The sequence below is a fragment of the Lactuca virosa genome, chromosome 4 (genome assembly GCF_052849685.1).
Source record: "Lactuca virosa cultivar CGN04683 chromosome 4, Lactuca_virosa_CGN04683_v6, whole genome shotgun sequence".
NCBI classification, from domain to species: domain Eukaryota; kingdom Viridiplantae; phylum Streptophyta; class Magnoliopsida; order Asterales; family Asteraceae; genus Lactuca; species Lactuca virosa.
In genome coordinates, this window is record NC_136429.1 from 59,281,816 (window position 1) to 59,353,904 (window position 72,089).

A 72,089-nucleotide genomic window follows, 5' to 3' on the forward strand; every position below is an offset into this window, starting at 1 on the left:
TTTACACTTTTATAAATAGATCAAATTTTTTTATTTATCAAATTTATGAAAAATAAAACGAAACAACGAAAAAAATAAAAATATGAAAAAACTGAAAATTAATACAATAATACGAAAAAATTAAAAGAAAAAAACCAAAAAAAGATGAAATTTGTAAAATATATTAATATATTAGAGTATATTACAATATTGGTGTTTGAGTTTTTGTTTTTTTGTTTTTCTATTTTTCATTACTTGAATCAAAATAAATAAAAACAATAGAAGAATAATAAATAACTAAAATTATAAAAAAATTAGAAAATAAAAAGGTGAAATAATGATAATGACAAATAGAAACATAAAGTTGCTAACGATAATAAGTATGAAGCATCCAAGTAAAAACAAACATGAACTGTAACAGCACAAAATTTAAAAAAAAACATTAACGTTTTAATTCACAAATAAGAAAAATAAAAAAAAACGATTTCGATATGATTTTTCGAATTTAAGTTTATTTACTTGAATTAAATTAAATAAAAACATTAGAAAAACCATAAATAACTAAAATTAATAAAAATAGAAAACAAAATGTCGATAAAAAAAATATCAAATTGTTGAAATCATCTCTCTCTCTCTCTCTCTCTCTATATATATATATATATATATATATATATATATATATATATATATATATATAATTTAAATATATACAAAATTTATATTTATAATTTATATATATATAATTTCAAATTTACGAAATTACACAAACGGTCATTGAGGTTTGTAGTATATTTTAAATTTGGTACAAGAGCAAAATAATCTTTTTCATTAAAATCTAACAACTGAAAAGTTAGATTTAACTGCAGGAGGATCTTTCTTGTAATTTTGTAAACCACAAGGACCAGTGGCATGACGTTTTCCTTGAAAGTCGTCAAAATGAAATATTTTAGAAACCACGTAGACCAATTATGAAATTTTGTCTATAAAAAAATATATATACAAACACGTTTTTATAAAAAAATGAATACAAACACGTTTTTATAAATTAATTTTTACAAACACCTTTTTCATAGTGAATGTATTTGTATATATTTATGTTTTATATGCACACAAATAGGTTATATATATATATATATATATATATATATATATATATATATATATATATATATATATATATATATATATATATATAACATCCCAAAAATACAGTCTGAAAATTTCGTTTTAAATTAGTAATAAAACCATATTCATCAAACGTCATATAAGAATCATAAACAATGAATCTCAAAATATCTTAACAACTGTCAAATATATCAGAGTATAAACATCCCAGGCTGAACAAATGTTGTGTGCACTGCAATCCTCCCGAGCTCCTCTTTTAAAAACTGAGTACCTGAAACCAAAACTGAAAACCATAAGCACGAAGCTTAGTGAGCTTCCCCAAACTACCACATACCATACAATAACATATAAAGCATCTACTGGGCCTTGCCCACTGCATCGGACCGAAGTCCGGAAACTGCATCGGACCGAAGTCCGGAACTAACCAGGGCCTTGCCCTCTGCATCGGACCGAAGTCCGGAAACTGCATCGGACCAAAGTCCGGAACTAACCAGGGCCTTGCCCTCTGCATCGGACCGAAGTCCGGAAACTGCATCGGACCGAAGTCCGGAACTAACCAGGGCCTTGCCCTCTGCATCGGACCGAAGTCCGGAAACTGCATCGGACCGAAGTCCGGAACTAACCAGGGCCTTGCCCTCTGCATCGGACCGAAGTCCGGAAACTACATCGGACCAAAGTCCGGAACTAACAAGGGCCTTGCCCTCTGCATCGGACCGAAGTCCGGAAACTGCATCGGATCGAAGTCCGGAACTAACTGAACATAGCATAGCATAATCACAACTACTGGCATAAATACATATACTGCATACTGCATCGGACCGAAGTCCGGAACACATAACACAAAATCATGCTTGAATCACAAAGACATCAAGCACACTGAACTACTACATCAGACCGAAGTCTGGAACTACTGCTAACTAAACGGGTCGGCATTGTGGCCGTAGACCCGTTCCTACTGGAAGGAAACTCACCTCACACTGCTGAAGTCCCGTAGACACAATCTCATACTGCTGAAGTCCCGCAGACTCAACCCTGGTTGCTGGATGACAGATTCCCGAACTGTCAACACTAAAATAACACCCAATTAATAATTGGGTTCTAACACATAACTATAAATACATACTTTGGATAATTACTACATTACCCCTAGCTTGGCTTACCTAAGCCCAAGGCCCAATCCATAGGCCCAAAGTCAACTAGGGATCAAAGCCCAATCATATGGCCCAACTTTCCAAATTGGGCCCAAACCTCTACATGGACTTCCCTTAAGGCCCAATTGTTCTGTCCAGTCCAACATGTCTCATTCTAAGGGCCCAATATCATACAACCATCTAGGCCCAAACTATGGCCCATCTATTGCCCAATTTTCCAAATTGGGCCTAATCCTTCATATGGGCCTTACCCTAAAGCCCAACTAATTATTCTAGTCCATTTGATTATTCTTGGATGGCCTAACACAAAGCCCAAGTGAAACTAGGGTTTCACATAAAATGACGATTAGGGTTAAGTGTTTCTTACTTAACCCATTAAGGACTTAATCCATTAAGTCCTTTACTCTACTAGATAAGTGATATGGAGAAATTGGGCCTAATACACAATCCAATCTTAATGGCCCAAAAGTGGGTCCAAATAAGTCCAAGGCCCAAATACTCACACAATTAGGGTTTTCCACCCAAACATGGCCCAATAGGTCCAAAACCAATCTCTAAGCCCATTAGGGTTTTGCTTGTGGGGCACCATCCACTACCACCTCGGGTAGTGGTGGTCAACGGCGGTTCACGGCGGCGGCCACCACCTTACGGTGGTGGTTAAGGTTCTTTTCGTTATTCTTTGATAATTACAATTATAATGCTTAAACCAAAACTAAACACACACACTACTAACACAAACACACACACACAACCACCCTAGTGGTGGCCGGCGGTGGTTGTTCTTGATCTTCCGGCTAGACAAAACACACACCATAAAATACGTCTCTTGCTCGGGAATTCACACGACCACCCACTTCACGGTGGCGTACGGAGGTCCGATAGCAACAGCAGCGGCACAACGGCGGCAGCCACCATTTCCAATGGTGGTGGTGGTTCCTGTTCATAAATCACACATACCACATCACAATTAATAAACACACACATACACAGCCACCTCCTACGGTGGCTGGTGGCGGCAAAGGGGCAGAAAATGGTGGCAGGGGGCGGCAGCCACCATGGTTGGCTGCCATGGTGGTTGCTTGCGATTTCCGGCGGCCTAAACACACCCCCACTCGACTGGACATGCGATCCTTCGTCACTCTAAGCTGAGCATGCGCCGAACACACCTGACACACATACTACGCCTCCATCCTTACGGCGGCAGATGGCAGCCGAAGGATTCAACGGAAGGGAAACTATCCGGAGCAACAATGGAGACGGGGCTCGAGAAAATGACGAGGGAGAAGAGGATAATGCATTACCGGCGGAAGAGATGCAGCAGCGACACGAGCTCGCCGGTCTTCTTAGCCCCCGATGGCGGCAGCGAGCGAGGTTTGGCTCCGAGTTCTGGCTTCTCCCTACGCCTCCGGCAGCAAAGCATGCGATGGCGGTGCTCAACAGGGTGGCAGCCGACGACCCTATCTGATCGGAATAGTGAACAATGGAGAGGTGGTGGCGGCTGGAGTATAGCGATTAGAGTTTCACGTCTCCAAACTCACGGGAGGAAATGAAGTGACGGGTTTATCCCGTATCCATTTCAAACTTATGTGCCATAATCCCATTCTGGTCCCTCCCCCATCAATTCTTTTTCAAAATAAATCCCATACTTACTCATTAAACCCCAGCCTTAAAAACCCATTACAACTTAGGTACAAAAAGTTACCAAACAGTCCCCAATATCTTAGTTATGACATATTCTGCCCTTCAACCTCATTTCCTTTTAAATTAAATCCAAATAATTACCACGGAGCCCCTGACTTCATAAATATTTATAAAATAAGTCTCGAATTTATACTTTAACCCGCGAATAATCCCAATAATAACTTTTGGCTCCCAAGACCAACACCTAGCTATACAATTATTGAATTTAGGGCTACGATTCATTCGTTAATTAATTTATTTATTTATTTAATAAACGGGGTGTTATAATATATATATATATATATATATATATATATATATATATTAAAAAAATTGTATTTTGACATTCTGAATTAGAAAGAAATGAAATGTAACAATATAATTACATAAATATTTTAGTTATCATCATACAACGAATGAGAAGGCAAACGGGCAACAAGTTGCGCCGCTAAGCCCTTTTGTATGGTAAAACCAATTCTTTTGAAGACTACATCCATAGATCTAGGGGATATAATGTGACATCCCAGAATTTCTCGGCCAGAAAAGACCGATTTAGTTTATGTTTTTAAAATAAAATCAGAGTAATCTTTTTAAAAGATGTTGCGGAATTTGTCCCCAAAACAAATCATGATAAAATTTTATCAAAACATTTCTTAAAGAAATATATATATTTTCATTATATATCAAAACCTCGGGATGTCATGTTTCGATACAGACCAAAAGCATAAACAATATATTATAAGCCTTACAACAGTTATTTACAACTACTGGCCTATAATCCAAAAATCCCTCTTCGTCGTCCAAACTATGCTCTGGGTCCACTACCTGTAATATAAAAAACTGAGTGGGTCAGGCTTGGGAGCCTGGTGAGCATATAGGGTTTTCAACCCACAAATAATAATAAATTTATTAAATTCATCGACCAAAAATAAATTTATTAATTTCATCAAACAACAATAACCCTGATTACCCATTCCCGTTATCCTCACTTTACGTCCCTAAATATCTATCATAAGGGACTTAGCCTAAGGATTTTCATCGGGGTGACAACACTGCTTTAGGGATTCCTCGGCAATTTATGTCAAATAAAGCAACCATGAGGGGGATGGAGTATACCATTGAACACTAAGTTCACAAACACCTACAGGTTGCGAGCCTGCTAGCGTTCCACTGGACTATCTAGAAAAGTCCGTGGTCGTCATCCATACTCCGCTAGATGACTGAAACAACAACAATATCGAGGCCTCTCATCATTTTATCACACATCAACTATTTCATCTACCCATGTTTTACCCAACATATTTGTAGATAAAAATACATATACAGTTTAAAACTTGTATAAAATATCTATTCAATACTCATCTCAAATCAACAAACAATATAATTACACATAACACGTATTTTTATACAAAATACTTCATATTTATGTGTAAGATGAAAGTGACTATACACTCACTTGATTTAACGATAATCGGGCAGCACTTCGTTTCTTAAAACGATCGTTTCCGATGAAACCGAGCGCTTTAATGAAAAAACTGGGCCTTGCGAAGGTTGAGCTTCAAACCGAAAAGATAAATTTCTCGGGGTCTTCGGGCACTCCGGAACGTTTTTCGGGTGTTGGGTATGATCTTGGGGCTTCGGGGGATGTTAAGTAGCTTAAAAGAGGGTTTAGGAGTGAAAAAGTGAGGATTTTCCAAAATTACCCGGGAGGTCTCGCACCTCCTATATATAGGCGCGAGCCTCGGGTCTGAAGGAAGGAGAAGCAAGCACGTGGCTCGCATCCGAGGGAGACAGGTGGCGAGCTTCGGACAGGGCAGGTGGCGAGACACGCGTCGGTCTCGGATTGGACCGAGCCTTCGGTGCGAGGAGGGTGCGACACGAATCGACAGCTGGCCTCGGATGACTCATCAATTTCGGACACGCGGCATGATGCGAGCGAGGGTGACGTGGCCGAAGTCTGACCATGCGAAATTCCTCGGTTTTAGTGATTTTCTCGAATTTTTTGTCCCGAACTTCTAAAATCCATAACTTTGGCATACGAGCTCCGTTTTTGACGTTCTTTATATGCACGCATAGGTAGAATTATGCTCTACAACTTTCGTTTAGACTCCATCGGCTAATTTTGACTTTATTTTTAATATTATTATTTTTAACAGACCGGGACAGGAAAATCCGTTAAAAATTCATAACTTCTTCATCTGACGTCCGTTTTCGTCTGTCTTTTTACCGTTGTACTACTATTGACGAGACATTTGATTCTCGTTTAGGTTGTGTCGGGTAAAAATCACTCGATCTAAAATTCGAGTTTTTAGCTGTCTACTGCTAAGCTGAAACTTAGAAAAATCATAACTTCCTCATACGAAGTCAGATTTTGACGTTCTTTTTATGAAAATTCTTGGTTTAACGAATACTACGACTTTTATTTAGATCGCTAAGGCTAAAATCTTTCTATCATAAATTCACTATTTACGTCACGCAGTGGCGTACCGGTTCTGTCGCGAAACTTCGACAGGTCATAACTTCTTCGTTATAACTCAGATTTCGACATTCTTTATATCTCCGGAATCCTTGTTTCGGCCACTACAACGTTCTTAATAGATATCGGCTTTATCTAATATTTATTTTTGACGCTTATTTTTATCCTTAATTAATTAAATCATAATAATTAAGTATAAGCACATAAAATTCAAATAATACATCTTTATTATTTCAAAACAAATTACAAATGTTGGCATAGACTATTACATCATCATTAATGTCTAGCCTAGCAACACGGGCGTTACATATAACATTGCTATGCATGATCCGTTGTAGTCTACTAAGAAGCTCCACCGCATCCGAAGTAAGGAAACCAAACGTATCAAATGCAAATGGTATGAACGCGTGTTGATTTTCCATGCACGGTTTCTCATGTTTGGTGATCTTGCATGTAGCGGATTTTAATGCAGCCTACCCCGCCGTGAAACCCCCGGCCCTCAAGCTTACGAGAGGGGATACCCCTGTAAGGTCCACACATGCGTGTTTCCCTCCAACCCATCCAAAAATCAAAACGTCAGCCGGTCTAAGGGTTGACCTTTCTTCTGTCGGGTCAGTCAGGAATTTCACATGAGCCTCTTTCTTGGCGGAAACCCCGGCACGCTTACATATGTCGACCAAAACATCCATAACCATATCGTGCCTGTATTTGAACCCCGGGAGTTCTTTGCAATGAACTGCATGCTCGCCGAAAGAGTCCAAACATGCCTTGCGGCACACCGGACATATCCCATCGGCCGGGAATATTGGAATCATGAGTCGATATTTGAGGATGGTACGATACTCCACCGGAGACATATGTTGGACAAGCCCATCTATAGGGATAGCTAGAAGAAAATCTTGAGCATGTGGTGCACGTAAACACTGGAAAACTGCTTTCTGCCGAGCCGTCATATTGAAATTCACTTCCATATCTTGGATAGTTTTACTAAAGAGGGCACTCGCCAGTGTATTCTGGGATTTAGGGGGGGGGGGTGGTGTCCTTAGTAGTAAAACTGCTAAGGTCAATGTCTAGAAGCTTGTTACGAAGAGAATCTAAGGCACAAGCATAATCAGAATCCATATCATAAATGCCGCTATCCCGTAAGATGTGGTCTTGCAATACCCGAGATTGGGCCCTTGAGGCAACAAAAGCATATGAGGTAGCCTCTACTGCCGAGTATAGACCCAAACCACCAAACCGAATGGGTAGGGAAGCAAGTCGCCACTGTAAGTCGCCAAATAAGGGGCCACCACAAACCACAATGTCCTCAATCGCCCCGCATAACCCATTATCGAATAACAATGCCGACTCCTCCATGTGAACGGGTTGGCACTGTTGGGTTTGAGCATTCTAACACTCCTAAGTGTACATGCAACCCTAAATACCTTGGATCTATGTTTTCTCTATTATACATGCAAATATGAACTTTCCAAGGTATTCATCCTAACTAGCATAATAACATTGATTCATATGAATATATCAAGTTAGAATTACATACCTCTTTGATGTAGAATGACTTCATGAAGCTTGAGTGCCTAGTGCCCCAAGTGTGACACCTCAAATGGTTCACAAAACACCAAATACACTTGGAATAACTTGAGAGAATTGGAACGCTTCATCAAATCGGCTAGCCCTTATGTTCATTCTCTAGTGGCCGATTTTGTCAACAATAAGATGCTTATATAGTTAGTGACAATTAGGGTAAACCCTAATTGTCATGGCTTTCCATTTCCTTGGATCCATGGGTTCAAATACTCCATGGAGCATCCATGGAGTATCTTATGGGTTTTAGCCCAACTTGACAATCCATGGAGCATTAGCCCACTATACAAGTATGGGTGATTTACACAATCAACCCATATATTTAATTAGTCTTCTTTTGATCACTTAATTAATTCTAGATTAATTCTTGATCAATACTAATTAAATAATCTTATTAAAATATTAAAACTTATAATATATTAACAACCTTAAGTGTTATTTCTCTCATTATAGTCTATCCAAATGCATGATGCCATGCAACCAAAATGGACCATGTCGGGTCGGGACAAGTCTTACCAATTATAGTTATGGACTTAGACATTAATCCAACAAGCACGTCCTCAACCCAAAGAAAAGTTTAGCAATACCCATACAAGACTGAAGTAGAAGGAGCTCACTTTGCGGGTCAGACAATTATGGAAGAAGGCGCATCAAATTCACAGCGCCTTCAACTCTCTTTATGGCTAAGCTGCTAATGAAATTAGCATCTCTGCTAACAGCTCCCCCGAGAAGTTTCACCCCCAATGGCGATCTCCCGATGCCAACCGGGAATAGCCCCTCACGCAGCTTCCTTCCATCATACGAGGGCCAAAAGAGCTCGGTTTTATTGATATTCAACTGAAGGCCCAATTTTGGGCCAATAGCCTTAATGATGTCTAAGGCTTTGGCCACCTCCTCAGAATCTCCAATAAGTGTGCCATCATCCAGGTACCATGCGTGGAGAAGAAGCTTGCAATTGTTTCTAATATTATGCAAGAGCGGGTGTAACACAAGGACAAAGAGAAGTGGTCCCAAGTGGTCTCCTTGTTGAACTCCAGTAGAAGACCAAATATGTGTGTCCCCTAGATACAACCTTGCTGCTTGACCATATTTGTCTATATTTTTTATAAACACCTATTTTATAATTAAAATATTTGTACACAAACACGTTTTTTTTATAAAAAAAAAATGTATAACAACACGTGTTTGTATAAAAATATATACAAACACGTTTTTATAAAAAATATATAAAACACCTATTTATGTATATAAATATATAAATATATAGAGATACGTTTACTATGAAATATGTGTTTGTGTGTGTGTGTGTGTATATATATATATATATATATATATATATATATATATATATATATATATAAGCGTGTTTGTATTCCTTCTTATAAAAATACGTGTTTGTATACATTTTTTTTATAAAAATGTGTTTGTATATATTTTATAAAACACGCATTTCTATACATTTTTGTATTAATATTTTGCTTGTATACCAATATATTTATTATGAAATAGGTGTTTATAAAAAAACTAGGTTATAACCCGTGTACTACACGGGATAACTTAAAACAAATTTGAAATTTAATAAACCTTAAAAATAATATTACATTTGCAAACATTTGTTTTTTTAGAAACTTAGATGTTTAATTTGTCCGTAATTGTATGGTTGTTAATTTAAATTAGTTTTGTAATGTGTTTTTAAGATAACAACGTTCTTTATATCTAAATTTATCTAAATTAATGATAAACGATTATGTTGTATAATAAGATATGTAATTATAAAAATTGTATAAAAAATTGCTTGAAGTAGGAATAAATGCAAGAAATGTTAAGTACCGACATAGAATTCTTAACATACAACGAAATTGTCCTAGATTGTCAAAAAATAAATGGCGAGTAATAAAAGAAAAAAATTATCTGTAAAATAAACCTAAAATATTGCAAGTGTTCTAAATTGACCTCCTACATGGGTTTTGGAACGGGTTTACATTGACCGCTCAGATGATACAATTTACCATTTTTTAAAACTCACCTCTATTATACTATTAACTAAATTTCACCTATCATCTTTATTACTTTCAAGTTACCTAACCTGATAAATTAATTTTCAAGTTTTCAAATTTTATAGGATCAAACTTTCAGTTGAGCTTCAAGTTACGATATCTAAGTACTTTTATTTATGAGTTTTACAATTTTAAAGTGTCCAACTTCAACTAATTAGTCCTAAAAAGATTGAAATGCATAGCAAACATATTGTTATATTGACATGTAACTGCCGACACATTTCAGTAGTAAAAGTGTATATCCATGAAAGGACCCCACACCAACCATCTCCAGTTGATCTATTTCATCTCTTGTGTTGCTAACTCCAATAACCAAACATGTTTATTTAAATAATCTTAACCATCTTTTGTCCAAATGACACTTACTATCCAAAACAACATTTTAATCCAGAAGTTAATTTGTCTATTGCTAAATATAGTTAAGTAATTTCATAGAACAAATAGACAAGAACAAAGCTGCAAGCACAACTCAAGACAAATGACATTTCAACTCATTCAGTCATTCTCATCTATATTGGTTTTGTAATGTGATTAACAAAGATTAAATGTTCGACTTGTGCTTTTTTAAAGCAAACCTAACCTCAAAATTTCAAATTATGTAGACTCGTTATGCTAAAAAATCCAGGAATGATCAGCGGACTTCTCTTCAGGAACATGAGCTTTGTTCTCGACATCGGGTGGAGGAGGTGGCGACTCTTTGGGCACTCAAATTTAGCCTCTACCTTTATTGGTTTTTCTGCTGCTATATCCAGTTGATATTCACCAGTGGTATTGAAGCAAAGGTCTTTTAGTGTGTGAGAATTGGAGGGAGTGGGTGGTTTCCGATAGTCGGAGTTTTTTCTTTTTAATTATGATAGTTATAATAAACCTGTTCAGATTCAGTGCTTTGCTTGCTTTCACCTTTCAAAGATCTCATCGGTCATTTTCTTTATAGTCACACGTTTTCCTTTATAAACCTGCACATCCCACATCAAAACTGTTAACTCCTAAATTTTATTTTATTATCAAAACAATCTCACATCTAAATTTCCAGGTTACTACCTTCTCTCAAATTTTGGTTTACTACGTGAGCTTGATAAAGCATAGAACATTTTATTCCAATGGAGATCCATTCCATGGAGACGAAGTCTCAAAGCACATTGCTTTGAATATCCTTCTTGCATTAAGTCTTCTAATCTTACACATATAACTTCCACCTATGGAGACAACTCCATATTCTCATTTTGACTATCACTTCTGAACGAGAGATGCCTCTTTTCAGAATATGTCAATATGGTCCTTCCAATATTAACAGTATACTTCCAACTGTCCTTGAGCAACCAATCTTTGGTAAACCTTAGATTGTCCTCGACAATTGCTTAATCCTTTTAGTCATATCCAATTCTAGACCTTTTTCCTTCTTAATGCCCCAGGCATTCGGAAAATTTTAGAAAGGACAAATATTATAGCACATGCAATCGATCCTGTACCCAAAGCAAATAGGACACGATTCATGATGTCTCACATAAAGACATGATTCTAGACCAGTCTTTTGCTACAATAATTTTTGTTTGCCATGTTTTCAAAATTTGACTATGAAGAGGGATGTCGTAATCATAACCGAATTTTGAGAACGCAATATATTGAATTTCCTTAAGTTGAACCAATCCAACATGAAATTCATATATATATTATTGACTAAAATGATTAAAATCTCAATCTAAGCCTTTTAGAATTGAAATGAAGTATAATTTCCTCTCCCTTAATTATAGTAAAACAACTTTTTCAACCTTTGCAACCTCACGAGTTGAACTTTTGTTTTCTATAATTAACATTGCTAACTTGCAATACTTATCATAATTATCATGCTCCCACTAACATGATGATTATCAGCATAATACTTATGCTCCCACTAGCTTTGACATGTATTCAGAAATTAGTGGACTTCTAGAAATCAATACTTTATTGACTTTCTTACCAAAGTTCAAATTTCTGATACTAGATTGCTTTGATAAGACTTTATCAAAATCATACACCTTATTGTAAATAGATCACTGGAGTGTCTAAACAATTTAAGAACTATGAAAAGGGATGCCGTAATCATAGTCTCAATTGGTTAGACCTTTGCTATTTCTCATAAGTCCATGTTAGTGTGCTCTACTAACGACTTTGAGAATGCAAAGATTACTATCTACTTAAAAATCTACTTAGTGAAAGTGTTTCATCACCATCATTTTCATGAATCGGAGAGAAACCTTATAACACTTAGATTTTTATGGTGTATGAGTTCCTACCCATATGAATTTGTCAAAACCATAATCACAAGACAAGGTTAGTGACAAATCCAAACTCATATGGATTGAACTTGTGCAATCTTAAGTTCTTGCCACCTGGCAGCACAAGGGCCTGCCATAACTTCCAAGTAGCTGTGCAACCAATTGAGAACTTTCAGAACTCCTATGCAAAGTCAACTTGAATAGGCACAGAAATGTCAACACGATAGGTCATACACCTCAAGTCGTGTGCTAGTGAAGAATTCCAGGTTTTATTCTTGATTAGGTCTTGAAACTTTCAAGAGCTTTAGGGCTCCCACTGTCCTCTTGACATATAAGACTCACTTGCCAAATATACAAGAGATAGTGTGGATTCTTTATCAAGACAAACACTTCACACACTTGGCCTAAGTTGGTCTTTGTTTAACCCAAAACATCACAACTTACCAATTTCAAATGTACAAGAGTAGGACACTTTTACTCTTACATTTGACAAGTGTTTTGAACCTTTCTTTAAGATATGTCACTCAACTTACAGTCTTGGAGTATGACTCTAAGACTTGTTTTGAAACGAAGTATGACTCATCTTCTTGATTTAACCATTTCAACAATTCATGACTCCCCTTCTTAGTCATACGAATGCACTAAGATGTCCTTAGAAGACCAATTGTGATGTGGTTCTTTAATCATTAAGATGGTCACAAAACATGATACTAAAGTACTCTCCCATCTTTTCAGATTTGAGAAACTTTAATCTTTCTGCCTAATTTGATTCTTCTCATTCGTTCTGCCATACATCGAGACTTTTCCAATGCTTCAGAATTATACTTAAACTTATAAGTATAACCATATTTATTAAACTTTAGTAAATCATGACGAATAGTCTTATCGATCTTTGTGGTGGACTTGACTAGTGCACAAGAATGTGTACTCGATCCCTTTAGTCCTTTACTTGACTCACACATCCATGTGAACAAGTCTTAATTTTCCAATGCTTGAAAGTTCTCATTCATCATACTATTCAACTTGCATGATTCCAAGTTTCTATCCAACTGAAGCCTTGGGAATGAGAATCTTTCCTTATTTGGTAAATTATGACACTACCACAAACGAAAGAATCAAGTCCATTTTTTTTCAAATATTGCTATCAATGGAAACATATAAACAACCATTTTTCACAAATGCCACTTGTAAGGATATTTAAAATAAATATAAAATTAAAACCTTTTATTTTATTTCAAAACTTTGCGGAAAAAACTTTTCCTTACAGTGGAAATGCATATGAAAAACTTGTTGTTATCTATTCCTAAGCAATATATCATAACTCCTAAGTAACAGCTTAAAATTTTTGATGCGATCGAAATCCATCTTCGTGATCAGAATCAGCATGTACTTCCTTTAAGTTTCTTCACTTTTCTTTGATTCTTAAAGCATCAACATGTGACCCAGTCACATCATGTAATGAGAATCTCATAACAGAAACTTAACAGAGTTAGATAGTGGACTTTTACCTGAAGAAGAGTCAAACTTCTTGACTTGATCAACCTTTTGATCTTTCAGGTAAATAGGAGCTTCGCAATCAATGCCCCTTCATTTGGCAAGGTAAACATATGGACTCTTTGGTAATGGGACTATCTCAGACTTAGCCTTTCTCTTTACCATTTGGTCAACCGGGTTGACTATGGCCAATCCCTTTCCATTGGGAAGAGAATGCTTTTTCTGGGTATCCAATGTTACCATTGTCAATGTCCATTGAAGGTTTTGGGAGTTGATCTACTAATCAGATTTGCTCTGCCAGTGCTCCAAATCATTGCTGATTAAGCACCCCAAAGCAAATAGATAAGATCATTAAGGGTCATGTCATAGTCCTTTACATGGTAGTCCATAAGGAACTTACTATGTGACTTAGAAAGTGATTGAACATCCAACCTTCTTAAGACTTTGACACCCAACTCTCCCAGCTTGTCAATATGTGACTTCATCTCCAAGATGCGATCACACATAGACCTTGCTTGCCAATAGGGATTGAGTGACCTTTGAACTTGTGGGTTAGGGAGAATAATTAGAGGAGGTGGAGGAAGTAAAGTTCCAAGAGATTTGGGAAGATCATAGATGTCTGAACTTAGACATCTTTTGGGAGATATTCAAGATAGTTGATCTAAAGTCCTTAATATGACACCCAATATGAAATATTAAGGCTAGGACCCAACAAACTATTTTATAACTTAGAAGAGGGATGTCGTAATCCAAGCTATAAAATATTTGAAGGTAGGTGAATGACGATTCACCAATTTCCACCAAGATAAACGAAATGTATTATTAGGTTTTAATTGGATTTGAAACTCCTAGATCTTTTGAGATTCATTGAACTTTTCAATGGCATGTTTCACTCTCGGGTGTGCCCTTCAGGTTTTGTGACTGGGATGCCGAGGATCACAAAACAAGGTGTGAAGTAACCATGCAAATTACTTGGTACCCTTAAGTGTTTACCCCTCAATCGATGTGCCGGTTAACCACACACGCTCCATCGATACTATGATAAACATTAAGTTACCCTTTGCCTACCTTGTTAAGTCCAGGTTAGTGTGCCGGTTAACCACACGAGCTCCACTAACGGTTTATACAAACTGCAAAGTGTAATTTCATGGATTAGCACCTTATTCACATTTTTCCTAAGTAACTAAGATTGGGAATTTATAAGTGTTTAGTTACTTAGTATTTATCATTAATACTTTTAATGTAGGGAGAATTATAGTCCTTGTCCTACCTGTTCGGCTAACGACCCTCCATCAGTCAAGGAAGCGGTGGGTGAGAGTGGACACTCATTAAACTGCCATTTTATAGGCAGTAACCTTATAGACCGGCTTCGTGAATGAGGCCTACTAATGGTAAGACTGACTTGCTCTTATATATATATATATATATATATATATATATATATATATATATTATTAACTTATAATATTATAAAGTATAAGGGTTGGAATTAAAGTATTCTTGAGGGAAACTTTACAAATTCCAAAACTTGAGGGCAAGTTTTGAAACTATTCAAAACTAATTAATTCCATAACTTATGAGTTTAAAGTAGTTTTAATTAAAACTCTTCAAGTTCCATAACTTGAGGACAAGTTATTGAAGACTTTAAACTATTAAAGAATGTAACTCTTCTTCTTTTGTAACTTATGGAACTAATTAAGCTTACACATTTTTTAATTATTTAATGAAGTGACTCTTGAACCTCCATAACTTGAGGACAAGTTATGGAGTCATAAAATCATTTAATTTAGGACAAGACTCTTCATTTTGTAACCTTTGCCAACTTTTATGAGTTTTAAGAAACTTTAATGTGACTTTTCATGTAACTTGAGGACAAGTTACACAAATACATTTTAGAATCCACTCTTAGATTAAAATGGATCAAAGACACATAATCAATCAACCTTTTCTATTAATCTAAGCAACTCATATGAACAAGATAATTGGAATCAAACTTTTTCATGTAATTAGCATAACACTTAGACTAATACAAAATATGAATCTATTGACAATTATCTTTGAAATTGGATTAGCATGAACATTACCACATCAAAAACAAGTTTATGAGGTCAAAAACAGCTTAGGGTAATGTTCCTAGTCCAATTCCAGCCAAAACAGTCGAATATATGCTGTCAGGGGGTCCAACTCGTCGAGTGCATGAACCAACTCAGCGAGTTGGATGCATTTAGCCTTGGACTCGTCGAGTCCCTTTATGGACTCGGCGACTCTGCTGTTCAGACAGCAACAAAATTCGATTTTTCAGCCATTTTTGCAAGTATAACAAGAAAACAAGCCTAGGCTCTGATACCACTGTTGGGATTTGAGCATTCTAACACTCCTAAGTGTACATGCAACCCTAAATACCTTGGATCTATGTTTTCTCTATTATACATGCAAATATGAACTTTCCAAGGTATTCATCCTAACTAGCATAATAACATTGATTCATATGAATATATCAAGTTAGAATTACATACCTCTTTGATGTAGAATGACTTCATGAAGCTTGAGTGCCTAGTGCCCCAAGTGTGACACCTCAAATGGTTCACACAACACAAAATACACTTGGAATAACTTGAGAGAATTGGAACGCTTCATCAAATCGGCTAGCCCTTATGTTCATTCTCTAGTGGCCGATTTTGTCAACAATAAGATGCTTATATAGTTAGTGACAATTAGGGTAAACCCTAATTGTCATGGCTTTCCATTTCCTTGGATCCATGGGTTCAAATACTCCATGGAGCATCCATGGAGTATCTTATGGGTTTTAGCCCAACTTGACAATCCACGGAGCATTAGCCCACTATACAAGTATGGGTGATTTACACAATCAAACCATATATTTAATTAGTCTTCTTTTGATCACTTAATTAATTCTAGATTAATTCTTGATCAATACTAATTAAATAATCTTATTAAAATATTAAAACTTATAATATATTAACAACCTTAAGTGTTATTTCTCTCATTATAGTCTATCCAAATGCATGATGCCATGCAACCCAAATGGACCATGCCGGGTCGGGACAAGTCTTACGAATTATAGTTATGGACTTAGACATTAATCCAACAGGCACGTCCTCAACCCAAAGAAAAGTTTAGCAATACCCATACAAGACTGAAGTAGAAGGAGCTCACTTTGCGGGTCAGACAATTGTGGAAGAAGGCGCATCAAATTCACAGCGCCTTCAGCTCTCTTTATGGCTAAGCTGCTAATGAAACTAGCATCTCTGCTAACAGCTCCCCCGAGAAGTTTCACCCCCAATGGCGATCTCCCGATGCCAACCGAGAATAGCCCCTCACGCAGCTTCCTTCCATCACACGAGGGCCAAAAGAGCTCGGTTTTATTGATATTCAACTGAAGGCCCAATTTTGGGCCAATAGCCTTAATAATGTCTAAGGCTTTGGCCACCTCCTCAGAATCTCCAATAAGTGTGCCATCATCCAGGTACCATGCATGGAGAAGAAGCTTGCAATTGTTTCTAATATTATGCAAGAGCGGGTGTAACACAAGGGCAAAGAGAAGTGGTCCCAAGTGGTCTCCTTGTTGAACTCCAGTAGAAGACCAAATATGCGTGTCCCCTAGATACAACCTTGCTGCTTGACCATATTTGTCTATATTTTTTATAAACACCTATTTTATAATAAAAACATTTGTACACAAACACGTTTTTTTTATACAAAAAATGTATAACAACACGTGTTTGTATAAAAATATATACAAACACGTTTTTATAAAAAATATATAAAACACCTATTTATGTATATAAATATATAAATATATAGAGATACGTTTACTATGAAATATGTGTTTGTGTGTGTGTGTGTGTGTATATATATATATATATATATATATATATATATATATATATATATATAAGCGTGTTTGTATTTCTTCTTTTAAAACTACGTGTTTGTATACATTTTTTTTATAAAAATGTGTTTGTATATATTTTATAAAACACGCATTTCTATACATTTTTGTATTAATATTGTGCTTGTATACCAATATATTTATTATGAAATAGGTGTTTATAAAAAAACTAGGTTATAACCAGTGTACTACACGGGATAACTTAAAACAAATGTGAAATTTAATAAACCTTAAAAATAATATTACATTTTTAAACATTTGTTTTTTTAGAAACTTAGATGTTTAATTTGTCCGTAATTGTATGGTTGTTAATTTAAATTAGTTTTGTAATGTGTTTTAAAGATAACAACGTTCTTTATATCTAAATTTATCTAAATTAATGATAAACGATTATGTTGTATAATAAGATATGTAATTATAAAAATTGTAAAAAAAATTGCTTGAAGTAGGAATAAATGCAAGAAATGTTAAGTACCGACATAGAATTCTTAACATACAACGAAATTGTCCTAGATTGTCAAAAAATAAATGGCGAGTAATAAAAGAAAAAAATTATCTGTAAAATAAACCTAAAATATTGCAAGTGTTCTAGATTGACCTCCAACATGGGTTTTGGAACGGGTTTACATTGACCGATCAGATGATACAATTTACCATTTTTTAAAACTCACCTCTATTATACTATTAACTAAATTTCACCTATCATCTTTATTACTTTCAAGTTACCTAACCTGATAAATTAATTTTCAAGTTTTCAAATTTTATAGGATCAAACTTTCAGTTGAGCTTCAAGTTACGATATCTGAGTACTTTTATTTATGAGTTTTACAATTTTAAAGTGTCCAACTTCAACTAATTAGTCCTAAAAAGATTGAAATGCATAGCAAACATATTGTTATATTGACATGTAACTGCCGACACATTTCAGTAGTAAAAGTGTATATCCATGAAAGGACCCCACACCAACCATCTCCAGTTGATCTATTTCATCTCTTGTGTTGCTAACTCCAATAACCAAACATGTTTATTTAAATAATCTTAACCATCTTTTGTCCAAATGACACTTACTATCCAAAACAACATTTTAATCCAGAAGTTAATTTGTCTATTGCTAAATATAGTTAAGTAATTTCATAGAACAAATAGACAAGAACAAAGCTGCAAGCACAACTCAAGACAAATGACATTTCAACTCATTCAGTCATTCTCATCTATATTGGTTTTGTAATGTGATTAACAAAGATTAAATGTTCGACTTGTGCTTTTTTAAAGCAAACCTAACCTCAAAATTTCAAATTATGTAGACTCGTTATGCTAAAAAATCCAGGAATGATCAGCGGACTTCTCTTCAGGAACATGAGCTTTGTTCTCGACATCGGGTGGAGGAGGTGGCGACTCTTTGGGCACTCAAATTTAGCCTCTACCTTTATTGGTTTTTCTGCTGCTATATCCAGTTGATATTCACCAGTGGTATTGAAGCAAAGGTCTTTTAGTGTGTGAGAATTGGAGGGAGTGGGTGGTTTCCGATAGTCGGAGTTTTTTCTTTTTAATTATGATAGTTATAATAAACCTGTTCAGATTCAGTGCTTTTCTTGCTTTCACCTTTCAAAGATCTCATCGGTCATTTTCTTTATAGTCACACGTTTTCCTTTATAAACCTGCACATCCCACATCAAAACTGTTAACTCCTAAATTTTATTTTATTATCAAAACAATCTCACATCTAAATTTCCAGGTTACTACCTTCTCTCAAACTTTGGTTTACTACGTGAGCTTGATAAAGCATAGAACATTTTAGTAACGAACTAAGAAAATCAAGAACCAAGATTTAAATACATTGTTATCAAAACAGTTTCACATATACACTTACAATTCCAAATAAAAAAAATCCTACAAACAAATATTGTCTCTCTTTCGATAAGTCCTTAAACCAATATTGCCAGCTCATACCAGAAATTCCAAGATACCGTTTTTACAAGACTGAAGGTTAAAATTTGGTTCATCCACATAGTAGTATAACCACCCATCTGCAAGTAGAACCATGTAAATTATTTATATACTGATTTGTTAGTCTTGTATACAAATTTTAACCTGGCAATTGAGCAAATAAAATGAAACACATGCACTTTTCTTGAAAATTGTTGAGGAGCAAGTAGTTCAAGATAGCCTGGCCCAACAAACGATAGAAGGATTTTGTTTCATTTAAACGACTCTCCATCATGAGACAAAGATTAACAATGAAGGCCCTACATTAGAGCAAAGTATAAATGAACACAAATAAAAAAAAATCAAAATGACTACAACCAACAAACAAAAAGTGATTTTAAAATCACCATTCAGATTTACACCTGATACAAAAAAATTGACTTTATGGTTTAAAGGTCAAACATTTTACCTTTACACCAAGTATTCAAATTTGTAAATACCCATTAATTTGGGATGAAAGGGAAAATTTTAGATGCTTATAGATAATAGAAATATCTATTTAACGTGTTATCATAGTCGGATACTCCAATCTTACCATGGAGAAACCATAAAAGCCAATCGGATTGATGCATTATAATTGCAGACTCTTTATTCGAATGGTTTGAGTTGGAAGGCACCTGCAGAAACTCTAGTAACTTTACGGATTGAAACTAAGAAAAAAAGTACATTAGTGCTAAATCGATCCATCGAATGTTCTTGTTTCATTTCAAAATATGAGTAGTTAATTATACCGCTGTCTACTATCGAAAAAATGCAATACAAATGATAATTACATTTCAAAGCCTTAAAAATTTAAAGTTTCAAACATTAAAACTTACTCAAATAGTGAACTCTACATAACCAAGAACACACATCAATCTCACCGCCTGATTTATATGGTTTGCTGATTATAGAATTTATATGGTTTGCTGATTATAGAATTTGGTTCAGTTATTTTATCAAACAGGTAGTGTGCAAAAAGAGTTACTGATTCAAGAGACCAAAAAACATATGGATAAACAGATGAAGGTGTTCTCTTTCCATCAGAAGACTTAGTTTAATCTCCATATCCTTCATATATCTGATATTTAAATATGAAACTGAAAGAAACTTCACTGGTAGGAATCTCATTATCTGAAACATGTATTTGGAAAAAAAAAACCTACGTTACTAAATATGAGTAGGCATAATAAGAAAGCCAAAGAGGGGTATTAAGGTTTGAGGGTGAGGTCGAATAGTAACCTCAACTTAGTAATGACTACCAATATTTCGAATGGATTTGGTGAGTTACAGATGATGTGAAGGAGAAGCGATGGAAATTAGAAGCGTGAAACAGGAGCTTCAGTTAAGCTATGAACCATTTGTTGATCCAATTCAAATTTAGAGAAGATTTCCTGATTTCTTGCTGTAGCTATTGATATGTAACCTGATTTCTTGCTCGATGGTGATGTATTGTCTAAAAGAAAACCAAAAGGGCTAAGTGGTTAAGTGCTAACCTGGTTTTTATTTTATTTTCAGCTTGCTTCCTGATGCCATGGTTGAGTTTTTACTGATTCTTGGGGTGCGATGAATTTCTTGATTGGGTAAAGCGAGAGAAAATTTTCTAGGGCTTTTACCTTAAGCCTTTTGTCCTTTATCCTGTAGAAATCAAATAAAAGTGTAAAAAACACCAAAACATATAACATTGTAAGACTAAGAACAAAGGATGTTACGACTGAGGTAGTGAGGGAAGAAAGACGGTGGATTAAGTCTTCATTGAGCAATGATGTGACGGTAGTGAGTCATGTGGGGTGCGACGCTGGTAAGGAAAAGAAACGGTGAGTAAACTTGGTCCGATTTATGTCCATTTTCATCAAATCAGAGCAGCCCTATGTGTTTACTGTAAACAAATCGTAACTGATAACATCAATGAAAAGAGGCATGAATCAAGAGCAAAACAACAACATGAAAAGTCGAGAAGGGATCAAGATTCTTCAAACCTCTGTGGATTTAAACCTACTTAACCAATTGATCGAGAAAATAAAGCCATTAGGTTTCAATCAACGTATGCTTAGAAAAAAAAAATCAATCCATTTATCTCATCATTTTACAACTATAGAGGAATCATCGTGCGCAAATTAAGGCCATAATTTTGGGAAGGATTTAAAATTTGATTTTGATTTATGGAGAGGAAGAAACGTGGGTGAATATCATCGTCTGATTTTATGGCCTGATTTCCCGGATTTATAGGGTATGAAGGTCGAATACAACAATTAGCTGTTGGGCGGGAAAATCAGTGAGTAAAACGCTGGAAGATTAACACGTGGCAAGGTATTAGTGTATAATGGCGTCACGTGGCAGTTTTTAGGAGTCTTTTATTAAGAATAGATGTATCGAAATACATTTTCATAAAAAAAATGTATAAAACACTTATTTTTATGCATATAAATTCATAAACATATAAATATATGTTTACTATGAAATATGTGTCTGATATTTTTTTTTATAAAAGTGTGTTTGTATACATTTTTATAATAATACGTATTTGTATACATTTTTTTTGTAACGTCCTGATTTTCAACGCAAAATTTTCATTTTTATCTATTAAAATATATCAGAGTTATATTTACATTATGCAGAACATGTTGTAAATGCACGTGTGTACAGTCGAACTCTGCCATTCTCACGAAGTACCTAAAAAAATATTTGTAACAACTGGGTAAACGCTAAGCTTAGTGAGTTCCCCAAAATATCATATTCCACAATGCATATACAATGCATACACATAATGGCATTCAACATAAAGCTGGTCCGCTCTTGGCCTTCAGCATGAAGCTGGTCTGCCATTTTTGTCTACAACATATAGTTGGTTTGCACTTTTGGCCTTTAGCATAATGTTAGTCCGCCCGAGTCTATTGGCCTTTAGCCCGAGGCTTGGACCGCACTTTTGGCCTTTAGCATAATGTGAGAGAATGAGGGTGTGAGGGCCTATATTTATAGTAGGGGTTATGTTTGATCCATCAGTTAGGGGAGTTTTTGAATTCGAGGGTGAGATCATATGTGAGGTAAAGAAACCTAAGCCAAGTTCCTTTTAAGTGGCTGGTCTCCACTCTAGATGTCGGGTTTCGGATCTTAAGAAAAAATATTTTATGAAACGCTTACTTATATTATTACTTCTTACGAGAATCAATTTGAAATATTGAATTCGCAGTATAGCTGGTACAAAACACGGCTTGATGTTTTAATTTTACAGTTACGACTCATGTATTGTCCGCTTATTTTCTTGTTTTTTTTCGGATCATTGTAACTTTCTCATACGAGCTCCGTTTTTGACGTTCTTTATATCCATCGTTTCATAATCACATGTACTCTTTGTATAACGTTTCATTTATGCATAATAATACTTAATACATATATTTACTCAAATCATATATATCCAAATATTATTTATATATACTGACTAACGTTTGTGTTTGTTTTACAACGATCTATACATATCGAAGATTTATGTGATATTCCGGATGCATATCAAAGTGTATAAACTTTATTTGCATCATAATGACTTAAATAGATTACATCAGGTCTAGTATATATGTATTTAAAGATAAGAGAACTTGATTGTAAGAGCGTTAATTGACCTAATTTTGGCGTTTTTAATAGATATGGAGGTTGATAAAGGGTAAACCTAGAAGTTAGTGCTTTAAACCATACTTCTCTTAATTCCAAGGTTCTAAAAAGCTCGTCATGGCTCCGCCATGGCTCCAAGGCTTGTACCTGCCGCTAAGCTTTACCAAAACGCCGTCTTAACTCATATGTGTGTATAAAAATGAATAATAGTTGAAAATACATATAAAAATATTAATTATATACAAAATTCCCGCCTTATGTCATGTCTTACAAATGACGTAGCTCGCCAAGGCTCAGAAAAGCTTGAGGCTTGACATTGCCGCCAAGTCACGCCTTACGTTATTTAAAACATTGCTTAATTCTCAAAATTAAACACTCAAATCAACAAAATACATACCAGAAAATTGGATGTTACACAAGAAGGTCAATATATGTTTTATTATTTTTTATGAAATTTGATATTGTGTTAATTGTATTATGTTTAGTTGGTATTTTTTTTTTTTTTGTAACAATTTCAGTCTATTGATTAAATCACCAACATGGACGTTTGTGATATGACCATTTTGTATCATATTGTCAAGATTTTTGTAACTTGCATTTAGTTCATCCAGATAGTGACTTCAACTTTTTTTTTTCTTTTTTTGTGAATAAAAAAACAAAAATATAACGACTTTTGTAGAGTTTCCATGGATGGTCATGTCGATAAATTAATTATGCTTTAAATTATCTATCTTTTGTTTAACAACTTAAAAAATAATAAATATCTAGTTTAAAAAAGAATTATGTATAATATAAATAGATGTTACGATAGATTAGATATTGGACTGGTAATATAAATACTTTCAAATTTCAACTAATATAGGGATGTAAAATATGTGTAAATAGTTGTCATTGACTAAATTATAAGTTTTGAATAGTTGATTAATCATTAAACGATAATATCCCATTTGTAAAAGATAACATTTCTAGAATTTAATATAAGACGACAATGCATTGTGATATATAGTTGAAAGTAACCTTCTTTTACTCTACCAACATTAAAGCTACAAGCATCGATGAACAAATAATGATTAGGAATCAAGAAAACACATCCGATATCTTACATTAAATTCATATAGTTAAAAAAAACTTTCTTTTTTCTCATTACCATTTTTTAGTATAAAAAGTAGACCTCAAAATAAATATTCAAAGCTCTATAGACTCCGCCATTTAAGATCTTGAAGATTCCGAAAGTTCCTTTGCAAGGGAATGTACATTTTTAGGTTTCAAGTTTAAATCCGATGCAATATCCATTATATAACTATACACAAGTTTTGAAACATTCCTTAATGATTTTAAACCGCTATCCATTTCTTCAAAGTTATAAAAAATTTGATAATTCTTTAAACAATCATCATTATATAATATATCAGAATCCGTATAACTAAGGATCATGATTTATTAATCATAAATATTTTTTAAAATAAATATTTATTGATTTTTTTAAGTTGTTAAACAAAGCACACTTAATGTAAAAGTATAATTAATTTATCAACACGATCATTCATGGAAACTTTACAAAAGTTACTATATTTTAAATAAATATCACAAAAGTCACGAAAACTTTACAAAAGTCACTGTATTTTGGATAACTATTACAAAAGTTACTATATTTTAGATTTTTTTTACCCAAAATATGATGTCAACAAATAGTGTCACACCATCATGTCATGTCTTTAAAACTGATACACTAACATGTTACATTAGTTGCAACATGGTTGATCGGTTAAGTAGTCAGATTTGTAACAAAATTAATAAAATACGTTTCCAATTTGAGATAAAAAACCGTTGTGTCAAAATCAATTTTTTTTTGTGAAACTTAGTGACTTTTATGAAATTTGCCTTAATAGTTAATGTTAATAGCCTAACAATATTTATTAGTATCGAGTTTAACGCAATCAGAGAATAAAAAAAAACGTTTCTATTAACTATAACATAAATCTACATATTCTATCACTCATATTTAAATTTTAACTTGCTTGTTTGTAACGTTTGTTCAATTACACACATTCACTGTTCGAATTACTCCGATCGCACTTGACTTTGAATACTTGAATGTGAAATGCAAGAATGATAGTCCTGCCTCTTGCACATGTTGTAAATAAATTGAAAGGGATCTGATTTTTCTAAGGAATGATTTAATACTTCCAAGGAATAATTAATATATGGACTATTTTACCCCTCAATTTAATTTAATTTTAGTTTAGGATAATGTATAAAGAAAGAAAGATTTTTCCAAAATTTTAATCCCTTTTAACGCCGATAACATTACCATATATGTTTTCACAACCTCACAATTATGTATCTCGTTGAAAATATTTAACCAATATAATACTTATACATTTTATTTTGTTTTTATTCATTACTTACACCACCATCACACTACATGGCACTAATTTTTGACAGAGAAAGATTGATTGTAATGATTTTAAAAGCAGTTTGGTTGTAGTTTAATTTGTACACCTATATGTGGTTCAAAAATGATTCTACGACCTCAATACCTCAATTAAATCTTAATATTTTTTTAATTGTATAAGAGATGTTTGGGTACTAAAGGTTGTTTAGGTATTCTTATTTTTTTACACTTTCAAAATTTAGATTAACCCATTGAATCAAATTTATGGCATTTATTTTTTTTAATAGATGTTATAAACATATTAATTAGATAAAACTAATGTATAGTAAATTATTTAACAAAAAATATCGAATTACAATAAAATATTGTCCAAAAAAAATATTCAAACTAATGCATATAAAATCATAATAAAATGTAGCCCAACAAAAATATTCAAACTAATGCATATCAAATCACAGTAAAATGTTGTCGAACAAAAATATTCAAACAAATACATATCAAATCACAATAAAATGTAGCCTAACAAAAATATTCAAACTAATACATATCAAATAGTCAAACTATTCATATGGCATATCATCACTTGAAAAAGTCGGGTATGAATTTAGATCAAGTAAATTGTTTTCATGACTTATATGACGAACATTATCATACACTTCATTGTTCCTTTGGAAGACACGAGTAAAACTTGAAGTTTGTTGTGTTTGTGATGATTCTACATGCTCAAATCTTGAAGGTTCTCGTGTTGTAGAAGTCATACCTCTTTTCTTTTTTGATTTTGGAGGTCTACCCTTTGGTTGACAAATCGTAGGCTCAAAAAACGTATCAGATTCAGTCAAAAGTTTAGTAATCATAGAAGTAGCAAATTCTTTCTTACTTAGAGGCCACATTTTGTATCTTGAGGATAACTCATTGATCAACTCGTCAAATTCATTAGTGCCATCATTATGTGAATCATCTTCTAAATTTAATCGTAATGTATCAATCTTCCAATGTGGATGAATGAGATCCAATGGAATTGTCATTCCTTGTAAGTGTTTTATCTTGTGAGCACAAGGAAGACCCATTGTTGCCATAAAATGACCAGTGCAAGGAGTCATTGTACCTAGAAACCAAAAATATATTAAAGGTTAATGTAAAAATTAATGTTGTGCAACAAATGTAAAACTATAAGCTTTGTAAATATTACCATTTTTTATTTTTTCATATTGCGTATATATCTCCTTTAATGCAAAATGAGATACATGACACAAAATCTCTCTAAAAGCAGGTGCATCACACTTACGAAGAACTTGGATTTTCTCACTTGCTAGTTGCACTTTAATCTGGTTGAATTCATGTTTGATTGCAAGACCAATCTTTTCTGTAACATCTTGAAAGCCACCTGTTGATACTTGCAGATATTGTTTCAGTTTGGCATGAACACCTTCAGCCCTTGATGATGACCGATTACCAAAATGCAAATATTTTTCTGTCCAGGCACTAACAAACTTTTCCTTCCAAGGCAACCATGTATTTTTTATGTACTCAATTGCAACTTTCTTCGTCTAATAAAACAACTCAAATTCGGCCCAATGTTGCTCAAAAATAGTTGTAGTTGTTGAATATGCTACATTATTCCAATATGACATAAATAGATCAAATTCTTCTCCATGTGCAAAATGCTTTTTGGAATATGCCAGCACATTCTTTTCAATATGCCAAATACACAAAAGGTTTGTCGTGTTCGGAAATACCGTATTTATGGCATTCATTAATGCTAACTCTCTGTCAGACATAATCACAGATGGTTCACGGTTTTCAAGAGTCTTCTTAAACACACTTAATGCCCAAATATAACTATCTTCATCCTCTCTCTCCAGAAAGACAAACCCAGAATAAAAAGATGTACTAAAACATGAAACCCCAATGATATCAAGTAGAGGCATGTTATATTTGTTTGTTTTGTATGTGCAATCCATTACAAAGATATTAGAGAAAGCTTTTGACAATTTAACTGACAAAGGATGTGCAATGAACAAATGGGTTATATGCCCTACTGAGTTGTGTAAAATATCATATATAAAACCCTCTTTCTCAAACTCTTCAAATAAAGCACTAACCGTTGATCGATTTCCCAAGTTTTGCTTGCGGATTTTAGCCTTCAGATTGTATATAGTTCGTGAGACTGCTGGAAGGTTTGAGTTTTGTTGATGCAAAGAAGAAAGAATTTGCCTTGAGGGTATGCCAGAAAGCGTCATGTTTTTGACACTTTGTACATCATTTGGTGATAATCGACGAAATGATGGATGCCCAGAGATATCAGTAGACGGTTCATGGTTGTGAGTCAAGTTTTTTGCCTTAAGTACCCAAAAACCATCATTTCCTTTTTTACCTACAATCTGGAAGGGGCAGTTGATCAAACGAGATCCAGTATTTTTCTTCCTTTTATCTCCGATACACATTCTATCTCGATAGGAACCGCCTCTATCACATTGCAACGTGACATATTTATCTTTACGTGAGTCTTTTATAGATACTACATATCCTTTAGCATAATAAAAATCTCTTAAACTCTTCAGTAATTCATCATACGATTCAAATTTGGAGTTAGCTAAATAGAGTTCTTCATTTTGTACCATAGAACTTGATGAATCCATTCCCTCTTTTGAATCAATTTTTACACAATCAGACATAACATTAAACTTTAAAATTTTGAATGAATATGTTGACAGAATGAAAATCAATTTTAACACATTTTGAATCATAATCAATTCATGTTTCAGTTTTAAATCATAATCAATTCAAGTTTAACATAATCATAACCAATTCAAGTTTTCATATGGTGTTAAAATAATCAAAAAGTCTAAAATACAACTACACAAAACAGTTGTTTAATGCCCTTTTCATGTAAAAAAAAGTCAAAGTATTGCTCATTTTTTCATCTAACCTTTAAATTAAAAAAAAAAAGAAAAAAAAAACATAACAGAAGAACTTAATATCACTAGTAGAAAAAATTTGTGCCTTCGTCTTTCCATGTATTTGATATTGTTAAGACAATTAATTAAAAAAGGCTTTTGTTCAAGAAAAACAATCCTATACAAAATTTAATATATGCTTGCTTCTTACATGATTCGAAACTAACATCGCCATTGAAAAGCATGTAATTATTCAAACTAAAAGCACATGTGGTCACTATAACTTTTCTTATTCTTATTTATTTATTTTTTTTTTTGTGATTTGAAGACGTAATAATTTTTCTAACTAAATCAAGGAGATATCAATCAACTATTCACATCTTATTTTGTTATCTGTAAATTTTTTTGTGTCTAACAGTAATGATTTTCAAGCTTACCGATTGAAGATGAACGGAAGGCTGGAGAAGATCGTCGTACGACTGTTGATTTCCAAGGCGACGTGTGAGTTTTTTTTTTGAAACAAAAACTGGTATTTAGGTTAAGGATTTGTATTCACGTAAAAATAGATAAGATCCTATATTATCAGCTCTTATATTAATTATCCATATATTATTTAAATGAATTAAATGAATTGAGGGGTAAAATAGTCCATATATTAATTATTACTTGGAAATATTAAATAATTCCTTGGAAAAATCACCTCCCAAATTGAAACCGTGACTTTCAAACATGGGAAATCTTCAGAAAAGTCCCAATATTTACAGAAAAGTTACACTTTAGTCCTAAGATTTTTTTTTTGAATAAAAAAGTCCTGAAAACCGGCAAAAATTTACAGTTTGACCCTTTTTGACCGGCTGAAACCGGTACCAAATTAATTTGGGACTGTTTCGTAAACTAACCCAAAATATTGAGATTTTTCTGTGAAAAAAAAATATTAGGACTTTTCTGTAAACAAAAATACTAGGACTTTTCTACAAACAAAACTCTTATTATTATTAAAAATATAAATAAGTATTAGGTGAACGTCGACGTAGCAGATCAATTGATAGTTGTAGGAGGGATACAATGGGAAAACGAAAATTCATTCTTTTCTTCAATGGTGTTGTGCATCTTGCTCTGCATATTTTTTTTAAGTAGTAAAACAAAAATGAAATCCAAATTAAACTAGTTCTATTTTGAGTGAAAAAAATTGAAATGTATTTTAAATTCGGAGTCTCGTTCACGGAGGTTTTGATTGCAGGCATGTGGATTAATGAAGGTAATTAACTTCAATTCAATATAAAATATTACTTTTCTACATTATTTTTTATATTAATTTACTATTTCATGCAAATAATATGTTTGTTGATTTGCTGGATTTAAAATATATGGTGCTTTCAATGTATTGTAATGACTCATTCAACATATGTTTATCACTTTTGCGAAGGGTTCATTCATTCTATTGTTCATTCTTAATGTTTATTAATTTGAAATATTGTGATTAAGTAGACAATAATTGGTTCATTTTGACATATTTTCTGTTTTAATAATGAAGTTCATCTTGAGTTGTGAGTTATAGTTGTCCCTTGGTTTTGATTCAAAATTGGCTAGTAATGCATACTAAGTGTTCGATCATTGGCTAGTAATGCATACAAATTTTCGTTTTCCCATTGTATCCCTCCTACAACTATCAACTGATCTGCTACGTCGACGTTCACCTAATACTTATTTATATTTTTAATAATAATAATAATAATAATAATAATAATAAGAGTTTTGTTTGTAGAAAAATCATAATATTTTTGTTTACAGAAAAATCCTAATATTTTTTGTTCACAGAAAAATCTCAATATTTTGGGTTAGTTTACGAAATAGTCTCAAATTAATTTGGTACCGGTTTCAGCCGGTCAAAAAGGGTTAAACTGTAAAGTTTTGCCGGTTTTCAGGACTTTTTTATTCAAAAAAAAAATCTTAGGACTAAAGTGTATCTGTAAATATTGGGACTTTTCTAAAGATTTCCCTAAATATAAAATACTATTTAAAATTTGAATTTCGCTTAAGACATTTAGTACCTAAGAGGCTACAATGTTTTTATATCGATATTTAAATAATTATATATTTAACAAACTTAATTTTTATTGTTAATAATACATAATGAGAATTATATTTTAATAAATATATAATTATTTTTGTCTTCCCAGTTTATGTAGATGATCAACACACTCTGGATCAATTTTTTAAAGTAAAAATGAAATTAAAGTAAGTTTTTAACTTGCAAAATAATTTGAACTTTCCATTGAATGAATATTCTTGTGTTGACCTGGTTAGTTTAGTCCCTACTGGTACTTCTTCCGTTTCTTGTTTCTTCACTTTCATCTCAAGACCCTCGTAATTCTCTTCAATAAATCCCCAAAAATGGCGTCAATTCAAACAGCAAGTTGATCATGTGAAATACTTATCTTCGTTGCATTTCTCCCACAGTTCTATGTTAATTGGTTATCAGGTAAGCTAATTTTACAATTCTTTCCATATCTTTGATGCTGCTGTTGACTTCAGCTTGCTCCAAGTCTTCTTCCTCCCTATTTCGTTGCTAATTCCTTTTTTTAGTTTTATAATCAGAAGATGAACCGTCTCGTTAGCTTTGCCATATAATATAGTTGATCTATGTTTAGCAGTCAAGCTCCATTTCGGTTATTAGCCTAAGAAGAATCAAAAGTCCAAATGCCTAAAATTGAATTTCTCAGTTCTCACCACATGTAGAAGGTCACCTCTTGTGTTTGACATTAAAAATTATGCTGTTTCAGAGCAATTAGAGAATCGCGGAAACATTAGAATTCGATTGGAGTTTATAGCCGTCCGGCAGTTTCGCTCACACAGGTGCTTGAATGCGCAGATTTGCTTGTCGACTCTGGTGTAAACACATGAGAACAAGGTGAAACCCTAGTAACACAGAAGAAGGACATCTTTAAATAGAAGATTTTGTTGTGAATACATGTTCGCAAACATAAAATTGGTACGCTATGAGACCCCTATCTTCTATAATTAGCATCCATTCTTCAAGTTATTAAACATTTATGATGAAATATACCATAATTGATAGGCTGTATATGTCATTTTATACCTAAGAAGGAATCATCTATGTTGATAGGCTGTATATGTCATAATTGGAGAGCATTTTAGGTGATACATTCTGTAAAAGTTCATATGCAAATCATTAGGATATTATCAACAACAAGAAGCTATAGGGCAAGCTAAAAATTGGACTTATAAGTTGGACCAAAATTAAGTTTGACAAATTCAACTCTTACTGTGGACCAAAGGGAGTAATGAAATATGTTGTATTGACCAAATTTTTTTCCCTCAGGTTCTTGTCCTTATCTTCTGAGAGAATGATATGATGGAATTAAGTTGAGTCAAACATGATCCTGATCATATCAAGTGGTAGCATTTATTTATGATAACACAATGGCATTGGAGGCAATGGCAGCTACAGAGTGCATCTCTCATACTGTAGAATTAGTCATGGAAGTAGTCTCTGAAGTCAACAATGTCTTTGTTGAGAAGGAATGTTTTTCAGAACTTGCTTCATATTTGAATAGACTTGTTCCTCTCCTAAAAGAATTAAACAAAAAAGACATCAGCAATTCCGAGAAAGTTTTTGTTGAGATCCTGAATCAACAAGTCAGAGTAGCTAAACAACTCACAACTGAATGCAGCAAAAAGAGCAAAGTCTACCTCTTAATAAGTTGCAGATCAATTACAAAACGCATACAAGACATTACAAGGGAAATCAGCAAGGCGTTAAATCTAATCCCTTTTTCACAGCTGGAAATTTCATCAAGCATGATGCAAGAACTTGGTCAACTCTGTGAAAGCATGCAATCTGCAGAGTTCAAAACAGCCATAGCAGATGAAATGATTCTTGAAAAAATCGAGTCAGGAATACAAGAAAGAAACGTGGATCGTTCATATGCCAACAATTTACTTGTTTCCATCGCACAGATTTTAGGGATTTCAACAGAAAGATCAACATTAAAGAAGGAATTTGAAGATTTCAAGAATGAGATAGAAAACGCACAACTGAGAAAAGATCAAGCTGAAGCCATTCAAATGGATCAGATAATTGCATTGTTGGAAAGAGCAGATGCCACATGTTCTGATGAAGAAAAAGCAAGAAAGTATTTGACTAAACGTTCTTCATTGGGCAATCAACCTTTAGAGCCTCTCCAATCATTTTATTGCCCAATTACAAGAGAAGTTATGGTGGACCCTGTGGAAACTTCTTCAGGTCACACATTTGAAAGATCAGCCATTGAAAAATGGCTTTCTGATGGAAGTACTTCATGTCCTCTTACCATGATCCCTTTGGATAATCTTACATTACGCCCTAATAGAACTTTAAAACAATCAATTGAGGAATGGAAAGATAGGAACACCATGATCACAATTGCTTCAATCAAATCAAAACTTGTAAAACCTTTATCAGAAAACGAAGAAGAAGAAGTGATTTCTTGCCTTGAACAGATTCAAAACTTATGTGAAGAACGAGAAATTCACCGGGAATGGATAGTGCTGGAGAATTACATTCCTACCCTTGTGGAGCTTCTTAGTGGTAAAAACCGAGAGATTAGAACTCGTACCCTTGTCTTGCTTTCCATTTTGGCAAAGGATAGTGATGATGCAAAGGTATTAATTATTACTATTTATTTATTACTAAACTTCTACTTGTATTTTTATGTTTTTTTTTTCTTTTGTTAATTCTCATACTCAGTTTGTTGTAGGATAGGATTTCAAGGGTGAATGGTGTGATTGAATCTATAGTTCGTTCACTTGGGCGTAGAATTGCTGAAGGAAAGTTAGCAGTTGAATTGCTTTTGGAATTATCAAGAAATGAAGGTTTAAGAAATAGAATTGGAAATGTTCAGGGATGCATTCTACTTTTGGTCACCATGTCCAACAGTGAAGACACTCAAGCTGCCATTAACGCACACAAGCTTTTGGATTCTCTTTCTTCCTCTGATCAAAATGTCATCCAAATGGCAAAAGCTAATTACTTTACACATCTCCTTCATCGACTATCTTCAGGTATTAATTTATACAAACCCTTTTATTACAATATCTTCAGTATCATTGAGACTTTTTTTTTTTTCACAGGTTCTGAAGAAGTGAAGATGAGCATGGTGACAACATTAGCAGAAATGGAATTCACAGATCACAGCAAATCATCTTTATTTGAAAAAGGTGCACTGGGCCCACTTCTTGACTTAGTCTCACATGGAAACCCTAGAATGAAAGAGACAGCAGCTAAAGCACTTTGTAACCTCTCAACCTTAAAAAGAAACAGCACCCAAATGATCACACAAGGTTCTGTAAAACCATTGGTCAATCTTCTCTACAATCACACATCATCCCATTCTTTACAAGATGAAGTAGCATCAATCATCATGCATCTTGCCACATCAACCATGTCACAGAATTCCGAAAATACCCCTGTTTCTTTATTCCAGTCTGATGAAGATATCGATAGCCTTTTTGCTTTTATTCCATGTACTCGCCCTTTGGTGCAAGAACGTTTACTTCATGCTATTTACGCCATGTGCCACTCTCCCTTAGCTTCTACTGTCAAATCAAAGTTGAGACAGGTAATATATTCCTCTTGTGTCCTTTACTTCCACTTTGATGATTTATTTCATAATCTTTCAATAAATCAGGGACAAAATTTGTAAGAGAACACTTTCTGGGACAAAAATTGTAGCAATCAGCTATTATCAGGGACGAAAAATGTAATTTACTTTTTTATTTGTATATATTTTTTTCAGAATTCAGACAACGAACAAGCATTGGTGGTTTTATGTGACAATGAAAACCCGAAAGTAAGAGCAAATGCTGTGAAGTTGTTTTGTTGTTTAACAGAAGATGGTGAAGACAAAGAGATAACAGACAGAATGGGACAACAATTAATTGAGACTTTAATCAAAATAATCAAGTCTTCAAATGATATAGAAGAGATTGCTTCTGCTCTGGGCATCATTTCAAATCTCACCGAGTCAACTCAACTCACCGAGTCACTAGTCAAAGCCGAAGGACTCCCGGTGATATCCTCCCGTCTCCAAACCCAAAACGGGCCCCACAAAAAACATCTAATAGAAAACGCGGTTGGTTCCCTTTGTCATTTCACAAACCCAACAAACAAGGAATCACAAAAGAAAGTAGCGGAATCCGGTCTGATTCCATTGCTTGTCCAGTTTCTCGAGGCCGGAACCGGAGTCACGAAACGAAAGGCGTCGATTTCCCTCGCGCACCTTTCGAAAAATTCAATGGAGTTGACCCGGCCGATTCCGAAGGCGGGTCTATTCCGGTGCTTCTCGCCGCAATTGGAATCCAGGTGTCCGGTGCATCAAGGAATGTGCGAAGTGGAGGTGAATTTTTGTTTAGTGGAAGCGAATGCGGTGGCGCCGCTGGTGACGCTGTTGGGGGATTCCGATTCCGATGTTTGTGAAGCGTCTTTGGATGCGTTGTTGACTTTAATTGAAGCTGAAAGGTTAGCGTTTGGGTGTAAAGTACTGGGCGAAGCTAATGCGATACCTCAAATTATAAAATTGCTAAATAGCAACAATTCGAATTTGCAAGAAAAGGTATTGAATGAGTTAGACAGGGTTTTTAGGTTGGTGGAATTTAAGCAAAAATATGGGAATTTGGCGCATATGCCGTTGGTTGATTTGACTCAGAGGGGGAATTCTAGGACCAAATCTTTGGCTGCGAGGATACTTGGTCAGTTAAATGTGCTTCATGATCAGTCGTCTTATTTTTAGGTCACAAATTCTTTTTTGTCAATTGATTTTGTACACAGTTTCTGTATCGTATTGTATATCATATATATGTTACGAGATTTAAGTTCAAAGCTTCTAAGGTCTTGAGAGGTTTTATGCATTTATATCTATTTTTTTGTATTTGTATTGAAATTTCAACATTTTGTTCCTTTTAAGTTTGAATTATTTGTTAATAAGTTGATAGCGTTGATTTTGGGTCCAAAATAGGCCGGGTATGATTTACAGAGTGGATCATCGTGTGATGTAGAATATATTGAAAGTTTTCTACATAGTGTGAATCATAAACACTTTTGTAATATGACAATGACCACTTATAAAATGGGTTGATTGTATGATGAGAGTAGTGACAAGCAAAAGCGGGGCATAATTTGCAAATTTCTCTTATTGACATCAATCTTGTTACTAGTCTAAAGCATGTCGAATATAATCCAACATGTTTTTATCATGTCCTACATGGTTATATAGAAAACCTTGCCTTAAAAGTTAAAAGAAATCTTATGATTTGATAGTCGTTTATGTACTTCTTTCTTGCTGCTTGTGACTTCAATGTGTTGGAACCTGAAAGTGAACCTTTAGCAATCTCTAACCTTTCATGTTCCGAAGTCAGTCTTATGTTAGAAGTAGTGACATTGCCCGGTCCTTAGTATGTTTTCCGGTTTGTAATGTGTACCTCCTTTTTCTATATAAGGAGTGTTTAATGATAAGAACAGTGTGACGGATTGTTTCGCCAAAGATAGTTATATTTGAATTTATTTCACTTACATCTTTCTCTCAAATCAAACTCTTTCAAACATTCTACTTGTTCATTTATTTTCTTTACTTTGATTATACTCATTACTCCATATTTAATACTTGAAGTACTTTGTTGATTCTCATCTTCAGTCTCGACTGGTCTTGCCAGACTTGACTGGAACTTATAATCAGAAACAAACATTGATCTTAAGCATTAATTCAAGGTTTGAGTTTTTGAGCATTGTCCCTGTGCAATCAAATCCTTGTTCTCACAATTGGTATCAGAGCTTGAGTGTCATTTGAATCCATAAGAACAGATTATAGTTAATTCGAGATTACCTTGGTATTTCGATCAATTATATGTTTAGGATAAAAGTTCTTCTATATACCACTTTTGGTCAAGATATCTTAACTTCAATGCCTGCTTCTAATTCTCAACAAATGTACTCAATGCAAATAGAAAATAGCGTGGGTTGCCCTACACGTGCCCCATTGCTAGTTGTTGAAGAGTATGATCACTGGAAAGTCGGAATGGAAAGATTTTTACTTGGAAAAGAAAAAGGTGAATCTATCTGGAGATCCGTTAAAGAAGGTCATCATGTTCTAGTTCGAACCATTGTTAGAGATGCTACTACAACTCTCATGGGACAGGATGAACAACTTCAAGCACCTATCACTGCTGATGATCTTGAAAAACTGCATGCATATCAAGTTGCCTTTTCCGAAATGGTGTTTGATGTTCCACCTTCTCTTTTTGAGCACATTAAACTGTGTAAATTCGCAAAAGAGATTTGGAACACACTTCAAGATTTGTTCGAAGGGCCAGAGAACATGAAGGATAAGCGTCTAACCTCGGTTGTAAATGAGTTCGACACTTTCACTACAACACCTGGTGAATTTGTTGCCTCAGCCTCAAACAGATACCGAATCGTCGTCAACAACATGGCAGCTCATGGGATAGTCCAAATTCCACTTGAATACAACCTCAAGTTCATCAACAGCCTCGGAAAGGGATGGGGAAATGTGAAATCATGTCTTTAGAGTAATGGATCTCTGAAAAAGCTGAAGCTCTACCAACTGTTTGATGAGCTTCAAGGTCATGAGTCAAATGTTACACAAACACTACGTGAACTCACTGGAGGCCCTCTAGCTCTAGTCAGTTCCTACGACCCACTAACTCAGAACCCTGTTGTTTCGGACCCTCTCTCAGCTGTTGTTCCATATATCCCTCCTGTTCAACCCTCACCTCCAACCATGCCTGTTCCCACCAATAACAACTATTAATTAGCTGGTGACCTTAATCCTGAAGATATGGACTCCGAACTCCGTTTTCAACAGGAGTTTGCCTTACTTTCCATGAAATACAATCGTCCTTATACGAAGTCATATCACAACCGTTTTCGTGCTCCTCACCAAAATAATCCTCAACCCTTCAACAAACCTTCAGAAAACCCACCATCCTACAAACCTAACCTCCCTACACCAAATCACACCTCAGAATCATCACAGACTCCGAAGTCAGAAAACCCAAGATTGTATGTCACAAATGTGGTCATGCAAATCACTTTGCCAAAGATTGCTTAGCCGAAGTCCCACAGAAACCCAAGATCAAGGACTCTGCTTACTATGCACGCCGAGCTTAAGAAATGGCAGAAAGTGAAAAGGATTTTGTTACCACTGTATCAAGGGATGTGGAAGGATATTGGTCTTTTGGAGATGATGATGACATAACCACTGACAGAAACATGTGTCTTATGACTCAACAAGAAATTGAATGTGATGAAGGCTACTAGTCGTTTGGGTCAGAGAGAGATGAAGAAGATGCTGAACCAAACTACTGCTACATGGCTACCAACGATCCACCTGGCAGAAGCATCGTTCAGCAGGTAAAATCTATGATTACTGATAATAATTATGACTTATCTCTTTGTGAACCATATCTAACCCATATCCAATCAGATATGAACATCATTTACAAAGCCTTTGAGTCAGCCATAAAAGCCAGTGAGAAGAAGGAAAGTGAATTAAGTCGTCTTAGATTATGTTTTGAGGATAAGAACTTGAAAATAGAGTCTTTAGAACGAGAGCTTGTAATGTCACAAGATGAATGTATCATTCTTAAAGACAAATGTGAAATCACTTATTCTGAAAGAAATGTTTTAATTTCTGACAACAAACGTCTCAATGCTAAAATAGATGGTTTGCATAATTGAATAGATATTCTTGAAGCAAATGAACGGATGACTCACAATTTTCGTCATCCTTGGTCAAAAGCTCCTGGTCTCGGAAGCGAGTTTCCGAAACCTATTTCTCGTCCCTTAAAGGAGTTACAAAATCTAAATTTTATGGGAGACGTTCCGAACATCAAACATTCAGACACCCCTGTCTCGCCTTTGTCATCCCTTCCTGAGACTTCTGACCAATTTGCATCACTAATTCCTGAGTTTAAGCCTATAGTTGTCAAGTGTCCCGATTCCACGCCTCTTCCGCCTCTGATAAACCTGGACCTGAATTGGACCCCAGAATCCCACTCTAGTATTCCGAACTCTGTCATTCAAATTCCGAACCACAGCCCTCCTAACAACTGTGTTGTTGAGGAAATTTTTCCGGAGACAACTAGACCTGAATTCTCTGAGTGTGTTTGGGCATTGTAACGACCCAAATTTTCAAAAGAAAATTTTCATTTTTAATTAATCAAACACATTACCATAAACCATAAAATCCCAAAACAATTGTTTTCAAATCCACATCCATTAAAAATTTATTTAAAAACATCAGAGTGTTCCATAAGATGTCGATGAGAGAGTGCACGCCGCGCCATCAAGTCTTGCCCTTGCCCTTGGGCTCAGATGTACCTAAAACAAATCCACAAACTGTAAGCTAATGCTTAGTGAGTTCCCCAGAGCATACCGCACATACAATCCACATATCACATATCACATTAGCCATAAAGCTACATATATCACATAAGCCATGCATATAACATATATGGATGCCCTGGAAACCCTCCAGGGTCTTATTCCGGATGCCTCAGGAACCCCCCCGAGGTCTTAGCCTAAGGATGCCCTGGAAACCCTCCAGGGTCTTACTCCGAGTGCCTCGGGAACCCCCCCGAGGTCTTAGCCCACGTGCCTCGGGAACCCCCTGAGGGCTTTACCGAGGATGCCTCACAACCCCTCCAAGGTCTTACACCTAGGTGCCTCGGGAACCCCACCGAGGTCTTTCATACAAGTTTCATAAATAACTAGCATATCACATATGTTGGATTAATGTCTAAGTCCATAACTATATTTGGTATGTACTTGACCCGACCCGGCATGGTCCATTTGGGTTGCACTTCACCGGCACAATTTATATGGATAGTCTTTTGAGAATAGTATATTTATGATTTATATTAATATATTATAAGTTCTAATATATTAATATGGAATCATATTATTTAATTAGTATTGATCAAGAATTAATTTAGAATTAATTAAGTGATCAAAAAGAACTAATTAAATATGGACTCTTATATATATGGAATGGGCCAAGTTCATTTAGGTTGGGCTAAGCTTTTATGGATGGTCCATGGAGATTTTAACCCATGGATCCTATGTAAATGAAAGGTCATAGGTATTAGGGTTTACATGGATGTAACCCTAATGCTCCATAATATATAAAGGGGTCCTTGGCTCACAAAATTGGCACAAGTGTGTGAAAATAAGAGTGGGCCGATTTTAGTGTGCATACATATTCTCTCAAGTTCTTCCAAGGTGTTTTGGTGATTTGTGATTCCATTTGAGGCTTCCACACTATTGGGGCTAAGCTCTTAAAGCTTGAAGACATCAAGCTACATCAAAAGGTATGTCATCTAACTAGAACTTTGTAGTATAAATGCTTCATAATATGCTAGTTAGGATGAAACCTTGGAATAGTTAATATTTGCATGTATAATAGAGAAAACATAGATCCAAGGTTTATAGGGTTGCATGTACACCATAGGAGTGTTAGAATGCTCAAAACCCAACAGTGGTATCAGAGCCATGAGTTGTTTTCTATTATATTTGATGCAAATGTATTTTTTTTTTCAAGTTGAAGGAAAAAAAAAGGAAAAAAACATGAAGTTTGTCATATTTTAAGATAATTACTTGATTTTATGAAAAACTAATTATTTTTAAAATTTGAGTCACTTTACTATATGAGTTGAATTAGGTCAAATTTAGTAAAAGATAAAATGATATGATTATTTTATTAGTTTTAAAAGTTTGATCTAAAGAGTTTTTTGAAACCTCCATAAGTTATGGATATGAAAAGGTTTTAAAAAAAATTGATTCAAAGTTTTTTATGGAGTTACAAAGCTTGGTCTTAATGTTTTAAAATTCCATAACTTGTTCTTGAGTTATGGAACATGAAAAGTTTTTTTGTGTTACCTTGTTTTATGAGTTAATTTAGATTGATGAAAAATATTATTTGTTAAGTTGCTTTCAATCCATATTAATCTAAAAGAAGTTCATAAAAGGTGTTTTTGTAACTTTTCTTCAAGTCACATAAAAGGTCACATTTATGAATCTTAAAACTCATAAAAGTGTCATAGGTTACACAAAAATGAAGAGTTTTTTTTTCATTAAACTATTTTATGACTCCATAACTTGTCCTCAAGTTATGGATGTTTAAGAGTCACTTCTTTAAAAGTGTTATTAAAGAATAAGAGGTTACATAAAAATGAAGAGTCTTCATTTTAATGAACCATTAAACTCATAAGTTATGAAATGAAAGGTTTTGAATAGTTTCAAAACTTGCCCTCAAGTTTTGGAATTTGTAAAGTCTCACACACATTAATGCTTTAATTCCAAACTCTACAATTTTAAAAGTTAAAATTCAAACTTTATGGACTTCATTAAATTAGTTAAAGTGTTTAATTAAAAGAGTTAATAATTCCATAAAGACATGGTTTAAGTTTAATTAAATTAAGAGTATAGTTTAATTAATAGATTAAACCACCAAGTATTTTAAATGTTTAAAATACACCCTTATACTATTATTATAATTTTAATTATATAGATATGTATAAGATAAAGTCAATCTTACCGTTAGTAGGCCTCATTCACGAAGCCGGTCTATAAGGGGGGTATAAGGTTACTGCCTATAAAATGGCAGTTTAATGGGTGTCCACTCTCACCCACCGCTTCCTTGACCGGTGGAGGGTCGTTAGCCGAACAGGTAGGACAAGGACTATAATTCTCCCTTCATTATAAGTATAATGATAAATAGTAAGTAACTAAACACTTATAAATTCCCAATCTTAGTTACTTAGGAAAATGTGAATAAGGTGCTAATCCATGAAATTACACTTTGCACTTTGTTTAAGCTGTTAGTGGAGCGTGTGTGGTTAACCGACACACTAACCTGGACTTAACAAAGTAGGCAAAGGGTAACTTAATGTTTATCATAGTATCGTTGGAGCGTGTGTGGTTAACCGGCACATCGATTGAGGGGTAAATATTAAGGGTACCAAGTATATTTGCATGGTTACTTCACACCTTGTTTTGTGATCCTCGGTATCCCAGTCACAAAACCTGAAGGGCACACTCGATATTGAAACATGCCATTGAAAAGTTCAATGAATCTCAAAAGAATCTAGGAGTTTCAAAACCAATTAAAACCTAATAATACATTTCGTTTATCTTGGTGGAAATTAGTGAATCGTCATTCACCTACCTTCAAATATTTTATAGCTTGGATTACGGCATCCCTCTTCCAAGTTATAAAATAGTTTGTTGGGTCCTAGCCTTAATATATCATATTGGGTGTTATATTAAGGACTTAAATCAACTTTACGTGAATTTCTCCCATTGTTGATGTCTGGTTTAGATAACAATGATCTTCCCAAACCAATCTTTCCTAATGAATATGACTTCCCGAGTTTGGCTCATGGAAGTCATACTTCTCTTCCTCCACCTCCTCCAATTATTCTCCCTAACCCACAAGTTCAAGGTCACTCAAGCCCTAATGGCAAACAAGGTCTATGTGTGATCACATCTTAGAGATGAAGTCACATATTGACAAGCCGGGAGAGTTGGGTGTCAAAGTCTTGAGAAAGTTGGATGTTCAATCACTTTCTAAGTCACATAGTGAGTTCCTTTGGGACTACTATGAAACAAACTATGACATGAACCTTAATGATCATATCTATTTGCTTGATGCTGCTGAATCAGCAATGATTTGGAACGATAGTAAAGCAAATTTGATTAGAAGATCAACTTCCCAAAAACTTTATGGATAATGACAATGGTGACACTGGAAATCCAGAAAAAGCATTCTCTTCCCAATAGAAAGGGATTGGCCATAGTCAACCCGGTTGACCAAATGGGAAAGAGAAAGGCTAAGTCTGAGATAGTCCCATTACCAAAGGGTCCATATGTTTATTTTGCCAAAGGAATGGGCGTTGATTGCAAAGCTGCCAAATTTACCTAAGGATGTTAAAGTCAATAAGTTTGACTCTACATCAGGTAGAGCCCATTATCTAACTCTGTTAAGTTCTATTCTGAGATCCTCATTACATGATGTGACTGGGTCACATGTTGATGTTTTAAGAATCAAAGAATAGAGAGAAATCTTAAAGGAAGTATATGCTGATTCTGATCGCGAAGGTGGATTTCGATCGCATTAGAATTTTGAGCAGTTGCTTAAGAAGTTATGATATATTGCTAAGGAATAGATAACAACAATTTTCCATGTGGATTGTAAGGATAAGTTTTTCCGCAAAGTTTTAAAATAAAAGAAAATTGTTTAATTTTATTTATTTGAAGTATCCTTACAATGGCATTTGTGGAAAATTGTTGCTTATATGATTCCATTGACAGCAATATTGGAAAATAGATTTGATTCTTTCATTTGTGGTAGTGTCTAAATTTACCAAATCAGGAAAGTTCCTCATCACCCAAGTTTCAATTGGACCGAAACTTGGAATCATGCAAGTTGAATAGTATGATGAATGAGAACTTTCAAGCGTTGGAAAATCAAGACTAATTACTTGTTCACATGGATGTGTGAGTCAAGTGAAGGACTAAAGGGATCGAGTACACATTCTTGTGTACTGGTCATGTCCACCACAAAGCTCGTTAAGACTATTTGATTTACTAAAGTTTAGTAAATATAGTTATACTTACAAGTTTAAGTATAATTCTGAAACATTGGAAAAGTCTCAATGTATGGCAGAACGAATGGGAAGAATCAAATTAGGCAGAAAGATAAAAGTTTCTCAAATCTGAAAAGATGGGAGAGTACTTTAGTATCATGTTTGTGATCATCTTAATGATTTAGAAATCATATCACAATTAGTCCTCTAAAGGTCATCTTAGTGCATTCTTATGACTAAGAAGAGGAGTCATGAATTGTTGAAATGGTTAGATCAGGAAGATGAGTCATACTTCGTTCCAAAACAATTCTTAGAGTCATACTCCAAGATTGTAACTTGAGTGACATATCTTAAAGAAAGGTTTAAAACACTTGTCAAATGTAAGAGTAAAAGTGTCCTACTCTTATACATTTGAAATTGGTAAGTTGTGATGTTTTGGATAAAACAAAGACCAACTAAGGCCAATTGTGTGAAGTGTTTGTCTTGATAAAGAATCCGCACTATCTCTTGAATATTTGGCAAGATAGTCTTATATGTCAAGAGGATAGTGGGAGTCTTAAAGATCCTAAAAAGAATTTCAAGAACTAATCAAGAATAAAACCTGAGGTTCTTCATTAGCACACGACTTGAGGTTTATAACCTATCGTGTTGACATATTCTGTGCCCATTCCAGTTAAAGTTGGCTTTGCATAGGAGTTCTGAAAGTTCTCAATTGGTTGCATAACAACTTGGAAGCAATGACAGGCCCTGTACTGCCAGGTGGCAAGAAGTTAAGATTGCATAAGTTCAGTCCATATGAGTTTGGATTTGTCATTATCCTTGTCTTGTGACTATGGTTTTGACGATTCACATGGATAAGAACACATACACCATAAAATCTAAGGGTCATAAGGTTTCTCTCCGATTCATGAAAATGATGGGGAGGAAACACTTCCACCAAGTAGATTTGAAGCAGATGGCAAAAGGTCTAAACAATTGAGACTATGATTACGACATCCCTTTTCATAGTTCTGAAATTGTTTAGACACACATACATGCTATCTAAGGAAAGGTGTATGATTTTGATAAAGTTTTATCAAAGCATCTCGTATCAGAAATCTGAACTTTGGTAAGAAAGTCAATAAAGTATTGATTTCTAGAAGTCCAGCTGATTTCTGAGTACATGTCAAAGCTAGTGGGAGCATAAGTGTTATGCTAATAATCATCATGTTAGTGGGAGCATGATAATTATTGTTAGTGTTGCAAGTTTGCAATGTTAATTATAGAAAACAAAAGTTTCAATTCGTGAGGCTGCAGGGATTGAAAAGTTGTTTTGCTATAATTAAGGGAGAGGATATACTTCATTTCAGTTCTAAAGGCTTAGATTGAGACCTTAATCATCTTTAGTCAAGAATATATATATGAATTTCATGTTGGATTGGTTCAACTTAAGGAAATTCTATATATTGCGTTCTCAAAATTCGATTATGATTACGACATCCCTCTTCATAGTCAAATTTTGAAAACATGGCAAATAAAAATATTGTAGCAAAAGACTGGTCTAGAATCATGTCTTTATGTGAGACATCATGAATCGTGTACCATTTGCTTTGGGTACAGGATCGATTGCATGTGCTATAATATTTGTCATTTCTAAATTTTTACAAATGCCCAGAGTCATTAAGAAGGGAAAAGGTCTAGAATTGGATATGACTAAAATGATTAAGCAATTGTCGAGGACAATCTGAGGTTTACAAAAGATTGGTTGCTCAGGGACAGTTGGAAGTATAGTGCTAATTTTGGAAGGACCATATTGACATATTCTGAAAAAAGGCATCTCTTATTCAGAAGTGATAGTCAAAATGAGAATATGGAGTTGTCTCCATAGGTGGAAGTTATCTGTGTAAGATTAGAAAACTTAATGCAAGAAGCATGTCCAAAGCAATGTACTTTGAATATGAGACTTAGTTTCCATGGAGGTGATCTCCATTGGAATACCTTATAATGACTGTTGACAAGTCTTTGTGACTTTGTACATATTCATTACAGGAGGGTCAGTGCATATAAGTTTAAAATCTAAACAGATTTCGATAAATGATAGGAATTTGAAATTCTCACATTTTTCGATAAGGATTTGGGAGTGTGAAATTAGAATCATTGAAATTATATTCAATTGGTTTATTTCACAAAGTAAAGATCATAGACAAACATAGAGTGCATACTTGGTGTATGGCAAAGCTATTGTTTAAGAAAAACATAGTGTACATGCTTGGAGCATGGGACAACTAGTGTTTTTAATTCAAGTATAAAGTTGATAAAACCGAAACAATGAATAATGAGTAATCAGTATGGTGATAAATAAAAGTGTTTATTTATATTCATAGGGTTTGATACCATATTTGATTCATTTATTCTTGTGTTTCACTTTGCATGTTTTGACTTCCAGAATAACTAAGTCGCTCTTCCTGAATGATTAAGTTATTCAAACCATCCACAGTCGGTCATATGTTGGAAGTAGATATGAATCAAGACTGTCATGGGTTGGTTTGTAGAGGTCCAAGTTGGTGGACAAAGTGGTGCTACAACACTCATGAGTGCTCATAAGTTCTGAGTATTGGATTCAACCCGCGCTCATTTGAATCACTTCATGGATTTTATCACGAGTGATCATGAGACGATAATATCTTATATTCTTCAAACCTAGAGATATGAGTTGTTACTATGAGTTGGTTGTACATTGATTGATTATAATCCATGTCTCAGTCCATATGATATCGAGAATGATTATAATCCATGTCTCAGTCCATATGATATCGAGAATGGAGGAATATATGATCCCTTATCTAATGGACAAGTCATTGACAAGGTCAGAGTTCGACAACGGCTTTAAGAGCTACGATTGCCAGTTAGGTTTTGAAGTCATACTCAATAATAGTTTTAGACTTATCAAAGTGGGAGACTGTTGGATTAATGTCTAAGTCCATAACTATATTTGGTATGTACTTGACCCGACCCGGCATGGTCCATTTGGGTTGCACTTCACCGGCACAATTTATATGGATAGTCTTTTGAGAATAGTATATTTATGATTTATATTAATATATTATAAGTTCTAATATATTAATATGGAATCATATTATTTAATTAGTATTGATCAAGAATTAATTTAGAATTAATTAAGTGATTAAAAAGAACTAATTAAATATGGACTCTTATATATATGGAATGAGCCAAGTTCATTTAGGTTGGGCTAAGCTTTCATGGATGGTCCATGGAGCTTTTAACCCATGGATCCTATGTAAATGAAAGGTCATGGGTATTAGGGTTTACATGGATGTAACCCCAATCCTCCATAATATATAAAGGGGTCCTTGGCTCACAAAATTGGCACAAGTGTGTGAAAATAAGAGTGGGCCGATTTTAGTGTGCATACATATTCTCTCAAGTTCTTCCAAGGTGTTTTGGTGATTTGTGATTCCATTTGAGGCTTCCACACTATTGGGGCTAAGCTCTTAAAGCTTGAAGACATCAAGCTACATCAAAAGGTATGTCATCTAACTAGAACTTTGTAGTATAGGTGCTTCATAATATGCTAGTTAGGATGAAACCTTGGAATAGTTAATATTTGCATGTATAATAGAGAAAACATAGATCCAAGGTTTATAGGGTTGCATGTACACCATAGGAGTGTTAGAATGCTCAAAACCCAACAACATATTCCATAACCCACTAGCACATCACATAACAATTAATGGGCCGACCTTGGTGCCTTAGACCCATTGGTATGGTGAGGAGACTCACCTTTATCGAATGCTGAACTGACAAGCTAGAATCAGATATGTCCCATGTGCTGCTCCAACTCAGCTTCCTAAAAGCATCATAAGACAGACTTGTCATAATCCCAAAATTACCCTCAAGTTCAACCCTGGTCAACCTTGGTCAAAGTCGAAGTCAACAGTCCATGTTGACCTCAATTCGTCGAGTGCATCTAGCAACTCGTCGAGTTCCTACCGAGTCAAGAAGACCTGATCAAACCCTAGCCAACTCGCCGAGTTGTTTCATCAACTCGTCGAGTTCACTTGATATCCAGAAGGCGGGGAAACCCAACCCGACTCGTCGAGTTCCTAGAGCAACTCGTCGAGTCCCCCTTCCTTTTTGCTTGTTGTGATGATACACCGAATCTAGGGACTCCATGGATTAGATGTAAAACCATAAGGTGTCTAGAAGGATAAAGTTTCCAACTTTACCTTCTAGAACCGTTCCAAATGCTCCAAGTCCCTTAACAAGGTTGGAAAGTTCCAAAGCTTTGCCATATGGTTCAAAACTCCAGGGATCTGAAATCCCTCCTTTCCAGAAAGGTTTCTAGTCCTCAAAACGTTCCAAAGATGGAGGCTTTATGGACATGCATGTCCAATACATGTCCCTAGGTCAAAATGGCCAAAAATAGGGAAATATGCCCTAAAACCCTTGCATGGTGTCCTTGCTCAACCAAAGGCCAGATCTAGCCCACCTTGGGACCATTTTGCTTTGGAGATTCATAAAGTTGCAAACTTTATGAATCCCATTCATGCATTCGACAAGAAGGGTAGGAAATGAAGGGTAAACTCAAGATCTAGCCATATTCTTTGATAAAAATGGAGTCTTGAATACTTACAACAGTCCACATGATGATTAAGCTCAAGGATGGGTGCTTGGTTTGTTGGATCTTCTCACTATCTCTTTCTTCTTAAGCTTTAAAGGTCACTCTAGCTCATAAAATGGAAGAGAATACGGATTAGGGTCAGCACAAACATTCTTAGGGTTTGGAGGCTAATGGAAGGTCAGCCTCAAGGCTCTTAAGGAGATTATATAGGGTGCAAACCCTAAAATTAGGGTTTTATCTTTACAGTGCCTACTCGTCGAGTCGGCCTTCCAACTCGTCGAGTAGTATGTAGATCCCGCGTCCTCAAAATACCCTCTACTTGACGAGTTGGACTCCCAACTCGCCGAGTCCACACACCAAAACCCTAGAACATAAATAAATTAAGTAATACCTGGATCAAGTGTTACAAATCTCCTCCACTTGAACTAGACTTCGTCCTCGAAGTCTGCTGATCCAAACAAATCTGGGTAGTGATGTCGCATCTCATCCTTCGGCTCCCAGGTCCACTCAGAGCCCCTGCGGTGCTGCCATTGCACCTTTTCTGTCACACCCCAAACCAGACGGCAGAAACGTCCGGGGGTGGAGGACTTCATTTGTAGTGTCACAACACATTCATTATAGTAATCATAGTACAAACAACCACTATATTTAAAAAGTATATGTATTTACATGTGTTTCATCATTGTATACCGAAACCAAATAGTTATACAAAAGAAGAAGATAAGACACATAAAAGCTCCATCTTCTCAAAAGCTCGGGGAGTGCCTGTCTACTGGTTCCCTGAGAATACAAGTAATTTGAAAAGAAAGTATCAACATAAAGTTGAGTGAGTGCATAAGTATTTATGTTTAAAAGAATGTTTTATGTTTCTTGAATAAGTAAACTGTTCCAGAAAATCCTATATTTTCTGCTGTATATGAAAAGTAGTTTTAGTTACATAAAACTGTTCTGTTTGTAAACCAATGTTCTGTACTAGTATTCCTTTTGTAAAACTTGTAACTGTGAGTGTGCCTGGCTTCACCAGCTGTTATTGTAAATTGTAATGTAATACTATAAATTGTATCTTGTAAAACTAGTACTTTAAAAATGTACTTATGTTTAGTTAATTATACACTAACGTATTGTTAATATCTTTTTAATGAGTTATTATAACCATACTGAGACTAGATGTCCTGACCCAACGCATTGAAGGCGTTGAAAGCTATTGATAACAACTGTCACTCGTAGGCGTGTATGCCTGACTGTAGCTAGCAGTCTGAGTGCGGGGTTGTCAATCCCAATATAGATCTATACACACATTGTTTCGATCCCCGACTGGAGATTTTGGTTATAATGTCAGGACTTTAACTATATTGTTTAAATGAATTAAACAACCTATATCAAATGACTCATAAAAAGCATATAAACGTTACATGTATAATAGTTATGAAAACCCAATCATTCTGAAACAAATGATTGATAGTATGTTCTTGAATTAGTATTCTTAACATGTATCTGAAAGATGTATACCCTTGAATAGTTTTGAATCAAACCTTTGTTCTTGTAAAACAATGTACTTTAGCATACTTGAATCGTGAATTAATGTTTTGTGAATCATAAATTATACCTATTATAATTTATATGTACTTTTAGTATTGATACCGACTATTCATGAATGCAACCCCTTGCTTAACATGTTACAAAGGGTAATTGAAACTTAATGAACTAACTTTTATACTGGTATACATATACAAATATATATAAGTAAAATTTAAATGACACTCAGACAAATAACTGATGCTTATAATCGCACATCCAAAGCAGGAAAAGGAACCAAAGTGGGTTATCAGTCCTAAGCCTTCTAAATCTTATTTATATAAATATATATATATATATATATATATATATATATATATATATATATATACAAGTATGATTTCTGGGAGAAATATAAGTTTATAAAAACATTTAAAAGAAGTTTTAATAATTTGAAATACATTTTGGTGACTTGATGTCATTTTGATACAATCATTGAAAACCATTTGATTTGATGATAACTGAAATCCATTTTGATTAGATATTTGAAACCATTTGTTTATAACACAAAATCTTTGTGTTAGACTTGTATTCCCCCCCCCCCCCCTTAAAACAGTAAAAACTATGAAAATACGGGGGTATGAACTCACCTGTAGTGAGTGATTCAAATGTAAGATCGATGTAGGATGCTAAGTGTCAAGTGAAATCTCGAGCACAAACGGATCCTATTAAGCATATAATGACACATATATGGATATAATTAGTGTATATAACAACTAATTATGATAGGAAACCACTTTAGGGACTAGGAAACACTTGAATTGAAGTGTTACAATCACATGTGATTGTACAAAAGGGGTTTAAGGCCACAGAAGGGTGTGTGCGGCCAAGATGTGTACGGCCAAGATGTGTACGGCCAATATGGTGTACGACCATTGGGTGTACGGTCATGGAGTGTACGGCTGTACACTCATGAAAGAAGCATGCAAAAACGGGTGTTTATGGCCCTATCTAGTATCCATTAAGTGTTCATGATCTTATGTTGAGACATGAGGTGAGTTTGAGGCCAATTAGTGCACTAAAGAAGGGTTTACGGCCATATGAGGAGTGTACGGCCGTACACCCTTGGTGTTCATGCATTAGATGACAATTAAAGGCTTGGAATCAAGTGTTTCTCAAGCCTAACTAGAAGATAGAAGAGATACTCACACTTTTGAAGGTTTCTAAGGAGTTCACGGCCCAAGAACAAGTAGGTGTTCTTGGTGTTCTTGGTGAAAGTGAAGAAGACTTGAAGATCTATCCAAAAGAGAATATTTCATGGATGAAAACATGGATCTTTACTAGATAAAGCCATGTATCAACTAATCAATGGAAGGAATACTTACATCTTTGAAGATCAAGGTGAAAAACTTGATGATAGTTGAGAGAGAATCAGATTTCTTGGCTTGAAAGTGTGAGAAAATGAAGGAAAAGCTTATATATGGGTTTGGGGTCACGACCACCTTGGGTGTACGACCGTATACTCATGTGTACGGCCGTACACTCCTCTTGATGGAGTGTTTGGCCCGAATGCAATCTGATGAACTTAAGTTAACTCATCCCTAAACCCAAACCTTGAATGTACTAGGCTTAGAACACTCAAACAGACCCTAAACAATGCTAAAAGATAGCAGATACAAGTCTGACTGTGATTGCATTGAATGACTGTACAAGATAGAAATTTCGGGTTGTCACATTATCCCCCCTTTAGAGAGAATTTCGTCCCGAAATTAGAGTTTAAGCAATTATGCAATTACAAATAACTTAAGCAAAAAGATGAGGATATTTCAGTTTCATTTGATCCTCGCGCTCCCAAGTGAATTCAGGTCCCCGCTTGGCATTCCAGCGAACCTTCACTATAGGAATACGACTTTGCTTTGTTTGCTTGACCTCTCGGTCCATGATCTCTACTGGTTCTTCCACGAAGTTGAGGCTCTCGTCGATCTTGATCTCGTCGAGTGGATTACAAGAGTCTCGTCGGACAAACACTTTTTCAAGTTCGAGACGTGGAAAACAGGATGTATGTTACTTAGTTCTTGAGGTAGTCGGAGTTTGTAAGCTACTGGACGGATTCTAGCAAGAATCTTGAATGATCCTATGTACCTTGGATTCAGCTTGTCACGCTTTCGAAAGCGTATCATGCCCTTCCAGGGTGAGACCTTCAACATGACGCGGTCACCAACCTGGAATTCCAAAGGTTTTCTTCTTTTGTCAGCGTAGCCTTTCTGTCTGTCTCTGGAAGCTTTAAGTCGCTACCGAATTTGTACGATTTTCTCCGTAGTTTCGCGAATGATTTCCGGACCAGTGAGAGCACCGTCAGGAACTTGACTTCTAGCTAGCTGCGTGTCACCCACTTCAGCCCAGCACAGAGGTGATCTGCACTTGCGGCCATAGAGAGCTTCGAAAGGAGCAACCTTTATGCTAGTGTGATAACTGTTGTTGTAAGAGAATTCGACAAGGGGTAAATGAGTATCCCATGCCTTTCCAAAGTCTATCACGCAAGCTCGCAACATATCTTCTAGAGTTTGAATCGTTCTCTCACTTTGTCCGTCAGTTTGTGGATGATAGGTTGTACTCATGTCCAGCCTAGTTCCCAAAGATTTTTGTAAAGACTGCCAGAAACAAGAAGTGAATCTACTATTTCGGTCAGAAATAATAGATATTGGCACACCATGCAGTCTAATGATTTCCTTGAGATAAGTTCTTGTTAGTTTCTCCATCTTGTCGGTCTCTTTGATTGGTAAGAAGTGTGCGGATTTGGTTAATCTATCGACGATTACCCAAATAGTATCATAACCACCCGATGTCTTGGGTAACTTGGTTATGAAATCCATTGTAATCCGCTCCCACTTCCATTCAGGTATTTCAGGTTGTTGCAATAAACCTGAAGGTTTCTGGTATTCTACCTTGACTTCAGCACAAGTAAGGCACTTGCCCACAAAGGTAGCGATTTCGGCCTTCATGTTAGGCCACGAGTATAGTTTCTTGAGGTCCAGGTACATTTTTTCTGAACCTAGATGAATGGAGTATCGGTGATATGTGCATATTTAGCTATATATTTAGTATAGATTTTCATTATTTATTAGCTAATTATTTACATATTATGGATAAAAGGTACTTAATAGTGTTCAAATTGTATTTTCAGTCCAAAAGATATGCTCAGAAGCATAAGGAAGCACGAGAAGCAGTTGGAAGTTCAGGAGTTGAAACAAAGAAGAAAAATGCCAAAAACAAGAAGGACTCGGCGAGTCAAAGCCTAACTCGACGAGTTGGATCGAAGATTCGAGAAGCTCTAGAAGTCCTTGCTGTACACGGATATTTAATGAGGGACTCGACGAGTTGGGACCTTGACTCGACGAGTCACCTCTGTTTCCAGAAAAATATAAATAGGGACTTTGAGATCGAGAGGGGGACTTCTCTGGAACCCTAGGAGGTTCAGATTGCGATTGAAGATACTGCTAGATCGAGAGAAGCTGAGGAATCAACCCTAAGTTCGTTTTTGAAAAGGATTAAGGCAAATTCTAATTCATTCTTAGTTAAGCTTTTGATTGAATCATGTTTGAACTAATTGAATTCGTTTTTGAGTTTGTTTTTACTGCAATTATGAACTAAAAACCTTTGTCTTCTGTTTAGGGTAGATGATTTTGTGAATATGGATTGATTTTATGGTTAGAATTAATTTTAATTGGTGATATTGTTTTGCTAAGCTTGTTAAAGAACCTCATAGATTGATAACAACTATTTTCTGTTAATAAATCAGTAATTAAGTTGTATGAACATCTCTTAGTTATTAATTTCATATAATTTATGTGACCACATAGTTATATGTCTAGGAATAACGAATGTAAAACTAGAATTAACTAGAAGATAGGTAAATTAATACGTGAGCTTGTGTGATACACCATCAACAAGAGGTTAATTGAATCACCAATTCAATTAACCATTACAAGTCTTACTTAACCCGAATTAATTAACTAGGGAACTTATTAATTTAGACAACTGGCCACTGCTTGAATTAACCTGTTTTCTAAGGATTAGCAATAACGAACGTGAACCTAATCATCTAAATCGGTAGCCAATTAAAAGTTAATCCGATATATTTACCATAAAATCAACCATAGGATCAAATGACTCAAACCTAGACAGAAGTCCTTTTTATCAATGAATTTAGTTGCAATTTAATTGTTTACCTACTTAATTAAGTGCTAGGTAAGTTTTAGCTAAGTTTCTAGTCTTGTAAAACTAGAGAAATCCCTCCTATTTTATTATTTGTTTTAGATAATATTAGTAATTAGTTTAATTTCCGTTCCCTGAGTTCGATACCCTACTTATTTAACTATACCACAATTGATAGGTCCACTGCCTTTGTGTGTCTAATTCATAAGTGAAGAGTAGGATAAAACTTAGTTCGTTTCACACTCATCAAGTTTTTGGCGCCGTTGCCGGGGAACGGTTCAAAAATTAACTCTAATTTCTAGTTTTATCGATCCTTTGTGTGAGAATTATCTTGCACAAAGTTATTTTTTTTATAAATTAGTCATTAGTTCAGGTTTTAGTAGTTTTCTGTTTTTAGGATTATTATTAATTTTTTTTTTCTGTTTTTAGCCTTGACTCGCCGAGTGCAATCGAAGCTACTCGACGAGTCCATCGCTGAAACTCAGTTTCGTTTTTATTTTATTTTTGTTCTTTTTACGCGTGTTTTCTGTTTTAATTGCAGTTCGTTTATGACCAGAGGAGGAGGTACACCTTTGGTTACACCACTTGAAGACCCGGAAACAACTTTGAAGAAAAATAAGGGCAAGACCGTAGGAGAAACCGCAACATCAAAGAATTCGCCATTGAAGAATCTCAAATCTGTTTTTAGTAAGAAAAAGGACAAGAAAGTTGGAGAATCCAACAATTTTTCTGAGGCGAACGAAGACCCAAACAAGGACGATATCGTGTACGAATCCGAAAAGAAGAAACCGACTCCGAAGAAGGAAGCGATTTAGAAGGCGAATTAGCTAACACCATGGCTAACATCGATGAAGTTCCCATGGGCGAATGGAAGAAGAGAATACGTGACGATACCGGACCGGGACTAGTGCAACCCATCATTCCCGCAACTGCCACCTTTGAACTTAAAGGCCACATACTTGCTCAACCTAAGGAGATTCCATTCTACGGGAAGGATCATGAAGACACATACAAGCATCTTGACGAAGTCAATGACATAGCCGACTACTTCAATGTCCCTAATGTGGCTCGCGACACTGTCTTGCTTCGTATGCTACCTGTCACATTCAAGGGAGCTGCAAAGGATTGGATGAAATCACTTCCCCCAGGATCCATCACTAAATGGGCTAAAATGAAAGAAGAATTCATAGACCAGTTTTTCCCTCCTTCAAAAATAGCCAAGTTGAAGAAAGAAATAACTAATTTTGAATAACAAGCTGGAGAGTCACTATATGAGGCGTGGGAAAGGTACAAAAGCTTATTGAGGAATTGCCCACATCACGATCTAAACAACCAACAAAAAGTTTCCATTTTTTATGATGGATTAAATGTGACAACTAGGCAACTCCTTGATTCGCAAGGACCACTCACAAAGAAAGCACCCCCGGTGATAAAGTGTTGGATTAGTGTCTAAGTCCATAACTATAATTGGTATGTACTTGACCCGACTCGGCATGGTCCATTTGGGTTGCATGGCATCGAAACATTTGGATAGACCGTTTATGAGGAAAAGACATTTTGTGACATATTAATATATTATAAGTTCTAATATATTAATATGAAATCATGTTATTTAATTAGTATTGATCAAGAATTAATTTGGACTTAATTTAGTGATCAAAAAGAGACTAATTAAATATATGGGAATTGATTGTGTAAATCATTCATTCTTATATATGTGGGCTTATGATCCAAGATTCCTTTATGTTGGGTTTAACCCATGTGGTGATCCATGGATACTCCATGGAGGTTAAAACCCATGGAGCATAAGGAATGGGTAAAGTCATGAGTTACATGGTGTAACCCTAATAGCCACACTATATAAGAACCCCTTTAGTTCAAGAAATTGGCACTAGTGATACATTTTTTTGAGGGCTAGCCGATTTGAACATGTATGTCTTCTTCTCATGGTTATTCCAAGAGTTCATGATGTTGTGTGAACCATTTGAGGTGTCACACTTGGGGCACTAGGCTCTCAAGCTTCATGGAGTCAAGCAACAACAACAAGGTATGTATTCTATCTATTTTATTATCCTAGTATCAATGTTTTGGTATGCTAGTTAGGATAATACCTTGGATAATCATATTTGCATGTATAATAGAGAAAACATAGATCCAAGGTATTTAGGGTTGCATGTACACTTAGGAGTGTTAGAATGCTCAAAACCCAACATTGGTATCAGAGCCTAGGCTTGTTTTCAATTATACTTGATGCAAATTGCTGAAAAATGCTGAAAAAGTCGAATTTCGGGCATTCTGGGCACTGTACTCGCCGAGTCCACTGATGAACTCGCCGAGTACATGAAGAAAATCATCCTACTCGGCGAGTAGGTTGATACACTCGACGAGTAGGAGCCCCAGACATCATATTTTCGCGTTTTTTGGCTAGAAATGGACTAGAAACATTACCCTAAGATGTTTTTGAACTTATAAACTTGTTTTTGATGTGGTAATGTTCATACTAATCCAATTTCAAAGATAATTGTCAATAGATTCATGTTTTGTATTAGTTTAGTGATTAGGCTAATTACATGAAAAAGTTTGATTTGAATTATCTTGTTCTTATGAGTTGCTTAGATTAATAGAAAAGTTAATTGATTATGTGTTTTCAATCCATTTTAATCTAAGAGTTGATTCTAAAATGTGTTTTTGTAACTTGTCCTCAAGTTATATGAAAAGTCACATTTAAGTTTCATAAAACTCATAAAAGTTGGCAATGGTTACAAAAAAAATGAAGAGTCTTGTCCTCAAGTTATGGAGGTTCAAGAGTCACTTCATTAAGTAATAAAATGTGTAACCTTAATTAATTCCATAAGTTATAAAATAAAGAAAAGTTACATTCTTTTATTAGTTTAAAGTCTTCCATAACTTGTCCTCAAGTTATGGAACTTGAAGAGTTTTTTAATTAAAACTAATTTAAACATATAAGTCATGGAATTAATTAGTTTTGAATAGTTTCAAAACTTGCCCTCAAGTTTTGGAATTTGAAAAGTTTCACTTATGAATACTTTAATTCCAAGTTAGCCCTTAGAATTTTAAAAGTTAAAATTCAAACCCTTATACTATTATTATAATTTTAATTATATAGATATGTATAAGATAAAGTCAATCTTACCATTAGTAGGCCTCATTCATGAAGCCGGTCTATAAGGGGGGTATAAGGTTACTGCCTATAAAATGGCAGTTTAATGGGTGTCCACTCTCACCCACCGCTTCCTTGACTGGTGGAGGGTCGTTAGCCGAACGGGTAGGAAAGGACTATAATTCTCCATTCATTAAAAGTATTAATGATAAATACTAAGTAACTAAACATTTATAAATTCCCAATTCTTAGTTACTTAGGAAAATGTGAAATTGGTGCTAGCCCATAAAATTACACTTTGTACCTTACCAAGTCGTTAGTGGAGCGTGTGTGGTTAACCGGCACACTAACATGGACTAGTAAGAGTGGCAAAGGGTAACTTAACTTTATTATAGATCGGTGGAGCGTGTGTGGTTAACCGGCACATCGATTAGGTAATATTGTTGAGGGTACCAAGTCAATTTGTATGGTTATTCACACCTTGTTTGTGATCCTCGGCATCCCAGTCACAAACTTGAGAGGGCACAATCGAGATTCAAACATGCCATTGAAAGTTCAATGTATCTCAAAAGATCTAGGAGTTTCAAATCCAATTAAAACTTAATTATATTTCGTTTTTCATGGTGGAAATTGGTAAATCGTCATTTACCTACCTTTAACTATTTTATAACTTGGATTACGGCATCCCTCTTCCAGTTATAAATAGGTTATTGGGTCCTAGCCTTAATATTTCATATTGGGTGTTATATTAAGGACTCTAAATCAACTAACTTGAATATCTCCCAAAAGATGTCTAAGTTCAGACATCTATGATCTTCCCAAATCTCTTGAAACAAACTTTCCTAAATGAAGATGATGTCCCATGGAAATCATACCTCTTTCACCTCCTCCAATTATTCTCCCTAACCCACAAGTTCCTGAAAAGTTTAAGGTCACTCAAGCCCTATTGGCAAGCAAAGGTCTATGTGTGATCACATCTTGGAGATGTAGTCACATATTGACAAGCCGGGAGAGTTGGGTGTCAAAGTCTAGAGGAAGCTGATGATCAATCACTTTCTAAGTCACATAGTGAGTTCCTTTGGGACTCCTATGAAACAGACTATGACAAGACCCTTAATGATCTTATCTATTTGCTAAGATCAACTTCCTAAAACTTTATGGACATTGACAATGATGACATTGGATATCCAGTAAAGCTCTCTCTTCCCAATGGAAAGGGATCGGCCATAGTCAACTCGGTTGACCAAATGGTAAAGAGAACGGCTAAGTCTGAGATAGTCCCATTATCAAGGGTCTATTGCCAAAGAAAGGGGCATTGGTTGCGAAGTTGCCAAATTTACCTAAGGATATTAAAGTCAATAAGTTTGACTCTACTTCAGGTAAAGTCCACTATCTAACTCTACTAAGTTTCTATTATGAGATTCTTGATACATGATGTGACTGGGTCACATGTTGATGTTTTAAGAATCAAAGAAAAGTGAAGAAACTTAAAGAAAGAATATGCTGAATCTGATCGTGTAGATGGATGTCTATCGCATAGTTTGAAGATCGGATTCTTGAGCTACTTCTTAGGAGTTATGATATTTTGCTTAGGAATAGATAACAACAAGTTTTCATATGGATTGTAAGGATAAGTTTTTCCGAAAAGTTTTAAAATAAAAGGTAAATCTTTGATTTTATTTATTTTAAAATATCCTTACAATGACATTTGTGAAAATCTGTGTTGCTTATAAGATTCTATTAAGAGCAACAGTGGAAATATGAATTTGATTCTTTCATTTGTGGTAGTGTCTAAATTTACCAAATAAGGAAAGATTCTCATCACCCAAGTTTCAGTTGGATAGAAACTTGGAATCATGCAAGTTGTATAGCATGATGAATGAGAACTTTCGAGCATTGGAAAAATTAAGACTAACTACTTGTTCACATGGGTGTGTGAGTCAAGTGAAGGACTAAGGGATCGGGTACACATTCTTGTGTACTGGTCAGAGTCCACCACAAAAGATCGTTAAGACTATTCGTCATTATTTACTAAAATTCAGTAAATATGGTTATACTTACAAGCTTAAGTGTAATTCTGAGACATTGGAAAAGGTTTCAATGTATGGCAGAGCGAATAAGAAGAATCAACTTAGGCAGAAAGATAAAAGTTTCTCAAATCTGAAAAGATGGGAGAGTACTTTAGTATCATGTTATATAATCATCTTAATGATTAAGAGACATTATCACAATTCATCCTCTAAGTGCATTCTGATGGCTAAGAAGAGGAGTTATGAATTGTTGAAGTGGTTAAATCAAGAAGATGATTCATACTTCGTTCCAAAAACAATTCTTGGAGTTATACTCTAAAATTGTAACTTGAGTGACGTGTCTTAAAAGGGTTTAGAACACTTGTCAAATGTAAGAGTAAAAGTTTTCTACTGTTGTACATTTGAAATTGGTAAGTTGTGATGTTTTGGACAAAACAAAGACCAACTAAGGCCAATTGTGTGAAGTGTTTATCTTGATTAGAATCCACACTATCTCTTGAATATTTGACAAGAGAGTCTTATATGTCAAGAAGACAGTGGGAGTCTTAAAGGTCTTGAAAGTCTCAAGAACTAATCAAGAATAAAACCTGAAGTTCTTCACTAGCACACGACTTGAGGTTTATAACCTATCGTGTCGACATGTCTGTGCCTATTCAAGTTGGTTTTGCATAGGAGTTCTGAGAGTTCTCAATTGGTTGCACAGCTACTTGGAAGCAATGGTAGGCCCTTGAGCTGCCAAATGGCAAGAATTTAAGATTGCACAAGTTTAATCCATATAAGTGTGGATTTGTCAGTAACCTTGTCTTCTGATTATGGTTTTGACAAAATTCATATGGATAGGAACTCATACACCATTAAAATCTAAGTGTCATAAGGTTTCTCTCCGATTCATGAAAATGATGGTGAGGAAACACTTTCACTAAGTAGATTTTAGCTAGATAGCAATTGTGATATTTTCATTCTCAAAGTCGTTAGTGGAGCGTGTGTGGTTAACCAACACATTAACATGGACTTGTGAGAAGTGGTAAAGGTCTAAACAATCGAGACTATGATTACGGCATCCCTTTTCATAGTTCTTAAAATTGTTTAGACACACCTGTGAGCTATCTAAGATAAGGTGTATGATATTGATAAAGTTTTATCAAAGTAATCTAGTATCAGAAATCTGAACTTTGGTAAGAAAGTCAATAAAGTATTGATTTCTAGAAGTCCAGCTGATTTCTGATTACATGTCAAAGCTAGTGGGAGCATGATTGTTATGCTAATAATCATCATGTTAGTGGGAGCATGATAATTATGATAAAGATTGCAAGTTAGCAATGTTAATTATAGAAAACAAAAGTTTCAATTCGTGAGGCTGCAGGGGTTGAAAAAGTTGTTTTGCTATAATTAAGGGAGAGGAAATTATACTTCATTTCAATTCTAAAAGCTTAGATTGAGATTTTAATCGTATTTAGTCAAGGATATATATATGAATTTCATGTTGGAATGGCTCAACATAAGGAAATTCTATATATGGGTCCATTATTTGCGTTCTAAAATTCGATTATGATTACGGCATCCCTTTTCATAATCTGAATTATGAGAACTTGGCAAATAGAAATGGAAATGTTATAGCAAAAGACTGGTTTAGTCTTTATGTGAGACATCATGACTCGTGTCCCATATGCTTCGGATATAGGATCGATTACATGTGCTATATTTATCCTTTCTAAAATTTTCCAAATGCCTGGGGCATTAAGAAGGGAAAAGGTCTAGAACTGGATATGACTAAAAGGATTAAGCAATTGTCGAGGACAATCTAAGGTTTACCAAAGATTGGTTGCTCAAGGACAGTTGGAAGTATAGTGTTAATTCTGGAAGGACCATATTGACATAATCTGTAAGGAGGCAACTCTTGTTCAGAAGTGATAGTCAAAATGGAATATGGAAATGTTTCACAGTTGGAAATTATTCAATCTGTGTAAGATTAGGAAACTTAATGCAAGAAGGATGTTTCCAAGGAGTTAATCTCCTTGGAATGCTCTGTAATGGTTGTTGTCAAGTCTTTCTGACTCTGTGCATAATCATTACAGGAGGATCAATGCATATAAGTTTAGAATCTAACAGATTTCAGTAAATGGCATGAATTTGGAATTCTTGCATTTGCAGTAAGGATTTGGGACTATGAAAGAGGATCATTGGAGTTATGTTCAATTGATCTAATTCACAAAGTGAAGATCATAGACAAACATAGTATGCATACTTGGTGTATGGCATGACTAGTGTTTAGAAAACATAGTGTACATGCTTGGAGCATGGGACAACTATTGTTTTAAATTCAAGAATAAAGTTGATAGCTGAAACAGTATACAATGAATAATGTGTAATCATATGGTGATAAATAAAAGGTGTTTTATTTATGTTCATAGGTGTTGATACCATATTAGATTCTATTATTATTGTGTTTCATTTTGCATGTTTTGACTTCCAGAATAACTAGGTCGTTCTTCCTGATTGACTAAGTTATTCAAACTATCCACAGTCGGTCATATGTTGGAAGTAGATATGAATCAAGACTGTCATGGGTTGGCTTGTAGAGGTCTAAGATGTTGGACAAGGGGCTACAACACTCATGAGTGCTCATAAGTTCTGAGTATTGGATTCAACCCCCGCTCATTGGAATCACTTCATGGATTTTATCACGAGTGATCATGAGACGATAATATCTTATATTCTTCAAACCTAGAGATATGAGTTGTTACTATGAGTTGGTTGTACATTGATTGCACGAAAACGCATTCAGTAACTCGGTGTTATAAAACGTGCCTTTGGGTATGATTCAACAAGTAGTAGAACAAGCCATATGAGTCGAAGTTTATCCATTCCTTTTACCTTCGGGATAAAAGCGATATTTGTGGGCCCCTCGATGATTTGGTGATGACAAATGTAAGTGCTCGGCCGGGCCTGGACTGATTTGATTTGTTCAATTAGTCAATCGTCATAAATCGGAAATCATGAAACAACAAATGGACAGAGAGAATGATTATAATCCATGTCTCAGTCCATATGATATCTAGAATGGAGGAATATATGATCCCTTATCTAATGGACAAGTCATTGACAAAGGTCAGAGTTCATCTACAAGGTCAGAGTTCGACAGCGGCTTTTGAGAGCTACGATTGCCAGTTGGTTCCTGAAGTCATACGCAATAATAGTTTTAGACTTATCCAAGTGGGAGACTGTTGGATTAGTGTCTAAGTCCATAACTATAATTGGTATGTACTTGACCCGACTCGGCATGGTCCATTTGGGTTGCATGGCATCGAAACATTTGGATAGACCGTTTATGAGGAAAAGACATTTTGTGACATATTAATATATTATAAGTTCTAATATATTAATATGAAATCATGTTATTTAATTAGTATTGATCAAGAATTAATTTGGACTTAATTTAGTGATCAAAAAGAGACTAATTAAATATATGGGGATTGATTGTGTAAATCATTCATTCTTATATATGTGGGCTTATGATCCAAGATTCCTTTATGTTGGGTTTAACCCATGTGGTGATCCATGGATACTCCATGGAGGTTAAAACCCATGGAGCATAAGGAATGGGTAAAGTCATGAGTTACATGGTGTAACCCTAATAGCCACACTATATAAGAACCCCTTTAGTTCAAGAAATTGGCACTAGTGATACATTTTTTTGAGGGCTAGCCGATTTGAACATGTATGTCTTCTTCTCATGGTTATTCCAAGAGTTCATGATGTTGTGTGAACCATTTGAGGTGTCACACTTGGGGCACTAGGCTCTCAAGCTTCATGGAGTCAAGCAACAACAACAAGGTATGTATTCTATCTATTTTATTATCCTAGTATCAATGTTTTGGTATGCTAGTTAGGATAATACCTTGGATAATCATATTTGCATGTATAATAGAGAAAACATAGATCCAAGGTATTTAGGGTTGCATGTACACTTAGGAGTGTTAGAATGCTCAAAACCCAACATAAAGACCCTAATTGAAGAATTCTCTAAGCACTCTAGAGAATATCATAACCCAAGGAATGAACTGAGTCGGGGGGCGGTGAACTCAGTTAATGATAGCATGGCAGCAATGATGGCTAAACTAGAGAATTTGGATCGAAGAATGACTAAGATGGACCAATCCATCCATGCCATTAGGGTCGGTTGTGAAAATTGTAAAGGGCCTCATCTCACTAAAGATTGTGATCTAGACGAAAACGGGAACCAGAGTGTGCAAGTGTGCTATTCAAGTGGTGATAGGTATGATGACAATTGGCGAAAACCCAAAAAGGATTGGCTTCCTTATGATGAGTACAAAAAGGCAAAGGAGGAGAAATTTAAGCAAAAAGAAAGGGGCTATTATCAAAAAGAGGAACCGATGCTGGAGAAGAAAGCTGACTGGGAAGAAATGTTCACAAGATTTGTAGCCGCGTCTGAGAAGAGGCATAATGATTCAGATGCTGAAATGAAAGAGCAACGAAATAAGCTTAGAGAACATCAAGCTATGATGAAGGATCAGCAAAATATGCTTAGGAATCAGCAAGCATCTATTTATAACATCGAAAAACAGCTAGGTCAGCTTGCACAACAAATCAACCAAAGAGCACCCGGTGAACTTCCTAACAATACCGAGCAAAATCCAAGAATGACGCATGTGAATGCAATAACAACAGATTCTGATCCAATTTACACTCCTCTGACCGCTATCCAGAAAAATCCCAACAAAGTGCGACCAGAAGAAGAAAGTAGCTGGGATTTGAGTAAAGCCGACTCGACTCGCCGAGTTACCATCATGGACTCGACGAGTCGACAACCTGATACCAAAAACTGCTCTCTTTTGAAGCCTTACCGACCCTCTTTGCCATTTATGAGCCGAGCCATACCTGATGAGCAGATTCAAGAATATAGGAGGTTTATGGATCACATAAAGGTACTCCAAGTAAATATTCCGTTTGTTGAAACGATATTACAAACACCGAAATATGGTAGTTTACTTAAAAACCTCTTTACCACTAGAAGAAATATAGAAGAAGTTGCTGAAATAGTGCTAAGTGAACTGCCAGAAAAGAGGGGCGATCCGGGAAGCATCATTGTACCTTGTCAATTTGGGAACATAATGACCACACGAGCATTGACGGATTCAGGTGCAAATATTAATATTATGCCATATTCCTTCTTCCAAAAGTTAAACCTTCCGGTCCCAAAGCCTATTCAAATGAAGATTCATCTAGCCGACAAAACGATAATACATCTAATGGGAGTATGTGAAGATCTCCTTATCAAAATTGATAAATTAGTATTTCCGGTTGACTTTATAATATTAGACATGGAGGAGGACTCTAAAGTACCAATCATTATTGGGCGACCATTCTTGAATACCGCTTGTACCTTGGTAGACATGCGTGAATCTACACTAACTTTAAGGGTGGGAGATGATTCGGTAATTTTTGAAGCAGAGGAAAAGGAGAAGCCCAAAGACTCAAAAGAAGATAAGGTTTCCTCAATAATTTTAGGTGATGAAGTATTGGAGAGAGAACTTGCTTACTTGCAAGAGGTCAATCCAAACCAATTCTAATTATCCTTGGAAGAGAATTCTGATGCCGAGGGAGATCTGGAGGAGATAGAAAGGCTGATCAAGGAAGCTGATTGCAAAGAAAACCTCAAAAGTGTTGAAAACTCTCTGACTCGCCGAGTCGTATCTGTTGACTCGACGCGTACCTGCGAAAATTCCCAATCTGATGGACATGATAGTCTGCAAGCCATTAGTACCCTTTGTGAACTAGATGAGCAAGTTTCGCATGATTACTTGAAGAATCCTCTTAAGAGAAACAAGGCTGTTAAAGATCGTATCGACTTTGAGGATGCACATTTGTCTTTTCTTGAAGCAATGGTAGAGAATGATGCGGCTGTTCAAGAAAAGGATGGAGGGAGTTTAGAAGATAAAGGGGATCTTAAAAATGTGAATGATGATAATCATACCTCTTCTATTAAATCACATATGCTAGATCGAGAAGAGATGACAATCAAAAGCAAAAGAACCAAGCCTCGTGCCATTGTCTCTACTACATGTGAAGTTTTCACTTTCAAAGCACCGTATTCTGTAACAACCAAAAAGGCAATCAAGAAAGATAAGAAAGGAAGGGAAATGATGGAGCGTGAAAAGGAAAGAGTGGAGAAAAATAAGCACGATAAAGGGAAAAAGCGTAAAGTTGAAGAAATCACTGCAAGGACGAGAATGGAGGAATTGAAGAGGGCATACAAGAGAAAAATCTGCTTGTAAAAGACAAAATACAAAGTACAAAAATTAAAGAAGGAGATCCCAATGGAGGAAGAAGAAGAAACATAAAGCGGGAAGGAGTCCAGCTAATGACTCCTTAAAAAGAAGCGCTTAACGGGAGGCAACCCGTCAAAAGAGTTTGCTTTTCTTTTCTTTTTCGTTTTTCGTTTTTGTTTTCGTAAGGATTACTTAGTTTTTTTTATTTCAATCTTCATTCTCATCCATAATTAATTGCTTGAGGGTAATTAAGGCCTAAGTGTGGGGTGCGGCGTTATTTTTAATAAAGAAATTTTATTTTTCAGAAAAGGAAAAATGTTTTCAACAGAATAATAAACTCGTCGAGTCTATACATTAACTTGACGAGTCCTTACGCAGATGTGAAAATAATTTCGCGACCTGACTCGCCGAGTCGGAACGATGACTCGACGAGTAGATTAAAAATTACTGAAAAAAAATAATTTTTACATTTCTGTAAAATTAGGGTTTTAACCTAATTGTTAACATTTTCACTTCATACGGCCGACATTCCAATACTCGACGTGCCAAGATTCTCTCAAGCAACCCATCCCATTTTTCTTGATTTCTTCCACTTTCTTCTAACAAGGTAACATCTTTTGTTTATACTCTTCTTAAAGCTTTAATTTTTGCAGAATATTGATCCCAATTTGTTGCAACCGGTTTCCTTTGACTTGATTAGGATTCTAGGGTTTTTAATCTTTGTCTAAATAGGATGTTATAGATGCAATTGATTATCAATTATACTTATTATGCATCCCGAGACAAACCCCTGGGACCAATTTTGAGTTTTGTTGGTGATATTGATAAATCTCAGACATTCGACTCGAGCAGTTCTTGCGACACGCCGAGTCTGTTCGTGGACTCGACGGGTCGGTCACTGAAGGCAGTCGAAATTTTTAATTTTTAATCGTTCTGTGTTTTCTTGTTTGTATGGTTTTCTTATGTTGCAGAAAATGTTTTCAAGAGGTGGACGAAGCTCCAGAGGTAGCCAAGGGGACCATCCTTGGTTAAATTTTCCAAGAATTGATTCGGAATCCACAATGAAAAGATGGAAGAAGAAGCTAGTTGAAGTTAAGAAGAAAGAAGTTTGTGTACCCAATGCAATTGATTGGGAATGGTTGGGAAGAGTTCGTTATGAAGAGGAGTTGGCCCCGTATCTTGTCAAAATCTTTATGAATGATGGGGTATCCATCACTTGTGATGGATGGAACCGGCTATTCCGCATTCAAGAACCGGTGTTCAAGGAGCTGTGTTGGGAGTTTTTCTCAACCATCAATTTCCGTGAAGGGAATGATTATTACAACCCGGGAATTGTCACTTTTTTCCTTGGTGGTGAATTCCGCCGATGTAGTATGGTGAACTAGCTTATAGGTTGGGTATTTATGACCAACAATTGGTGTCTACTAAGGGTTTTGGCACATTTCTTGAACATTGTCATAAGGAGTTCCCGGAGGGTGTTGTGGGTTCCACTTGGTGGAACACCATTGCTAACAAAGTTTATATCCCCAAGTCTGCTCAAGAGGGGAGTATTCGATCACCCACTCATAGATTGATTCACCGCCTCATCGCGAATACAATCAACATGCGGAAGGATGATGACAAGGTTCCTAACCTTGATGTTTTCTACTTATGGAGTATTATTACTCCAAATACTTTTTGCAATCTTCCGTACTGCATGGCGTCTTATTTAGCTAGGGGGGGGGGAGGGCGGTCAAGGATCGCAAAACTTCAAAGATCAATGGCGGGATGTTTGTGACCCGCCTAGCCAAATCCTATGGATTAATGGAAAGAGGAGCATGGAACTTGAAGACGATGGTCCCGACCCCTCCTTTTAATCCCATTCTTTTTAGAAGAGCCCGAATTATTGAAGATTATGGAGGGGGCCATTATGCTATTCCTCATGATGATGCGGTGATAGGACCCGAGGAGCCAGGAAGGAGGGTAAGGCCGAGACGCGAGCAAGCACATCCCGATCCACCGGTGATCCCGGTCGAAGATGATATACCCCCGTAGTGGTTAAATGAGGAGGGGAGGAGATATCAAGATGATTTGGGGAGGGGCGTGAATTTTGCCAACCGGTCCTTTATCCAATTGTTTAATCACTTCAACATTCAACATATGGACGAGGGTCAATTTCCTTATGTGCCTACTTGGGAGGAGAGGATAAACACAAGACGGAGCGGAGCGAGTGGGAGTGGAGCGCAGAATGATGATGGTGAGGATGAGGAGGAAGAAGATGAAGATTGAAGTTCTATCCTTTTTATTTTGGTTGTGTTAAAACAATTTTTCCTTATTGTTTGTTTTTTTTGGTTTGGACGAGTAATTTAGGATTTTTTTATGGTTTGTTTTTCCTTTTTATTATGTGTTTGTTTTAGTCTTTTCAGAAATTGGATAAAGGGTTTGCAAACGAAGAGTCTAGAGAGTCGTTTCATAGAAGCATCGAGTCTAGGCGAGCGAGAATGGAGTTTAAGTATCGAGTCCGGTTTGAAGAGTGCGTAGATACTGAAGAAGAGAAGGGCATAAGTGTCTTTTTGATGATTACTTCAGCACACCAAAAGCCGGATTTATAGCAGAATATATTTTCATTACACAGCGATGGACTCGCTGAGTGCACATACTAACTCGACGAGTCCCAGTGTGATTTCACGATTTCTGCCTTTTCCCGCTCCTACTCGACGAGTCTCCATTCCACTCGACGAGTTGTTTATCATTGCACCTCTAAAGTTACTGATTTGATGCTATACGATTGATTCCTGGAACTTTCCAAGGGATTTTCCTGCATATTTGGAGCTAACCACACGAGATTTGACACCCAAGACATGGATGAGCTGTTCCCATGTTTAAAGTCAATTGAAGATGGAGCTTTCAAAGAAGAAAATCAATCTCGCGACTACTATCCCAGGGGAGTTTGTTCCAATTCCCTCTTTATTTTATTGTTCTTTATCATGCATAGTATGCAATGGGGACATTGCATAAATTAAGTGTGGGGTAGGGGGTTGGTTACATTAGTTAAAATTTTAGTTAAATTTTGAAAATTTTGAAATTTTTGCATAAAATTGCTAGGCTAAATTAGAAATTTTGGTAAAAAGCAATTAGGATTCCATGCTAGTGTTATGTTTGATGATTGCATGAAGACCCAAATGTTTAGTTGAGCCTTTACACGTTCTAGTGCATTTGTGGCTCCCTTTATTCTAGTGAAATCATGGGACAAAAACACAACCTCGCTTAGTTTGAGGGTCGCAAGATGTTTAGCATCGTGTACCAGAAATGTATCCAGGAAATTTTTTATCTTTAATCAATAAAGGTTGAAGTTGAGTGCCCCTGCTTAAGCATGTAGGTATTGAGTGAAAAAAAAGTGAGTTACATGTGAAAAAAAGAGAGAGAATTACAAGAAAAGTTTGAAGAATTTTGGAGCAATTAAAGTGAAGATCAAAAGATCAAAATTCTGAAGAAATCCAAAAAGTTGAAGATACCAAAAATCAAACTAAAAAAGGTGGTGAATTCAAAGAAATCAAAGCAAATATCAATGAAGAGATGAATTCAAAGAGATCCATTGTGGTATCAAAATTTGTAATTTTCTAGCTATGTATGCTTGGGTTGCTCAACCAAAAATACCTTGAGGCTAGGAGGTTTTCTGCGGATGGATTCGGAGGGATGCATAAAATGAGCATTGTTCGAAAGAAGTGGGCGAGTGTTTATGAGGATTGTGAGTATTTAGAATTGAGGGGGTCCTTAGGAAAAACTTTAGACACAAATGCATGCGTTGCAGTCTTGACATAATGGCTGGGTTTGATTGGGATTGTCTTATGTAAAATTAGTGTGCTAAAATTCAGTTTTACTTGGGGGCAAGCAAAAGTCAAGTGTGGGGTATTTTGATATGTGCATATTTAGCTATATATTTAGTATAGATTTTCATTATTTATTAGCTAATTATTTACATATTATGGACAAAAGGTACTTAATAGTGTTCAAATTGTATTTTCAGTCCAAAAGATATGCTCAGAAGCAAAAGGAAGCACGATAAGCAGTTGGAAGTTCAGGAGTTGAAACAAAGAAGAAAAATGCCAAAAACAAGAAGGACTCGGCGAGTCAAAGCCTGACTCGACGAGTTGGATTGAAGATTCGAGAAGCTCTAGAAGTCCTTGCTGTACACGGATCTTTAATGAGGGACTCGACGAGTTGGGACCTTGACTCGACGAGTCACCTCTGTTTCCAGAAAAATATAAATAGGGAGTTTGAGATCGAGAGGGGGACTTCTCTGGAACCCTAGGAGGCTCAGATTGCGATTGAAGATACTGCTAGACCGAGAGAAGCTGAGGAATCGACCCTAAGTTCGTTTTTGAAGAGGATTAAGGCAAATTCTAATTCATTCTTAGTTAAGCTTTTGATTGAATCATGTTTGAACTAATTGAATTCGTTTTTGAGTTTGTTTTTACTGCAATTATGAACTAAAAACCTTTGTCTTCTGTTTAGGGTAGATGATTTTGTGAATATGGATTGATTTTATGGTTAGAATTAATTTTAATTGGTGATATTGTTTTGCTAAGCTTGTTAAAGAACCTCATAGATTAATAACAACTATTTTCTGTTAATAAATCAGTAATTAAGTTGTATGAACATCTCTTAGTTATTAATTTCATATAATTTATGTGACCACATAGTTATATGTCTAGGAATAACGAATGTGAAACTAGAATTAACTAGAAGATAGGTAAATTAATACGTGAGCTTGTGTGATACACCATCAACAAGAGGTTAATTGAATCACCAATTCAATTAACCATTACAAGTCTTACTTAACCCGAAATAATTAACTAGGAAACTTATTAATTTAGACAACTGGCCACTGCTTGAATTAACCTGTTTTCTAAGGATTAGCAATAACGAACGTGAACCTAATCATCTAAATCGGTAGCCAATTAAAAGTTAATCCGATATATTTACCATAAAATCAACCATAGGATCAAATGACTCGAACCTAGACATAAGTCCTTTTTATCATTGAATTTAGTTGCAATTTAATTGTTTAGCTGCTTAATTAAGCGCTAGGTAAGTTTTAGTTAAGTTTCTAGTCTTGTAAAACTAGAGAAACCCCTCCTATTTTATTATTTGTTTTAGATAATATTAGTAATTAGTTTAATTTCCGTTCCCTAAGTTCGATACCCTATTATTTAACTATACCACAATTGATAGGTCCACTGCCTTTGTGTGTCTAATTCATAAGTGAAGAGTAGCATAAAACTTAGTTCGTTTCACACACATCAATCGGGTTTTGTGTGCTTCATTCATAACCACGTCTCTGTAACCACCGAACTTTGGTGTCCAGATCCGGTTCATGAAACAATGGACTCCATCATCCCTGACTTTGAAGTTTTTATCCCAGCTTATCGAGTTAGCCACTACCAGAGTAAGTGACTTAACATGGCCATTCCACCACGTTAAAGCTCTATCCGAAAAGGTACAAGCAGCGAATTTGACCTTGCTGCTCTCTGGACAGGAGCAGATTTCAAAAATTGCTTCTGTCTTCTCAATCCACTGTCTTAATGCCATAACTCCCCCAGTCCCATTAAAGGTCTTGGGTTTGGGATTCAAAAAATCTTTATAAGTGCACTCTCGCGAGTGCCCATGACTCTCTCCATGGTTAGAAGGATGTGCACCAGCTCCCGACCCACTAGTACCAGGAGTATTGATATGAGACATGGCAGCCGCAACCGCTGCCGTGACCGCCGCTTGATACATTGCGGCGTCGAATTGAGGAGGTGGTGGCGGAGGTGGCGTCGATGCTTCATTAACAGTGTTACGTCTTGGATTTCTACGAGGAGGCATCTTTTTCTATAAAAGTTAAAAGATAAAAAGATGGTAAGATATCAAGAGTGAATATGAATTTGATATCTTTGAACTAAAATATTTAGTTCAACATGAATCTTGAAATGAATTGGAAATAGAAGTCTACAACATGTATAACTTGTAATAGGATGATATGAAATTGAGTGGTTATTTTTCAAAAAGTATAAAAATGCATGTTGATTATATTGGTATATTAAATACATAAAGTCTGGAAAACTTGACCCTAAACAGGTCTACAATATACCAAATTCTGGGAAAAACATCGACACCATACTGACCTACCGAAAATGAAATTTTCGCGGTCGTAGTGAAAAACATGAAAAATAACGCTAGAACATATTCGTAGACTTTATCTATGACCAAAAGAGTGAACAGAGAATGAGTAGAGCATCTCCTACTGGCGACGGTTATCACTTGGACGAAACCTCAACTCAGCCAGCTGACGCTCCACAGCAAGCAAATGTCTTTCATACACTGTCAGGCGTGCTCGAAGCTCTATGACTTCAGCTCGAGTCACAACTAACTCTTGCATTAAGGCTTCATTTTCTCTCATAGCTCTCTCACGAGCATCTTCAAGATGACGAATGTGAACTGTATTAATTCTCGCATTGGCATCAACCTCCATGACTCGGTTGATGGCTGACCTACCCTGTTCTTCATTTCGAGCAACCCTGCGAACCAAAATAGGCAGGATTCTGTCTGTTGAGCCTCCCTCGCTCAGGTTTTAGAAGCTTCTGTCTCCATTGTATGTCATGGGTTGACCCTGCTCTTGACTCCATGTTCCTAAGTTCTCAGCCCATGAAGGCGTCGGGCCTTGGAAATTTTGTCGTGGATTAGGATTCTGGGCAACTGGTGGTGGATTATAGGCTTCTGATTCAGAATCAGTGTCTTCAGGAAAATTTTCTGCACATCATCCAATGGAATTGCATGATCATCTTCTGGCTCTGCATCTTGTCCTTGATTGGGAAAATATGGGTCTCCGGGTAAATGAAATCCTTCCATTGTTATCTAAGCGAGAATAGGGATAAGAGATATAGAATATAGTTAGTAATGATAGATTAAGGATACAAGTTTCTACGAGAGAGACTTACAGTTAACAAGTAATGTATTCTTTATGACTTGTTCTAGGTATTACTATAACTATAGAGTGTATACTAATTATATATAACTTGGGTATAACCGACCTTCGAT

General features: G+C 35.5%; 2 protein-coding genes and 1 non-coding gene across 4 annotated transcripts; 1 reads left to right on the forward strand and 2 right to left on the reverse strand.

Moving 5' to 3' along the window:
• Positions 1-26,188: 26,188 nt before the first annotated feature.
• LOC145104515 (putative protein FAR1-RELATED SEQUENCE 10) lies at positions 26,189-28,355 on the reverse strand. Its single transcript, XM_079041744.1, has 3 exons — positions 27,417-28,355; positions 26,870-27,227; positions 26,189-26,785 (listed from the first exon to the last, which is right to left on the reverse strand). Exons 1-3 carry the CDS (start codon positions 28,353-28,355, stop codon positions 26,241-26,243), a joined length of 1,842 nt encoding a protein of 613 aa, XP_078897870.1. The 3' UTR covers positions 26,189-26,240.
• Positions 28,356-30,865: 2,510 nt separating this feature from the next.
• Positions 30,866-35,490, forward strand: LOC145104621 (U-box domain-containing protein 44-like). 2 transcript variants are annotated; one of them, XM_079041835.1, is made up of 6 exons: positions 30,866-31,059; positions 31,361-31,569; positions 31,921-33,242; positions 33,338-33,641; positions 33,711-34,198; positions 34,376-35,490. In XM_079041835.1, the coding sequence occupies exons 3-6, from the start codon at positions 32,022-32,024 to the stop codon at positions 35,366-35,368; spliced, it is 3,006 nt and encodes a 1,001-aa protein (XP_078897961.1). In that variant the 5' UTR covers positions 30,866-31,059; positions 31,361-31,569; positions 31,921-32,021; the 3' UTR covers positions 35,369-35,490. The 2 variants fall into 2 exon arrangements, with proteins under 2 accessions (XP_078897961.1, XP_078897962.1); XM_079041836.1 differs by having other exon boundaries at positions 31,450-31,569.
• A 19,318-nt stretch (positions 35,491-54,808) lies between these two features.
• Positions 54,809-54,915, reverse strand: LOC145110337 (small nucleolar RNA R71). Its single transcript, XR_013709719.1, has one exon. It is a non-coding gene; the product is annotated as a small nucleolar RNA R71 (small nucleolar RNA).
• Positions 54,916-72,089: the final 17,174 nt, after the last annotated feature.

What these genes read in the sequence shown, in the direction of transcription:
- LOC145104515 (XM_079041744.1), bottom strand. Translation starts at nt 28,355, where the DNA reads ATGTCTGATTGTGTAAAAATTGATTCAAAAGAGGGAATGGATTCATCA. An exon ending in TAATGAATGCCATAAATACG is followed by an intron (nt 27,228 to 27,416) that starts GTATTTCCGAAC and finishes TTGTTTTATTAG; the next exon opens with ACGAAGAAAGTTGCAATTGA. An exon ending in ATATGAAAAAATAAAAAATG is followed by an intron (nt 26,786 to 26,869) that starts GTAATATTTACA and finishes TTTGGTTTCTAG; the next exon opens with GTACAATGACTCCTTGCACT.
- LOC145104621 (XM_079041835.1), top strand. Translation starts at nt 32,022, where the DNA reads ATGGCATTGGAGGCAATGGCAGCTACAGAGTGCATCTCTCATACTGTA. An exon ending in CCTTCATCGACTATCTTCAG is followed by an intron (nt 33,642 to 33,710) that starts GTATTAATTTAT and finishes TTTTTTTCACAG; the next exon opens with GTTCTGAAGAAGTGAAGATG. An exon ending in TCAAATCAAAGTTGAGACAG is followed by an intron (nt 34,199 to 34,375) that starts GTAATATATTCC and finishes TATTTTTTTCAG; the next exon opens with AATTCAGACAACGAACAAGC.